Genomic DNA, 60,948 nt, shown 5'->3' with positions numbered 1-60,948 from the left:
GATATGGTCACTCAAAGTTTGTTCGGTCAAAAAACTTTGACACACGAAAACTTATAGCCACTAGATTCAAATACAACAATTTTTTGACTTTCATATGGTCTTGCAACGGTGTCATTCCCAATCGAGAAGGAGCCCATTTTGACTTTTAATACTCACAATAACTTACCGAGAAACCGACTGATAAACAAAATGTTTAAGAATTAAGACTCATGAGTACTAGTCCTGAAAAGATTGGTTCGGTAAAATGACCCGATCTAAGTAACCCGATCCGACACCCGAACTAGTAACCCAAATTTGACTTATAATCCGAATGTTTTTTTTGTTGCATACTACTGTCCATAATCCATAAATTACCTAACAATAATAAGTTCAAAAGTAAACCCAACCTGTAATGATGCAATCTCCCTACATCTAATCCGAGTACCGTTAAATTCAAAATGACCCAACCCATACCACATCTAGTTAACCCCGTTTGCTAGGTCTATATTGAGTATACTATCTTTAATCTCACCTTAATCTTTATGATAAAATTTTCAAATAATTGATTTTTGTAAATAAAATTAAACTTTATGATTATTATGATAGTTAAATTAAAGTATATATAAACTTTTTTTTTTCTTTGTGCTTTAATGTATTTTGATTTTATTTGGTTTTTATTTATTTACAAAAAGGAAAAGATGACCTAACGAAACCCGTTTCTACACCACCTTTCCTCATTTCATTTCATTTCTCACTCCTCGAAAAAAATTTCTCTCTCTTTCGACAATTTTTTTCAATCTCCTCTCTTATAGATCGCCGATAATCTCTGAAATCCCTCGATTTTCGCTAATTATCTCTTAATTATCTTTTAATTCCTCTTCAATCTTACCTGGATCTTCAAATATTCACTCGATTTCGATCGATTAATTAGGGTTTTGTTATTTTTCGATACTTTTTATATATATACTCACAAACCCTAATTCCCTTGGTTATTTTCTGTTGATAATAAAAATTTAGGGTTTTGCTTTGTTTTATTGATTAATTAGGGTTAGAGTGATTTTTGATGTTGATAGAAGGAAGAAAAATTGGGGAAAATGCAAGGATATTATGCATGGGTGTGAGAATAGTAGGAGGATTCGACGTATGTTGTCCGTCCCTTCATCGGTAAATAAACGTCGTGTAATTGCAGAAGTTGATGATTCTTATACTGATGCTAGTTTAAAGGTATTTTTCGGCTTTTTTTTCGAATTTATTGTTTTTCTTTTTATTATTATTGAATTGATTGATTGATTGGTTACTTGATTGGTTCTTCGTTATTTTGTTAATTCGATTGATTCAGCTGTGGTTGGGGTTCTTGTTTGAGGGAAATCATCGAATTCGTGTTAAAAATGCGTTTGTTCTGGTCGTTAGAGTTTTTGATGGCTTGGGTGATGCGGTTCTGACTTCAGTTGTCGATGTTTGATGAATTTTTCGAGTACAGCTTGTGGGAGATGTCGTTTCTGGCATTTCTGTGTGGAACTAAACGAGAATAGGGCGAGATTGTTGGCGGTATTTGGTGGATTCGGACAATTAGTATTTGTTTGATGGCCCCGTTTTGAATGGTTTCTTGAATGTGACGATGTTTGTAATCCAGTTTTATCATGTTGCTCTCTATGTTGAGAGGTTGAATTTATGTCGGAAAAGTTTAGCGTCCTTGTTATTGATCTGTGTGTTGGTGGACTGCTATTGTTTTGTTTTGGGGAGCTCAAAAGAAGGTTTTGATTGGTTGGAGATTTTTAGTCGGGGCAAAGACCTAATGAAGACATGGCAAAACTCTAATGGCTTAAACTCCAACCTGTATTCAACCTGAATCAGAGGACTGAAACTATGACGACCTGAAATGACTTATTTTGGGAACAAAAGCCTTTATAGTTATTCCCTGAAATGATCTGAAATGACTTGAAGTTACTTATATGACACAAAAAATCCTTTTAATTATGACCGAAGCTGACCCATAACGACTGTCCTTAATAGTGACCTAGCTTGGAAGGACCTGTACCCGAAATGAGCATATAAAAGTGTACCTGAAAATGCACGACACAAACTCAACCCAATCCCAAAATCTACAACTCGTTTGCCAGGTCCAAGTGAATGAAGCAAGAAATGAAAAGTGGGACAAGTAAATAAACTGTTTACATCTTTGTGGGTTCTTTAGTCATTGGTAAATCTCTTTCATGGCCATGGGTGGTACTCATTTATCATCTTCATGGTTTATGGTCGCTTTAGTTCTTCATACCGACATGGGATGACATTAATAGAACTATAGGAGCCTCTGACATGACCAAGAGACACATGTGTACTTCTTCTACTTGGCAACCTAGCTGGCACATTAAATAGTGTAAGGCTGAGATTCGAGTACATCTGTTTTTCTTTTATTTCGGCATGGGGAGGGACTATAAGGTTCGGTATTGTTGTTTTATGGGGCTCTTTAGCTTGTTTTGTTAATAGAGTTCTTTAATTATTGCAGGATGTTCGTAAGATTCGCATTGGTGACTGTGCTCTGTTTAAACCACCCCAAGAGTCCCCTCCTTTCATAGGTATAGTCCATTCATTGGGATCCGACAAGGAGACTAAACTGAAGCTAGGTGTGACGTGGCTTTATCGACCTGCAGACATCCAACTTTTGAAAGGCGCTGCCATTGAAGCTGCGCCTAACGAAGTTTTCTACTCTTTTCATCGGGATGAGATTCCTGCTGCTTCACTTCTTCATCCTTGTAAAGTTGCATTCTTGCCTAAGGGTGTTGAACTGACAACAGGAGTATCTTCGTTTGTCTGTCGACGAGTTTATGATACTACAAACAAGCGGTTGTGGTGGCTCACAGATAAAGACTTTATTAATGTGAGTGACCTTTCAGTTTTTCTTTGTTATTAATAAAACCCAATTTTAATTTTTTTTAAGTTATCTTTGTAAGTCTGTCTATTATATTTCTTCAGGGTCGGCAGAAAGAAGTAGATCAATTGTTACAGAAAACACAACTTGAAATGCATGCAACAGTTCAACAGCCTCAAGGAGGGCGTTCACCAAAACCACTGAATAGTCCAACGTCAACGTCAACGTCACAGCTAAAAAACAGCCCAGACAGTGTGCAGAACGGCTCTACATCGTTTCCCTCTCATTCGAAGGGAAAGAAAAGGGAACGAAGTGATCAGGATTCTGAGCTTGTGAAACGTGAGCGTTCTTCAAAAGCAGATGGTGGAGACTCCAATGTCTTGAGCTCAGCACTATTGCTGAATTCGGAAATTGCAAAAATAACGGAGAATGGTCGGCTTGTAGATTCCAAAGCTGTAGAAAGACTAGTTCAACTCATGCACTCAGATAAATCTGAGAGGAGAATAGATATCCCATGTCGGTCGCTGCTGGCTGGCGTTATAGCTGCGACTGACAAGGACGATTGTCTTAATCGATTTGTGCAGCTCAGAGGTCTACCTGTATTGGATCAATGGCTTCAAGATGTCCACAAGGGTAAGGTTGGCGACTCCAGCAGCCCTAGAGATCATGATAAATCAGTGGTCGACTTTCTTTTGACTTTGCTCCGTGCGTTGGACAGACTCCCTGTTAATCTTAATGCATTGCAGATGTGCAACATTGGAAAATCTGTAAATCATTTAAGATCTCACAGAAATTCAGATATTCAGAAGAGAGCAAGGACTTTAGTTGATACATGGAAAAAGCGTGTTGAGGCTGAGATGAATATTAATGATTCAAGATCTGCTAGTAGTCAGGGTGTTTCTTGGCCTGCGAGAGTGCGGAATGAAGCCTCGCATGGTTTAACAAGGCATTCCAGTGCATCTGATGCCGCCATGAAAAATTCCTCTTCACAACTTTCTTCGTCTAAATCTTCCCCAGCTAAGTCGATCCAGGAAGAGGTGGCTAAGTGTTCATCAGCTTCTCCTACAATTGTGAAGTTGCCATCTTCCCCTGCATTTTCTAGTGCTTACATGAAAGATGCTCATCTTAAGACCACTGTTATTAGTGGTAGCTCAGAGCTTCCTCTTTCAGCATGTAAGGATGAAAAGAGCAGTAGTTCTAGTCAGTCGCAGACAAACAGCCAGTGTTCTAGTGATCATATGAAAAATATGGGCCCAGCTGTTAAGGAGGATGCAAGGAGCTCCAATTCAGGTTCTACAAGTTTGAACAAGAGTTCTGGAAGTGCTTCCAGGCACAGGAAAACTGCTAATGGTCTTAAGGGTGTAGCTTCTTCTGCTGCTCACCGTGAAGGTGGATCAATGAAAAGCTCTTCCTTGACTAGAAAATCTGTTTCGGAAAAATTTTCACAACCCTCATCATGTGAAAAGCCTACTGATGTTCCTGTTGCTGACAGTAACAATCATAAGCTAATTGTTAAAATCAGTAATCGGGCATGCACTCCTTCACCAAATGTCAACGGTGGGTGTCTTGCGGATCCGTCATCTATGAACTGCAGAGCTTCTTCAGCTCCCGTCCCTGGGAAGCTTGTTCAGTCAGAACGTAGTTCAGATGAAAAATGTGGTGGTTATCTGAGTAATACCTTTTCAGAAATGACTACTGAGTCACGACAAAGTACCAATCTGAAAGATGGGGGAACTGCGTGTGATCAAGCTGATGCTTCACCATCTGCTGCCCCAGATTCTGGATGCTGCCTGACTGGTGCTGAGTCTGGAAAGTTGATTGATGCTGAAAAGGTTGCGTTAGGACCCAAAATCGAGCCGAGTCCTAGAAAGTTCCATGATTCATCATTAAGCTCCATAAATGCTTTGATTGAAAGTTGTGTAGATTACACTGAAGCTAATTTGCCTATGTCTGCTGGAGACGTAGTTGGTATGAACCTGCTTGCTAGTGTTGCCGCTGGGGAAATTTCTAAGTCGCCTGTTCAGTCGCCTCAGAGGAGCACATCTGTGGCAGCTGAATCATGCCGAGATCACAGTGCTAAATTATTGCCAAATGGCGACGTTGAGGTTTCTCTTGGAGAAACTAATGTGGAGGGTCAGAAACAAAATACGACATTATGTGCTTCTTCTGTACTTGTTCAGGAGCAAGGTGATCAAACAAGGCCACATGGCAAGGATCTGCTGCCCAGGAAAGACTCTTGCTTTGTATCTGATGGAAAGCTTGATGAATCTGCAGCTCCACCCTCTGTGGCTCCTACATGTGCTGAAGGCGATGAAGGTTCAGATGAAGGACATGGAACAACGTTAGCAGTTAAAAATGATAGTCAGGTGGGTACACCTCACGGTGTTGCTAGCTGTTTGGCTTCCGAATACAAAATTGAGGACGGATCTTTGAAAGAAGAAAATCATGAAAGACCTGTAGAAGTGGGTTCAGTCAAGTCCGCAGATGGTGATAAGAAGAGTGATCCACAGGTTAGGCAAAACAGTAAGGTCGTGATAAGGAAGCGGTCTTCTACTATGACGGCTAAGGAGTCTGTGGGTAGAAAAGAAAAAAGTGGTGTTTCATCATGCATTAACGACTTACTGCCTGGGCAATTTAATGATTTGAAAGAAGATGATGTTGATGTAGGTGGTGGTAGGCTCGTTAGTGAGGGAGCAGATGAAAAGTGGAAGCTGAAGAAGGATGCTCTCCCAGTCCATCAGATGAAAGAAGAGACTGTACTCGATACAGGTGGTTATGTTCAGGCTACCAAGGGTAATGAGGTGGATCTTATCGATAAAAATGCAACTACTGCACCTGCTGCACAAATGAATTTATATCCTCCTGCCCAAGATAATGATCTGGATTCAGATTCTAAAGACTCTAACCTACCTCCTCGGAAAGGTGAAATTGCAGAGGGCGAACATCATTGTGATGTGAAAACCTCTTCACCTTTTGCAGGAAGCTCTTTTATGGATGGGAGACTTGAATTTGATTTAAATGAAGGATTTGATGTAGAAGATAGCAAAGATGAAGACCTACCAAGCAATGTGACACCTGGTCGTTTGAATTGCCAATTACCTTCGTTTTCTGTTGCTAGCACATCTGTTAGTCTCCCTGCTTCAGTTACAGTGGCTGCTGCTGCAAAAGGACCTTTTGTGCCTCCTGAGGATCTGCTGAGAAATAAAGGGGAGCTTGGATGGAGAGGATCAGCTGCCACGAGTGCTTTTCGTCCAGCTGAACCTCGAAAGGTCTCTGACACTCCTCCTGGTTTGAATAATGAACGAAGTCTGAATGTTAATAATGAGAAACAAACTTCTGCACGCTTCGAGATTGACCTGAACGTGGCTGATGAGATGGTTATGGAGGACATGGACTGTCAGATTGACGATTTTCGAACTAACAAAAGGGATGAGTTTGAGACAAATAATGAATCAACTGGTGTTGTTTCTAGCCGTATTGCTGGAGGCTTGGACCTAGATCTGAATATAGCTGATGATGCTCCGGATTTGGGCCAGTCTTTGCCAGTCAGTCATAGACTAGACATGCCACTTCAACCAATAAGGTTGGCATCATCAAGTGCTCTATCCAATAGCGATAGTGGTCGTAGAGACTTCGATTTGAATAATGGGCCCGCAGCTGATGAAGCTACTGTTGATTCTTCATCTTTTAACAGACATTTACGTTCAAACGTCTACTCTCAACCTTCTGTTGGTTTCAGAATTAACACTACAGAAATGGGGACTGTGAACCCATGGTATACTGCTGGCAGCACGTTCTCAGCCGTACCAATGCCTACGGGTTTACCTGATAGGGTGCAGCCTTTCCCAATTGCGGGTACTGGAGGTGGCCCACCGAGAATGTGGGCTGGGCCAGCAGAAGCCATGTCATTTAACCCAGATATGTACAGGGGTCCTGTTTTATCCTCTCCTTCTGTTTCTTTTCCTTCTGCACAATTTCAATACCCAGTTTTTCCCTTTGGTACCAGCTTTCCTTTGCCATCATCTTCACTCCCGGGTGGATCAACTGCATTTATGGATCTTTCTTCTGGTGGACGGCTTTGTATTCCTGCAGTTGGTTCTCAGTTAGTGGGAAGTTCCCTGAATGTTCCTTCACAGTATCCTCGGCCTTATGTTGTTGGTCTTTCAGATGTTAGCAATAGTGTTGCTGGGGACAATGCTCAAAAATGGGCAAGGCAGGGCTTAGATCTCAATGCGGGGCCAGATGCGGAATCCATTCTGCCGAGACCTATGTCCAGTATGGGGTCTCTTGCTCTAACAGATGAGCAAGCACGGTTATATTCAATGGCAGGTGGTGCTATGAGGAGGAAGGAACCTGATGGTGGGTGGGACCCAGATAGGCTTAGCTATAAGCAACCATCATGGCAGTGAGGATATCTGTTTGGGGTGGTGTACACGCCTTGGTATCTTCATGGAAGCTATGGTAAGTTACTAAGCTTGCACATTAAATTTGCAGTTTTCTTTATTTTATTCTTTGTTTGATAGTTTGCTAACCAATTGTCACTGCTTTGTTTTCTTTCAGTTAATCGAGGATGGGCCAAAGCTCTTGTTCCCCATGGTCTATGGCTTGCGCTGATGAAGGTAGTGGGCGGTAAACGATTTGACATTTGAAAATTTGCAAAATCCGCCTGCAGGGACCCATTTCCTTTTATGTAGATATTTAGACCCTTGGGAAGCAGGCTGGTGCTTGCGTAGGCTCTCGGTTGGGTGATGGGGCCTGTACTGGTGGTTTGTCCGACCTCTTGTAGACCATTAAAATTTAATCCCAGTCCTTTCCCAGTCAATCATCCAGCTAGTGGAAGCTGGATCTGTAAACATGAAGTCGAAGCCACTTTTGTACGTGCTTTGCTCTTTAATTTGTCGTTCCAACTTTTCTCCTCTTTTCTCCGTATATAAGAGTTGCTACCAAATTTTGATGCTTTTGAAGTTTCTTCATTAGCATGTTTAATCTCCTCTCCGTAAATGGTCTCGCTTAAATGGAAATAAACCTGTCATGTATCTACTAACGTCCAATGGTTTACATTTAGGGCGTATGAAATATGCGAAGGTAAATGCTTGGCTGTATAGTTTTATTGTGTGTAGATACTAGATAGTAGCTATATGCAGGTTCTAGTGGTTGTCCGAAAAAGTGAACACTGGAAATGTAAAATTATTGTATTTACAGTTTTATTGCGCGAGATCTTGCTGATAGAATAACAGTTGAGGCCAGCTGAAAGTTTCAGCAATTGAGGGAACAATAAGTTGTGAAGTACTTGTGTATTCCTCGTTTAATTATACTACCGCCTCTTACGTCTGCATCGCGGGGAACAGTTGATGACACTATGTGCATTGTTACAGTGATGTCATTTAAAGAAGGAAATGCTTTTGTTTCTTGCTCTGTAAATATTTCTCGTTGTTCTCGTTCCATATCTCATATCTGTGTGGCGTGAAGACTGTTCCCTTGCAATGGGAAAAAATTACAATTCATGGCATGAATACCGTTGCCTGAGGGAGCTGCTCAGCCTCCGGCCACCACAGCGTCTGCCTTCTCAATGTCGGCCTCAGCTGTTACGATTCTGTCTTTCTTGCTGTTTTCCGTTATTGCTCTGTAGTCTGCCATATTTGGTTTAATGAAGGGTCACAACTCAAAATCTAAGACGGGGTTTCAAAACCCGTCAATGTTAAAATTGACTGCGTTATTTGGTTTGGAACAAAATAGGTCTTCCTCCGTGCCAATCATTTGTTTACCATTTAATTCTGAGGTATTTTTTTTTGAAAGGTAAACAAATGAAGTGGTCGGAAGGAGTAGCTTACTAGTTCAATTCGAATGGTTCATCAGTTGCAAACTTGGCAGTACCTAAAATGGGGTTTCAAATCTCGTTTACGTTAAAATTGACTGCGTTATTTGGTTTGGACAAAATAGGTCTTCCTCTGTTCCAATCATTTGTTTACCATTTAACTCTCTGTGAGGTATTTTTTTTGAAAGGTAAACAAATGAAGTGAATGGAAGGAGTAGTAATTCATAACATTCTAACACCAATATTGATGTGATTCATAGATAATTTCCAAAGCCAGAGTTCAAGATAGTAGGAGTCAAATCACCATTGCTGCTACATTCACACAGAAAAGCCTACAACAAGTTTTGATAATTACAAACATTACCATTCAAAAACTCGGAATATCTAAAAAAAAGTACATCTCTTGTTCCGACTTCCTGCAAACTTTCAATATTCCGAGGAGGAGTTATTATTAGTGGCTTAGAAAGCTCAAAGCCTGTGTAAAGTGATCTGAGCACCATGTTGTGGCTGCAGAAATATGACAGTCATGGGTGCATGAGCATAAGACGGCGAAAGCTCAAACGAAAACCGTTGTAATATCATGGACAACACCATTTTAGCTTCTACCATGGAAAACTTTTCGCCTATGCATATTCTTGGTCCCCAACCGAAAGGAAAAAACGTGTTCTTTCCACCTGTTGCCTTGGATACCCCTTCTGCAAATCGCTCTGGCTTAAATTCGTCTGCATCGTCTCCCCAGTGTTCCGTGTCTCTGTGAATGAAGGCTATAGGAAAAGTCATCAAAGTACCAGCTGGAAGTGATACATCTCCTAGTTTTGTGTCTTTGTAGACTCGTCTTGTCAGATGAGTTGCTGGCGGATACAATCGTAGAACCTCGTATAATATCATAGTCACCTGTGATTACGAATACAGTTAGTCACGTGTGAGTGTGTGTAGTAGTGATGAGTCGTATTTTGGTTACATTTTACCCCGCATTTATACCTAATTCCGACTCGATTTTGTGTGCTTATATGATTAAATAGCTCATTTAATTTACTAATTAATAATAATTAGCCGTCTTAGTCATATTTAATGATTAATCGTATTTTTTATCATATTAGTATTAATAATATTTTATTGTTTATATTTTGTAGGCGAGGTGGTATAACAAAGAGGAGATTCGAGTTAGAGTAATTCGAGACGGAAATAAGACGAGTCAAAGGCGAGTTCGAGATGAATCACATAGCCGAGAATTGAAGCAGATTAGAAGATGTGAAGGTGAGCTGTGTTGACCTTGACCAATCAAGGTAACCAAAGTGCTGCGTGTTCCTCCATATGTAAAACAAAGACATTCATCATATAAACTATAAAGAACAAAAGTCAACCATTGACTTCCTCATCAACTTCCCCTGCAATCCGTCTTCATCACCACCATTTTTCATTCACTTCATTTCACTAATCACCTGCACCTCCATCACCAACTCACCATTTACCCCTTTGCATCAACTTTCATCATCATCAAACCCATCTCACCACCCCCTCCGTTAAACCACCAGCAGGCAGCAGCTCAGAATTCCGTCCTCAGGCACCACCGTCAGTCAGACCAAACAATTCCTCTGCCCTGTCATTAATCTCGCAAAAGACGCCCTGAGCCGGCCCACCGGCTGCCGCCTCACCGGCTCCTAACCCGCAACAAATCTCAAATGGGCTCTCAGCCGGTCAACCGGCTGCCGCCTCACCGGCTCTCAATCCGCAACAATTTAGCAAAGGGCTCTCAGACGGTCAGCCGTCTGCCGGCACTCTTACCGGCTCTAAATCCTATCAATTTCATGTCAAAGTTACAGTGGGTTTTGCGCCGGTCTAACGACCGGCGGCCGGTGAGCCGGCTGGGACCCCTTGGCTGCGTATTTGCGGCGTCGCTTTCCCCTTTCCCCTTGGAGTTGTTTTGTTATATATTGTATGAATGTGTCGTGTGTGTGTTTTTAGTTTAGGTGAGCAGGAGAGTTTTATTAGTATTATTATATTATTATTAATATTATTATTAGTATGAGTATTATTAATATCATTATTATTAGAAGACTAGTATAAAAGACAAACACACACCACCATTTTACTTACCACTACCTAAGCCTAGATTAGAATTAGACTAGAAGAGAATTAGTCTCTCTATTTTTCATCTCTCAATTTTTCTCTTATCAAAGTTGTAATCTTTTCTTAATTAGACTTTAATTACTCATCAAATTAGTGTAGATCTAGCTCTAGTCTTAGTTATTTGGGTTGTATTTGGGAGACTAGAAGAAATTCATTCTTCCATTATTGTCCAAGCTTGTTCATTTCCTCTTAGTTGGTATAACTCTCATCTTTTATTTACATTTATTTTCATTTGTTTACATTTATGCTTTTTTCTTAATGTTTTCATTCAAAGTTTCTATCTTTATCATGTTTACAATGTTTACTTGTGTGTTGTTGCAAATTGTTGGTGATTTCTCATCCATGAACATGTGTGAGTAGTCTCATATAGAGTTTAGGGGGATCTTGGGTCATTAATGGGTGTAAAATTGGGTTAATAACATTTGGTGTTGGGTGATTGCTTGGTATTTGCTTTCATGCATATGAAGTGTTCGATGAAATGTTTGAACGAAAGTTGAATCTTTCATTGGCATGTTTAACTTGTCTTGGTGCTTAAGCTATTGGATGGTCTTTATGCTATGATTAGTAGATCGATCGGTCTTGTTCTCATGCATATTAAGTGTTCGTGGAATAGTTTGAACGAAAGTTTGACTCTTTCTTTGACATGTTTGGCTTGTCTTGGTGCTTATGCTATTGGAAGGTCTATATGCCATGTTAGTATTGAGTTCATATTAATTAAGTGACAACTTGTTAATAAACTTGAGGTGACTAGGAAATTAGTCTTAATTCCTTGACCATTATCATCACCCATGTCTTGTTTTGATCTTGTTTTATGCCCTCCTACCCAAGTGAACCCGAAGACTCTAGTTCTTCCATCAATTGAATACAATTTCATTAGTTTAATTTTATTTCTTATTTGCATCTTAGTTTTATATTAATCAACATCTTATTTTTGTTTGACTAAACTAAAGACTTAAACAAACCAAGTATCTAACCCCCGCCATCTTTGTGTTCGACACCCGAATAAATACTACTTTTATTTGGTTCTTTATAAATTGTTTTTGGTACCGGAAGTGACGACAAAATCCGGTCATCAAAATGGCGCCGTTGCCGGGGATGGCGTTAGGTTATGCTTAGTTAGTTGGAGTTTCTAGCTTTAGTCTTTACTTGTTGTTTGCTTGTTTGAGTAGTTACTTGTTTCTTGAAGAGTGAGTGTGTTATTGCTTACCCCTAGTGCCTTAAAGCACTAGGAGACTAACGGTTTGTTGATGTACATGCCTAGAGGAAACGGTAATCTTTTGCTTAGTGACCCGTAATCGGAAAGGCTCTTTAGAGCTTTAAGAAGAAGGACCTTAGCAAGGATTGAGAATTCCGACTTGGCAACTTTAAACCAAGCTAGCACATCCACCCAATCGAACCAAGAAACCCTTACCAAAGAACAACCAAACAACACAATTTATCCCTTCTTACAAAATCCTTTCCACAATTTTTAACTACCAACAAATACTCACCACAAAGCCAAACATGAATCAAGAAAGCTTCAACCAAGGTTACCAAGGTTACCAAGACTTCTACCATGGAAATCAAGGGAACCAAGCCAATCAAGGATACCAAGATCACAATTGCAATGAAAACTATCAAAGTTTTGACCAAGGGTACAACCAAGGGTACCAAGAGCAAGGCTACAACCAAGGTTATCAAGACCAAAATTTCAATCAAAACTATCAAGGATTCAACCAAGGCTTTAACCAAGGCCAAGGTTCAAATTTTCAAAACCGGTACAACCATGACTCTCATTTCTCACTTGCCAACCAATCTTCCAATCAAGAGCCACCACCTCAAGCAAGCAATTTCTTGGGAGATGCTCAATATGACAAATTGTTTAAGATGATAGAAGACTTGGCAAGTTCAACCCTACAAAGCATGAATAGCTTCTCCGCCCATCAAAAATTTCTTGAGACCCACATCTTTGAAAGCATAAAGGAACTATATGCCTCCCAAAGTACCCTTATCCGTCTAATGGGTTCCAAAGCTCTTGTTGACCCTCAAACACCACCGGATGAATTTTTAGGGCAAGGGCAAAATGCTAAAGATCCTATAGTGGTAAATGAGGTCAACACAATCATTGTGGGAGGAGAAGTGGCAATGGAAGAAGCATGCATGTCCCATAATCTTGGTGATGAGTCAATGCCAATATCATTTGAAGTGGGTGAAGAGAATGATGATTCGATTGTATCAACTACCTCCGTAATTGTTGATCAAAGAAGGTGTGAAATTGAGTATGAGTTTGTTCTTGAAGAAATTATGGGGATAGAACTTGAGAGAAAAGAAGTTGAAGCCGATGATGAAGAAGAAGAAATGGTTATGTGGGAGGAAAACTCACCGGAAAATCAAGAAGTTAGTGAGTTGGTTATTGAGGAACCCAAGGGTACACCAAAACCCCCTTATGTGCCACCTTTGCCTTTTCCTCAAGGGGTGGAAGTGACCAATGAAGACTCATGTGTCGATAAGTTCTTTAACTTGATGAAAACGATGGAAGTCACTCTTCCATCCACGGAAGAGACACCTCATTACACCAAATTTCTTGAGGAAGTTATCTCAAAGCAAAAGAATATTTATGATGATGAGGAAGGCCACCCACCACCAATTTCTTCTAAAATTCATGATGATGAAGTGTGTGTCAATGACAAGTGTGGGGAAGAGGTTAGAACTTTGGAAATGGAGGTTGATGAATTCGAACTTGCCATACTTGGGGAGTTGAGGAGCCATGAGAAAAACTATGATATTTGTAGTTTTGACACTAGCTTGGAAGATATTGAAACTCTCCTCTTTGAAAATGGTTCGGTTCATTTGGACGGTCAAGAAAATGAGGATAAAAATGACAACATCATGAACCTCAATGTTGAGAAGTTGACTCCTCCACCTCTCACCTCCTACCAATTTACTTGCCTTGAAGAGTTTAGCTCGGTCACTTCAAGCAAAGAAACCCCAAAGAAGATTGATGAGAAAGGGGTAGGTGAAGTGTTGATGATAGAAGATGAAAAAGGGAAAGAAGAGTTGAAGCTTAATGTTGGAGAGGATCACCCCAATGTCATCCCTCCCAAATTTGATTCTAGCACTAATGCCCCTCCAAAAATGAAGCCAAGGGTTGAGAAGAAGAAACCAAAAAGATGGAGAAAGAAGGCGAAAAGAAAAGGGAAATGTGAACCAAGCCTAGAAAATGAAGAAGTTCTTGTCCATGACAAGAAGAAGTTTGAAGAAGAAATTTCCCGAATGGTCTAAGTGCACCATGCCATAAACGGTGCACATGAAGTGTTGTCAAAGCTTGGGAGCTCTTGCTCCATGAGAAAGTTTGAAGTTGTTAAAGGGATAGCGGGATTCCAAGAGGGGGATCCCGGTTGATTGAAGTCTCCTTAATGAAGAGGTTTGGTGGAGTTACTTAAGAACCACCGCATTGTATATATTCTCCTTCTCTTTAATTAAGTCTTTACCGCATTTTGCATTTAGTGACATGATCCGAGTAGGAGTTAATCTAAATTAGCTCTCTTTGCATACATGTAGTGTAGTTTGCATTGTCATTTAAATTTAGCATATAGAATAGTTCATGCATTACATTCATTAACCAAAAACCACTAAAAATTTGAAAAATCAAAAAATCTTCAAAAAATATGTATTTTATTTCGAAATTTCCTCCACACATTTATTTCCTTTTGAAATATGTAAATAAATAAGTGTGGGGAGAAAATTCAATCATTTAAAAATACCAAAAACATGTTATTTATTTTCAAATATTCAAAAAATCAAAAACATGTCTTTAATTTTGAAAAATTTGAAAAACACAAAAATATGTTATTTATTTTTCCTATTCTCTCCCTATACTTTGTTCCATTGAGGACAATGTAAATTTCAAATGTGGGGAGGGAAATATCCACTTTGTGCATATTTGTTTATATTATATTTGTTCATATTTGTATATACTCGTTAGTTTGAAAAATTTCAAAAATATTGCATTGTTTATATTATATATATTGCATTTGTCCTAACCATTTTGATAGGCAACACATGAATCATCGGAGAAGACGCTTGGTAAAATTCTTCCAATCCTTTCTCTTTTATCCTTCCTTTCCTTTTTGTATATATAAGTATGGAGGAGGACGGGATATGTGATGTGGGTGTTCCTTATGGGAACCGTTTTGGATATGCTTGTGTTGTTGGTGTGTTGCTAGGATTAGAACTTGTATGCATTTAGATTAGACATGTATATATGTGTTCACTCTTACATTCATATAGCTTGTTCATACGTGTAGTTTGCATCCATACACGTTGCATTTCGTTTGTAAAATTTACATAGGGAGTCTAAAAGTGGAGGGCATATGTTGACAATGATGATAATTTGTTTTGCCCGTGTCATTTCCCTTTTGATAGCTCGTGCCACTTGATGACACATGTTAGGGTTTTTGCTTGCAAAACCCTAAGTCTAGCTTAACAACCAAGTTGCGACCACCTTGTGAGACCGTATTAGGCCCGAGACTTGACCTAGGTCCGACATAGCTACTAAAATGTGAGGATAGAGCCTCCATATGCCCGGTCCATCAAACCGGTCCCGTTTAGGTCATGTGAGTAGTCCTCCTTACGTGGTATGTCATGTCAAAACGCACAAGTATGGTGCTCATTCCTTACCGTAGAAGTGTCGATGTGCATATTGAGACAATTTTGTTCAAATAAAGTAACCTCACAATAGCCAAATAAGCTTTTGTTATACCCTTGAGTTAATTGTTTCCTTTTGTTAACCCATTTTGAGCCTAAACCTTATCATTTCTATTGCCAACAAAATAGCTACATCCCATAAACAACTCACCTTGGTTGAGTAATTCGTCATTGTGGTTCTTTTATGGAGTATGTTTGGGTCAAAATTTTGACTCATCTTGAGGTGTATGATCTTAATGCCACATGAGTGAAATGCAATTTTGGCTACTTTTGTTTAATAAGAGGTGAACAAGTCGTGAAAAATGCAAGAAAGAAAATCAAATAGAAAAGAAAAAAAAAATGAAGAAGAAAAACAAATAGAAAAGGAGAAAAATGAAATGAAAAACAAAAAGAAAAGAATGTATATTTTGTGCCAAATAAAGGGTTGGTAATTTGCAAACTGAGCTTGTTTTGAAGAGAATTGAATGATTTTTGGAGATGGCAATCTTGCCATATTTTGTGGAGGAATTCATTTGCATTGGTTGAGTTTAGTGAATTGGTTAGATGTGGCGACTACTCGATCCGATAGCCTCACATGTCATAAAACGGTGCTTGCACCAATCTCTTTTCACCTAACCCAAGCCCATTACAACCCGGTTGTCTCTCTTGTATGTGCATCATTTGACATTTCTCTTGCGGAAATTGGATATAGTACCATATTAGATTGCGGGCATGTTTCGCAAGTCGAGTTAGGAGAGTAATTTTGGTTACTTTTTGTCACAAAAATCACCCCGTTCTTACATTTGAGTGACTAGTGAAACCCGTGAGAGTCGAACTTAGGTCTCCTTTGGTCAAGGGTTTTATATGGAGTCGAATCTTGCGTGTGTCGTGTCAATCTTGGGAGTATAGCTACGTACTTCCCCTTTCCCGCCTGGAATTTGTTTCTTCGGCATCCCGTGTTGTCAATGTTGGTTACACGAGCTAGAATTAGGGAGTAGACACCTTGGTAAGACCCGGAGACGACATCCTCCACTAACGACTCTCTTTATTCGATTTTTGAAAGAAAATGGCCGCTTAGATGAGGAAAGCGGTTTGACTTTTTGTGATGCATCTTATATGTTGATTCGTGCTTAAATGTTGGATGTGTCAAAATTTTCCGCAAGCCCCTACTTGCCTTGCATCGGAATGCATACCTCATTGTATTTCAATGTGAGTTGAAGGGACGGAGAAGGCCCGTTAATTGCCTCTCATCGGATATTATTAGTTTATCTAGTCTTTTATACTATGGGTCTCGGTTTAGTTTAAATGAGCTTACTCGAGGACGAGTAAGGTTTAAGTGTGGGGAGATTTGATGAGTAGTATTTTAGTCTCTTTTTGCCCCGCATTTATAGCTTATTCCGACTCGATTTTGTGTGCTTAATTGTTTAATAGCTCATTTAATCACTAATTTATAGTAATTAGTGGTCGCAGTTATATTTAATAATTAATCGGAATTTAATAATATTAATATTACTTTTGTTTTATTATTTATAATTTATAGGTGAGGCGGAATAATAAAGAGGAGATTTAAGCTAGAGGAACAATGAGACGGAAGTCAAGATGGATCGAGTTTGACCTAAACCAAATGAGTAAGAGGCTTAAACAAAAGAAATGAAACGGAAGGAAAAGTCAAAGTTGACCATTGATTTTTGCCAAAATAAACAAACCTCCTGCCTCCTTCGTTTTACTACAATACCAACAATTTCAATTAATTCATTAATTGTGCCAAGTATCAGTATAAGCCAAGCTCCTCTGATCACCATTGTCAACCACGAAAAATCATAGTTTACCACCATAAACACCAATTAACTCCTCCATATCCATGTTCCTTCACCGAAAACCCGACATCGGAGCTACACACCCGCATCATCAATTACGACGCACCATCAACTCCATTAATCAACCACCGTGTCACCGAGCAGCTCTCCTGGGCTCCATCACCGTTGCAATGCATCACGAGCAGCAGTAACCCATCTCACAGCCGCCATCATCAAGCATGAACTCGGGATCGAAACTGAGTTAATTGGATTATAAACAATCGTTCTCTGAGCCGGCCCACCGGCTGCCGCCTCACCGGCTCTCATTCCGCAGCAATTCTCAAGATGGCTCTCAGCCGGTCAACCGGCTGCCGCCTCACCGGCTCCCAACCCGCAACAATTATCAAGATGGCTATCAGCCGGTCAACCGGCTGCCGACACCCTCACCGGCTCAAAATCCTATCAATTTCACCTAAAGTTTACAGTGGGTTTTGCGCCGGTCAAACGACCGGCGGCCGGTGAGCCGGCTGAGACCCATGTGCTGCGTTTTTCTGATTGTCGTTTTCCCCTTTTCCTTTTTTATTTTTGTTGTTGTTTTGTTAAGTTTTGTTGATGTCGTATGTTTTGTAGTGTTAGGTTAGATTATTATTATTAGATTATTATTAGATTATTATTATTATTATTATTATTGTTATTTGTATTATTTATTAGTACTAGTATAAAAAGAACACACTACCAATTAGACCAGATTAGAAATTAGATAGAAAATTAGACTAGCTTAGTTCATCTTTCTCTCTACATATCTTAGAACCCTAGATCTGAAAAACATGCATTTTGATTGTAATCTTTCCTTAATCAAGTTCTAATCTTTCAATAATTATTATTAATATTTAGTAAGAATTAGTTAGTTCAAGTAATTCTCAATAGTTTACAATTAGTATTTTGGGTTGTATTTGAAGATTAGAAGAAATTCATTCTTCCATTATTATCCAAGCTTGTTCCTTTCCTCTTAGTTGGTATAATTCTCTTCCTTTATTTACAATTAGTTCATTAGTTTACATTTATTGTTCTTTACTTGTTGTTTGCATTCAAAGTTTCTATCTTTATTATGTTTAGCATGTTTGTGTGTGTATTGTTCCATCTTATTGTTAGATTTTCATCCTTAAACATGTGTGAGTAGTCCTCATCTAGGGCCTAGGGGGATCTCGGGTTTATAATGGGTACGAATTTGGGTTAGCATTATAAGGAATTGGGTGTTCTATTGGTTGTCACTTTCTTGCACATGAAGTGTTTGTAGAATTGCTCCTATGAAAGTTTGAGTATTTTCTCACATGTTTAGTTGTCTTGGTGTCTATACTAGTGGATGAACAATCTTGGTGTGTAGACTATTGGATGATCTTTGTGTATGTGTGTGACGGGTTTTAGTTAATCACATGAAAGTGGGTTAACGAATTCTTGGTGCCCTAAGACATTAGGCATAATTTCTTGACTAATTGAATCACCTATTCCCCATATTTGCCTTGTTTCATGCTCAATAACCCGAGTGAACCCGAAAGCTCTAGTCTTTCTCATATTGATTAATTACATTTTCATTTAGTTTAATTTGATATCTTATTCGCATCTTAGTTTACAATTTAATCAACCTCTTTCATTTGTTTGACTAAACTAAAGACTAAAACGGACTAAGTATCTAACCCCCGCCATCTTTGTGTTCGACACCCGAATAAATACTACTTTTATTTGGTTCTTTATAAATAGTTTTTGGTACCGGAAGTGACGGCAAAATCCATTCATGCTTTGTAGGGTTGAACTTGCCAAGTCTTCTATCATCTTAAACAATTTGTCATATTGAGCATCTCCCAAGAAATTGCTTGCTTGAGGTGGTGGCTCTTGATTGGAAGATTGGTTGGCAAGTGAGAAATGAGAGTCATGGTTGTACCGGTTTTGAAAATTTGAACCTTGGCCTTGGTTAAAGCCTTGGTTGAATCCTTGATAGTTTTGATTGAAATTTTGGTCTTGATAACCTTGGTTGTAGCCTTGCTCTTGGTACCCTTGGTTGTACCCTTGGTCAAAACTTTGATAGTTTTCATTGCAATTGTGATCTTGGTATCCTTGATTGGCTTGGTTCCCTTGATTTCCATGGTAGAAGTCTTGGTAACCTTGGTAACCTTGGTTGAAGCTTTCTTGATTCATGTTTGGCTTTGTGGTGAGTATTTGTTGGTAGTTAAAAATTGTGGAAAGGATTTTGTGAAAAGGGATAAATTGTGTTGTTTGGTTGTTCTTTGGTAAGGGTTTCTTGGTTCGATTGGGTGGATGTGCTAGCTTGGTTTAAAGTTGCCAAGTCGGAATTCTCAATCCTTGCTAAGGTCCTTCTTCTTAAAGCTCTAAAGAGCCTTTCCGATTACGGGTCACTAAGCAAAAGATTACCGTTTCCTCTAGGCATGTACATCAACAAACCGTTAGTACATCAACTTGGGTAGGAGGGCATAAAACAAGATCAAAACAAGACATGGGTGATGATAATGGTCAAGGAATTAAGACTAATTTCCTAGTCACCTCAAGTTTATTAACAAGTTGTCACTTAATTAATATGAACTCAATACTAACATGGCATATAGACCTTCCAATAGCATAAGCACCAAGACAAGCCAAACATGTCAAAGAAAGAGTCAAACTTTCGTTCAAACTATTCCACGAACACTTAATATGCATGAGAACAAGACCGATCGATCTACTAATCATAGCATAAAGACCATCCAATAGCTTAAGCACCAAGACAAGTTAAACATGCCAATGAAAGATTCAACTTTCGTTCAAACATTTCATCGAACACTTCATATGCATGAAAGCAAATACCAAGCAATCACCCAACACCAAATGTTATTAACCCAATTTTACACCCATTTTTGAGTACCGGAAGCAAAAACCAGATTAGGGAAGTCGGGATCCGGTGAGGTATCCGTCACTTGTGCCACCCCGAATTGAGCTGACTCCTCAATGGCCCTAGCTGTGTCCGCCCTTGTTCTTTTGGAAGCCATCTTCAAGTTATGTGGAAAGGTAAGTTTTTGTGAGGGTTGAATTGGGTAATTAGAGAGGATTTGATGTTGAGGGAATGTAGAGAGAGAGAGTGAATTTTAGAGAGTGGTGAGAAAAATGGTGGTTGAATGAATTTATAGAACGCGGAAAAGAGGTCGGGAGCCGGGCCGAGAACCGCCGCCGCCGACCGCTCTCGGTCACACAGTAAAATTTTCAAAAAAATCTGAATTTTGTGTCAAATTGGGCATGTCTCGGCGCCGGTAGGCCGACCGGCTGCCGGTCTGCCGGCCCGCGGTCATTCTCCCTTCTTCTTTTCGCCTTTTTCAGCTTGTTTTTCCTCTAATTCTCAACATTAAATTTCAAAGTGCCATCTTCGCCCATTTTCTAGTTTTCAACTTTCAAACCGACGGCTCGTGTCGGGATCTTGGGCGAGGTTAGGGGCTCCACCTCCAAACTCAACTTCGTCAAGAATGTCTAATGCAAACTATCTCAAATTCTATCTACATGCTACTAAATTTATTTGTAGCCAAACAATGAAGGACCTAGGGATAGATACCGATGCTAAAAAATTGTTTAGAGGGGTGGGAATGGGATTCTTGTACACCCTTAAGCGATTGACTTACCCTTGTCTTACATGGGAATTTCTGAGTTCGCTTCAAGTTGACAAAAGGAGAAGCACCGGGGAAATTGTTGAGATTAGGTTCCGTCTAATGAACCGAAACCACACTATGTCCTTAAAGAGGTTTGGGAAGGCCTTTGGTTTGAATTACATGGATACTTATAGGGAACCCGCCGACTTTCATCATTCTAGGGTTTGGGAGGCTATTTCGGGTAAGCCCGACCCCACGGTAGGAAAAAGGAGTGCCAACTCTATTCATTTTCCGGCTATAAGGGTTTGGCATCGATTTATGGGGTGGACCATCTTTGCTAGGAGTGAGCCGTGGTCCGTAAGGACCGATGAGCTAAATATCCTTGGCTCTTACCTATTCCAGAAGCCAAAGACGTTTCAAATTAACATTGCTCACCACTTTGTGCTACACCTTCGGAAATTGGCTAATTTCCCGGACCAAAGTGTGGGAATTTTTGTGGGCGGGATGATTACCCAATTGGCCAAGGATATTGGTGGGTTTGACGAGTCTTTGTCCAACCCAGTTCAAGAACCTAATGTCTTATCAAAATACTACTTGACCCACTCGTTGGAATGGTTTAAAGTTGACCCCGCCGATAATCGTGAATATTGGCAAATCGATGACAAGGATTCAATTGTCCTTCCTAATACCAAAGAAACAACAATCAAGCAAGACCAAACTAGTTACCTCCTCACGGTACATGAGCGTGACCACACCGGGGGTGCCCGGCAAACACTTTCTCGGCGAGAGCGCCATGGCCCGACTCTCAGACGGTCAGCCGTCTGCCGGCACTCTTACCGGCTCTAAATCCTATCAATTTCATGTCAAAGTTACAGTGGGTTTTGCGCCGGTCTAACGACCGGCGGCCGGTGAGCCGGCTGGGACCCCTTGGCTGCGTATTTGCGGCGTCGCTTTCCCCTTTCCCCTTGGAGTTGTTTTGTTATATATTGTATGAATGTGTCGTGTGTGTGTTTTTAGTTTAGGTGAGCAGGAGAGTTTTATTAGTATTATTATATTATTATTAATATTATTATTAGTATGAGTATTATTAATATCATTATTATTAGAAGACTAGTATAAAAGACAAACACACACCACCATTTTACTTACCACTACCTAAGCCTAGATTAGAATTAGACTAGAAGAGAATTAGTCTCTCTATTTTTCATCTCTCAATTTTTCTCTTATCAAAGTTGTAATCTTTTCTTAATTAGACTTTAATTACTCATCAAATTAGTGTAGATCTAGCTCTAGTCTTAGTTATTTGGGTTGTATTTGGGAGACTAGAAGAAATTCATTCTTCCATTATTGTCCAAGCTTGTTCATTTCCTCTTAGTTTGTACTTGGTCACATTGTCTCTAGTAAGGGTATTGAGGTTGATGGTGCTAAAGTTGCCGTTATAGAGAATTTGTCACCTCCTTCAAATGTAAAGGGAGTGAGAAGTTTTCTAGGCCACGCCGGATTTTATAGGCGTTTTATCAAAGATTTTTCAAAAATAGCAAAACCACTAACCTCATTACTCCTTAAGGATGCCCCCTTTGTTTTTGATGAATTTTGTCTTGAGGCTTTTCATAGGTTGAAGAATGCATTGGTGACGGCTCCCATAATCCGGGCACCGGATTGGAGCCTTCCTTTCGAGATAATGTGTGATGCTTCGGACTTCGCGGTTGGAGCGGTTCTTGGGCAAGTGGTGGATAGAAAGCACCATGTGATCTACTACACAAGCAAGACCCTTGACCCGACACAATGTGGCTACGCTACAACCGAGAAGGAGATGTTAGCCATTGTTCACGCCGTTGAAAAATTTCGGCAATACCTTGTGGGGTCTAAGGTGGTGGTCTACTCCGATCACACCGCCGTGAGACAATTAATGGTGAAGAAAGATGCTAAGCCCCGACTCTTGAGATGGATCCTACTACTTCAAGAATTTAATCTAGAGATTAAGGATAAGGCCGGATCGGAAAATGTTGTGGCCGATCACCTATCAAGATTGACCGTTGAAGATCATGGAATAAAAGACAATAGTGGATCCATAAATGAGTGGTTGCGGGATGATGGACTCATGGAACTTACCGTCAAAACCCCTTGGTTTGCGGATCTTGCCAACTACATTGTGAGTGGTTTCTTACCGGATGAAATGGAACCAAGAGATCGGCGAAAATTGAAAAATGATGCTAGGAGATACTTTTGGAATGACCCGCATTTGTTCCGCAAGTGTGGGGATGGAATGTTCCGGAGATGCGTGACAAGAGAGGAGGGCTTGGAGATTGTTGACCGGGTTCACAATTCCGCCTACGGGGGACACTTGGCCACCTCTAGAACAATTGCCAAGATCCTCCAAGGCGGTTTTTATTGGCCCTCCATGTTCAAAGACATCCACTACTTGGTTAAATCTTGTGATGCATGCCAAAGGGTTGGGAATATTGGGAAAAGAAGTGAAATGCCCTTGACCAACATTTTGGAGATTGAGCTTTTTGATTGTTGGGGAATAGACTTCATGGGACCCTTTCCCAACTCTTGCGGAAATGAATACATCTTGGTTGCGGTGGATTATGTATCCAAGTGGATTGAAGCGGTTGCCACCCCCACCAATGATAGCAAGGTTGTGATAAAGCTCTTCAAAGGCACAATTTTTCCAAGGTTCGGAACCCCAAGAGTGGTCATAAGTGATGGCGGCTCTCATTTTCGAAAAAGTACTTTCAAAGCTCTCCTTGAATCACATGGAGTGCGGCATAAAACCGCACTTGCCTACCACCCTCAAACTAGTGGGCAAGTGGAGGTTTCTAACCGCCAAATCAAAGCCATATTGGAGAAAGTCACCAACAAGAGCCGGAAAGATTGGTCCCAAAAGCTTCCGGATGTCTTATGGGCATTCTCAATCCTTGCATGTGTCGTGTCATTCTTGGGAATATAGCGAAGTACTTCCTCTTTCCCGCCTAGAATTTGTTTCTTAGGCACCCCGTGTTGTCTATTTTGGTTACTTGAGCTAGAATTAGGGAGTTGACACCTTGGTAAGACCCGGAGACGACATCCTCCACTAATAACTCTCTTTATTTGTCTTTTAAAAGTAAAACGGCCGCTTAGATGAGGAAAGCGGTTTGATTTTTTTTTTATGATGCATCTTACATGTTGATTCGTGCTTAAATGTTGAATGTGTCAAAAGTTTTCCGCAAGCCCCCACTTGCCTTGCATCGGAATGCATACCTCATTGTGTTTTGGTGTGAGTTGAAGGGACGGAGAAGGCCCGTTAATTGTCTTTCATCGGATATTATTAGTTTAGCTAGTCCTTTATATTATGGGTATCGGTTTAGTTTAAATGAGCTTACTCGAGGACGAGTAAGGTTTAAGTGTGGGGAGATTTGATGAGTCGTATTTTGGTTACATTTTACCCCGCATTTATACCTAATTCCGACTCGATTTTGTGTGCTTATATGATTAAATAGCTCATTTAATTTACTAATTAATAATAATTAGCCGTCTTAGTCATATTTAATGATTAATCGTATTTTTTATCATATTAGTATTAATAATATTTTATTGTTTATATTTTGTAGGCGAGGTGGTATAACAAAGAGGAGATTCGAGTTAGAGTAATTCGAGACGGAAATAAGACGAGTCAAAGGCGAGTTCGAGATGAATCACATAGCCGAGAATTGAAGCAGATTAGAAGATGTGAAGGTGAGCTGTGTTGACCTTGACCAATCAAGGTAACCAAAGTGCTGCGTGTTCCTCCATATGTAAAACAAAGACATTCATCATATAAACTATAAAGAACAAAAGTCAACCATTGACTTCCTCATCAACTTCCCCTGCAATCCGTCTTCATCACCACCATTTTTCATTCACTTCATTTCACTAATCACCTGCACCTCCATCACCAACTCACCATTTACCCCTTTGCATCAACTTTCATCATCATCAAACCCATCTCACCACCCCCTCCGTTAAACCACCAGCAGGCAGCAGCTCAGAATTCCGTCCTCAGGCACCACCGTCAGTCAGACCAAACAATTCCTCTGCCCTGTCATTAATCTCGCAAAAGACGCCCTGAGCCGGCCCACCGGCTGCCGCCTCACCGGCTCCTAACCCGCAACAAATCTCAAATGGGCTCTCAGCCGGTCAACCGGCTGCCGCCTCACCGGCTCTCAATCCGCAACAATTTAGCAAAGGGCTCTCAGACGGTCAGCCGTCTGCCGGCACTCTTACCGGCTCTAAATCCTATCAATTTCATGTCAAAGTTACAGTGGGTTTTGCGCCGGTCTAACGACCGGCGGCCGGTGAGCCGGCTGGGACCCCTTGGCTGCGTATTTGCGGCGTCGCTTTCCCCTTTCCCCTTGGAGTTGTTTTGTTATATATTGTATGAATGTGTCGTGTGTGTGTTTTTAGTTTAGGTGAGCAGGAGAGTTTTATTAGTATTATTATATTATTATTAATATTATTATTAGTATGAGTATTATTAATATCATTATTATTAGAAGACTAGTATAAAAGACAAACACACACCACCATTTTACTTACCACTACCTAAGCCTAGATTAGAATTAGACTAGAAGAGAATTAGTCTCTCTATTTTTCATCTCTCAATTTTTCTCTTATCAAAGTTGTAATCTTTTCTTAATTAGACTTTAATTACTCATCAAATTAGTGTAGATCTAGCTCTAGTCTTAGTTATTTGGGTTGTATTTGGGAGACTAGAAGAAATTCATTCTTCCATTATTGTCCAAGCTTGTTCATTTCCTCTTAGTTGGTATAACTCTCATCTTTTATTTACATTTATTTTCATTTGTTTACATTTATGCTCTTTACTTAATGTTTTCATTCAAAGTTTCTATCTTTATCATGTTTACAATGTTTACTTGTGTGTTGTTGCAAATTGTTGGTGATTTCTCATCCATGAACATGTGTGAGTAGTCTCATATAGAGTTTAGGGGGATCTTGGGTCATTAATGGGTGTAAAATTGGGTTAATAACATTTGGTGTTGGGTGATTGCTTGGTATTTGCTTTCATGCATATGAAGTGTTCGATGAAATGTTTGAACGAAAGTTGAATCTTTCATTGGCATGTTTAACTTGTCTTGGTGCTTAAGCTATTGGATGGTCTTTATGCTATGATTAGTAGATCGATCGGTCTTGTTCTCATGCATATTAAGTGTTCGTGGAATAGTTTGAACGAAAGTTTGACTCTTTCTTTGACATGTTTGGCTTGTCTTGGTGCTTATGCTATTGGAAGGTCTATATGCCATGTTAGTATTGAGTTCATATTAATTAAGTGACAACTTGTTAATAAACTTGAGGTGACTAGGAAATTAGTCTTAATTCCTTGACCATTATCATCACCCATGTCTTGTTTTGATCTTGTTTTATGCCCTCCTACCCAAGTGAACCCGAAGACTCTAGTTCTTCCATCAATTGAATACAATTTCATTAGTTTAATTTTATTTCTTATTTGCATCTTAGTTTTATATTAATCAACATCTTATTTTTGTTTGACTAAACTAAAGACTTAAACAAACCAAGTATCTAACCCCCGCCATCTTTGTGTTCGACACCCGAATAAATACTACTTTTATTTGGTTCTTTATAAATTGTTTTTGGTACCGGAAGTGACGACAAAACCCGGTCATCAAGTAGGAATAATTATAATAGTTGGGACTGAACCATCACCTTAAGGTTTTGGTTGAGATGATTCATCTATCATGTTTTCAGAGCCAGCGTATAATTATAATAGTTGGGCCTAAACCAACTCAAGGTTTTGGTTGAGATGATTCATCTATCAGTGCGACATGGATAAAAGTGAATGAGAAACCGTGAATAACTTACAGTTTTCAAATGGTTAAGTCCTTCAAAATCTGGTAAATCATTTCCAAATGTTTTCAAGACTTCTTCTCGTGCTCGCGCCTGCCAATCTTGATACTTGCTCAGTAAAATCATTGCCCAAACAATGAGTACTGAAGTAGTCTCTTGCCCAGCAAAGTAGAACAGCTTGCATTCATCAATCACTTCCTGAAGATTCATTCCAATCTGTTGGCCTTTATTACTGTTTGCAGCTTCTTGAATGGCTTTCGAGTTAGAATCCAGGAGTAATCCCAACAGATCAGCCTTTGTTTCCTCTCCCGCCTCCGTTTCCTGTTTCCTTTTGTTGACAATTCCCTTAAGTAAAGTCTGTAATTGATCTTCAATTTGCTTGAACCTCCTGTTTCTTGCTGTTGGAATGTATCTAAGCATGGAGCAGAAGTAGAACCTTAATCATTTCATGTAGACCTGGCAAACAGATCAGGTCGTGTCGTGTTCGTGTTCGTGTCAACTTTAAACGGGTCACTATGACCCCAACCCTAACCCGACCCAATTACATAAACGGGTCATTTGTCTCAACCCTAACCCAACCCATTTAATTTTTTCTATAACCCAACCCGACCTGTTTAACCCATGACCCCAACCCTAACCTGACCTGTCAAAACTCAAAAGGGCTATTCGGGATGGGCACAAGGTGGGTGATTTTGGGTCCACTGTCATTGGTTCATCTTGCCAATTTGGTACCGATGGTTTAGACTCGTTTTCAGGTTATGTAAAAACTCTATACAGGCCGTATTTGTATTATGTCAATTATATTCTGCCCAGCTTCGAAGTGTTTTTTAAGTTCAATCGGTTCAATTTTGTCAGGTTTAGATGTAGCATGACATTCGGCCTTGAAGTGTTTTTTAAGTTCAGTCGGTTCAATTTTGTCAAGTTTAGATGTAGCATGACATTCGGAAATAGAGAGAATTGCGGAGCTTGAACTTACTTGAGTCCCGGAAAATAGACTGATCCAAGCATTTGTACAGCTATGTCAGTCTGTTCTTTAAGAAGTTCAAAAATCCTCTGTCCCTCTTTGTAGCTGCTACCAAATGCTGCTCTAGAGATAACATCAGCTGATAGCTGCGTAAAGTACGCCCATGCATCAACCTCGCCTGAACCCGTTTCAGCAACGAGTTTTTCCCATTTCTCCATCATCTCTACACAACTTTCATGAAATGCTGGCAACATAAGCTGTAGCCAACATCATAGCAATTCAGTACATCTAGAACTGTCAGGATCAACACATAGGATTAGGGGTGAGCAAATTTAGGTCCGGACCGGACCATTTGGTCTGGACCAAACCCGGACCGAATTATTTTGGTCCGGTTCTCGGTCCTCATTTTTTCAAGTTTCGGTCTAAGACCGGTTAATTTAGATCCGGAACGAATGGACCAAATTTCATGTTTTTAAAGACTAATCATTAAAATATTATGAATCAAATTAACATTTTATCTTCAGAAGACATTATAAATTAGTATTGTCAATGATTTCATAAAAAGAGTCGTTTAGTTATTTAAATGTATTTTATTTAACGATGTAATTATCGTATACAAAATAGTGAAAAAATTAGTTCAGTCCATTTCGGTCCAAGACCAGACCGGACCAAATATTTCGGGTTTCGTCCGGCCCAATACCGAAAGTTTTAGGTCCGGTTTTCGGTCCACTAATTTTTTTAATTTTCGGTCCGGTCTGGTTCGGTCCGGTCTTGGACCCGTGCTCAGCTCTACATAGGATAGTTTCGAGTAAGAAGGAATGACCTTTAACTTCTCTAAATGGAAAGCAGGGGTGATCATCTTCCTGTGTTTGGCCCATTTTTCGCCTTCATAGTTGACCAATCCAGGAAAAAGCTTGTCAGCAATGGGGTTAGTCTGTGGCTTTCGAAAGTCATTCATCTTTGTCAATGCTTCTTTCACTAACTCTGGCTTTGAGATGTTCACCAATGGCGTCGGTCCAGCCCACAGAAAGTAGTCCCTTCCTACATTCATTTCACCAACTCAGGTTCCCAAATTCATGTAGCGAAAACCAAAACCTTTATTATGCCGGTGAACAGTAGCGGAGCCAGGATTTTAAGTCAGCGGGGGCGAAATTTTTAGCAGGGGCGAAAGTGTAATATTATAAGGGGCCGTCGAAAAAATTCAAAAATTTCAAACTTCAGCGGGGGCGACCGCCCCTGCTAGCCCCCCCTTGCTCCACCACTGCCGATGAGTCTTATATGAGACGGAAATATTACACGTAAAACCAAACCAAGTTCTTACGTATTTCTCATTTAATTATAGGGTTAATGGTTTAATTTGCCTCATCCATGAAGAGTAAAGACCGTCTCATATAAGTTTGTGTGTTGCTTGGATGCAGTGGTGGAGCTAGGGGAGTCTAGCAGAGGCGGTCGCCCCCTGGCGGATGAATTTTTAAAGTTTTTAGTTACATTTTTCGAAAATTTTTCGAGGGTACCTTATGAAATTAGTCATTCGCCCCCCTAAAATTTTTCGCCCCCCTAAGTTCAAATCCTGGTTCCGCCACATAAATGTTCTTTCGCAATAATTTTTTTAGTATAAAGGAAGATACAAGGGCGTCTGTTGCTGACAGGATTTGAACACAGGTTATAAACACAACATCTCACGACTTTATCAACTAAGTTAATTGATATTTACTGTTCTTTCACAACAGTTAAGACATAAGCTAAGCATTCTAAACATAATAAAATGATTCTAACGTGTGTCACATTTTAATCAAAGTTAAACAGATGATTGACAGTGCGAGGAATACAAATGTTAGCAGAAGATATGAAAGCAAACCGAGTTTGGAACTGAGTTGATGCCGAAGAGCATCAACGCGAGGCAAATAATCATTAGAAAAGGCGGTCATGGGACGTTCCAAGGCACGAGAACGCATCGACGAGTAATCTTTGAGATCACCAAACAATAGCTTGTAAGAAGTGCCAGGCAAACCCTGTTGTCTGAACCGTTTCTCCAGCTTCTTTGGCCTTAACCATACCCAGTTTACTGCTTTAACTAGTATTGTCACTACTACTACAAACCCTATTGAAATTAAGATTGAACTGCTTGTTAATTTTTCCATTTTGTTTGTTTTATCTCAGCTCAAAATATCTATTTATAAGCATAGTAGATAGTTCTCAGATAAAGTTGAGATATTTATATGAAGTTTTATATCGGAAGTATTCGGCTTAAGTTTTAGAAATACAGGTCAAATATGTTAGAGGAGACAAAATTAAAATAACCAAAACTAACAAAATATTTGTCTCATTCATACAACTAAAATGTTATTTAATTTGATCAATATTTTAATCTGAATACAGATATATTCGTGTTAAAATAGGCTAATATCGGATATAAAAGTCAAACTTTGCATGATGCATGATAACATGTACATTACTTTTGATTTGTCCTAATCAATTTCTTGAAAGGCAAGCCAGTGATTGAAAGTTTCTGAATGTGGATAATAATTTTCTTCTCAAGTTGGACTAAATTTAATGCAATTGGAATTTAGAGCAAGATGTATTTTGGAGTTGTGGACTGTTGCAAAGAAATTTGTTCCTTTGAATGGATTTTTTTTAAGGGTCAATTTCGGCTGCTACAGTGGCTGCGAAAATTAAAACTTTGTCAGGTCATCCGGTCCCTAAAACTCTAAAATCGTAGTAGGTCTTTTTTGTGAGGATTGTGAATTACAACGGAAAAAGAAAAGATTGTGATAAGATGTGATCATGTTATAGTAAAAAGTGACCATCTACTTAGTGCTTACTATCACTTTAATATTAATAAAATTGTCAAATTTACCTCGTCGTAACTCACAACTAACATGAAGGAGAAATTTCGTTAAAAGTAAGCAATTGGACCGTCTTGGTATGCCACAATTTGTTTTCATTTTCTTTTTCACGGGCGAGGAGAGCTAGGTCTCATAGAAATTTAGATTCCGATCTTTTGGATTTAAGTTCATTTCATTTCATTTCAAATCTTATAAATTTAATTCCGCGAAAGTGGCGGATTAAACCCCTTTACTTCGATCAATTGTAAAATTAATTTCCATAAATTACAAATGTAGTACTTATTAATTAGGCTCCATAACTTTAACAAAAAGTCAATCCAGTTTTTTCAATATAAATATCATTAAATAATTTTATATTTAAACTCATTGTACATTAAACAATTATTAGTAATTTTAAAAGTATGTAAATAATTTATTAAGATAATTTATAGAATATTTTTGATACTTTTACTAATTTTGAATAATTAATATACAAACGAGATTACTTTTACAAATTTTCAATTTTATGTATTTAATTCAAATTTTTTTTTAGAATGTATACACTTCAATTTGAGCAATTTGACGTCGTACCGGACCACATTAATTTTTCTACCGACTTTTCTACCATGTATCTGGGATCGTTTTAGGAGTTACCCTATTCGATTTAAACCCGAAATAACTAGTATTAATCAATTATTCACGTTATTTGAGTTTCGGTGGGGAATGATTTACCGCGTATCGTCACCCTCAAATATCTTCCGTTGTTCCTCAAAATTTGCGTGACTTCTTTATATGACCCAAGCATCCGTTCGTGTGAGTTTCGGACATTTTTGTTCCGGGGCCCTAAAATCTCGAAACCGTGTATTTATTCACTTCAATTTTAGCCCATCGAGACGTAATACCGGATCACGTTTATTTTTCTCCCGATTTTCTACCACGTATAAGGGGTCACTTCAGGAGCTACCGTATTCGATTTCATCCCGAAATAACAAGTATTAATCAAAATTTCCTGTTATCCGATATTCGGCCGAAACTGGTTTATCGCATACTGACAACCTCAAATGCCCTCTGTTGCTACTCAAACTTTGTGTGGCTGCTTTATCAGACCCGAGGGATAGTTCGTGAGATTTACGAACTTTTTTGTTCCGGAACCCTGAAATCTCGAAAACCGTGTATTATTCACTTTAATTTAAGCCGTTGAGGAGGTCGTACCGGACCACGTTTATTTTTCTCCCAATTTTTCTACCACGTGTCTCGGGTTGCTCCAGGAATTATCATACTTGATTTCAGCCCGAAATAACAAGTATTAATCAATTTTTCATGTTATCCAATATTCGGCCGAGACTGGTTTATCGCATACCGACACTCCCAAATGTCCTCTATTGTTACTCAAACTTTGTGTGGATGCTTTATCTGACCCCAGGAACCATCAGTGTGATATCCGAACATTTTTTTTCCGAGACCCTAAAACCGTGTATTATTCACTTCAATTTAAGCCGTTTGCGAAGTCGTATTGGACCAGATTTATTTTTCTGCCGATTTTTCTACCACATGTCCGGGGTCACTTTAGGAGTTACCGTAAACGGTTTCTACCCGAAATACGAAGTATTAATCAATTTTGCACGCTATCTGAATTTCTGTCGATATTGGTTTATCGGATACCGACACCCTCAAATATTTTGCGTTGCTCCTTAGATTTTGCGTGGCTAATTTATATGACCCGAGGAACGGTCCATGTGACTTACGAACATTTTTGTTCCGGGATCCTCAAATCCGGAAAATATGTATTATTCACTTCAATTTAAGCCTTTCGTGAGGTCGTACTGGATCACGTTTCTTTTTGCCCCGTTTTTTCTACCTCGCTTGTGGAGTCGCTTTAGAAGCTACTAGATTTTGTGCCCGTACGTTGTACGGGTTATAATATTGATTCGTCTCTAATTGTATTTTCGCAATTGAGAAATTATGTTTACTTTCTTAACATTAGTTTTCTCGTGAGAATGTGAGTATTTACGGAGTATGTTAAATCTTATATTTGTAGAATAATTAGAAATTATTATTATTTTAAATTACAAAAATAATTGAAAAATCAAGTTTATATATTTTATTAAATTAATATAATTTTTATAATTCTTCACTATAAGTATGTTAAGTAATATTAATTATAATATTATTATTGAATATGATTGCTTTTGACAAATAGACATGTATTCTGATTCTACCTTGACCCGTGACCCGTATAAGCCCACCCATATTTAATCTGACCCGTATTCGAGTTTAACATGTATGAACCGCCTCATCAGCCGACCTATCAACCCGTTTGAGTGGTCTAGCAAACCTTGCATCAAAGTCATGTGCTAATTATCTAAATTTTGTAATCTCACCCGTATTCGAGTTTAACATGTATGAATCGCCTCAGCAGCCGACCCATCCAACTCGTTTGAGTGGTCTACAATTGTTTTAAAATCCTTATCATATAGTTTATATATATATATATATTAATATAACTCTATCGTCATTAGGTAGTTAAAAAAGTAAAGTAAAACAATTTATATTAATTTCTGATACTCTGTTAGAGTCTTTGAGGTGTATAATGTGGTCTCATAATAAATATTTAACTAAAAAATAATCGTAAGAAGTAAGCGACTCTAGATAAATAAGTTGATTCATGATGATTAATGGTTATTGCTTCAAATACATTTAAGTGACCTGGTATAAAAATAACAGTGATATTCGATTGTAATTCCCATGTATCTTTACTCAAATTTTGCTCTTACCATTGGTTCTAACAAATTGCTAGGAAAAAAACAAATACTACTCCGTATAATGCTATTAGGAACTAATCAAGAAGTACCCCATAGAAAGAAGCTATTGTAAGACTAATGTTGGTATATGTGCTAAAATGCTAAACACAAATTTTCTTATAAGATGGGATATATGTCTTAAGTTTAAGACGGGATAAAAGTATAAAAACCAAAAACAAAATGCATAGGTAAAACAATAAATATGTCGTATATGCCCAAGTGTGCTACTAATTGCCCCGTTTTAGTGTTAACGAAGACTTAATGAAATGATCTCAAACTTTTGTAATCGCTTATTTTGGCAATGAAGAGTATTCCTGATTCCTTATCCCCATTGTTCGCCATCATGACCTTCATTGTTGGTCGAAATTTATGTCCATAATCGTAAATCCAATCCTGGTTGATAAATCATGTCTTAGATGATGATCATCCAACTGAAAAAATAAAACAAAAGGTTAATAATTTAATTTGAAAGTATTTTCTTTTTAACTTTAATTTAACTTATACGACCTTTATAATTTTGGAAATTGTTTTGCTTTAACTAATTCGGACGATATTTTAAATTCATCACGTAAATAAAAAAACAATTACTTACATAGTATCGAAGGCATATGGCAAACTTTGTTTTTAGGCTCGAAATCACTTACGTTTCGACGTTTCGTCAAAGGCTAATCCTTCACAATATTGCGCGTTGTGTCTAGTAAAATTATATGATAAAATCATCAATTGACCGTAAATATCCTCAAAAAATTAGGTTAGAAAATATATAACTAATATAACTACAAACAAAAAAACTTATAAGCATACATAAAATTATCACTTATAATCATAAAATAAATTGATGAAATTTTTGATGTTTAAGTCATAGGAACTCACCCGAAAGTACAAAATGGTAGCATGTTGATCCATTCCCGCGCTTAATCCCTCCAAAATACCCTACAAAATAAAGGAATAATGACTACTAAGTACTAAGCACATAATTAGTATTTAAAAAAACAAAGCTAAAAGGTGTTGTAACATGAAACTAAAGATACCAAACTCCAATTATGGGAGAATTGAAGAAGCGTGAAAGATAGTGTTTATTTATACACTAAGGTTGTGTTTTGATTTATCACACTTCTAATTCTAATGAAATTGGGAAGTTACAGCTAAGGGTTAATCAAATTGCTTTCAAAGTCTATCATATGCATAATAGATTAATTAGTAGTTGTACGGTATTAATCAAGCTGTCATATTTTATAATTTATCTTAAAGCATTTTAGATAATTTGTAGAAGTCATATTAATATTTAAAGTATATAGGTGTTTTATAAAAGTTGGAGACTCTAGAATTGCCTGAAAAAAGCCTCTTTTATATATATACTAGAGTTAATGCCCGTGCGATGCACGGGCCGCTTGGTAAAGTCTTTTGTAATTTTCTTTAACAATATTAAAAACAATATATTCTTTAATTCAACTTTGACAAAGACTTATTTACAATAATAAAAAAAAGTATGTGGCTTTATTTGAAGTCGATAACATAACTGAAACCGATTTGTTAAAAATAATTTGGTAATTACTTTTTGTCAAACAATAGACGTATAAATTGAACTTAATCTTTATATCCAAAGAATATAAACAAATTTATATGTTTCATTACGGGAAAAATTCTTAGGTCCTCTAAGAGAACCATTAATGTGTCCTCCTAGCCAATAAGAAATCATCATACCCATTTGAAAGTGTTAGATTTGCGTCGTATTTGGTCACGTTTTATTATTCTATTTTTCTTGAAGTTAATATGTACAATAGGAAGTTAAACTGAGTATTACCATATATAAATGTATACAAAGTCTCGTGTAATGCGGTATTTGTATTAACATATCCGTTTTATACAACCTTTATGTAAACAATCTCTATGGAGACGACCCTACAAACATAACCGATAGGAGTAATAACACCATATTGCATTCAAATGAGCAGTGCTTATTTATACGGCTATAATTATGTTATCTAAGTACATGGAAGATGGTTGTCAGGTTGTATAAAAACTTTATCAAACTCATATGTTATTGTCCTATGTAAGTACTATAAATTTACGCCGTAAACATGTCGAAATTTTTTGTAACATAGATTATATTTCTGTGTAACAGGTTTGGATCATCCGACTACCCTTGTCCCAATAATTGAATCCATAGTTTAAAACTCGCCCCTGCCTCTTATATATTTGCTTGCTCCAAGGACCAAGATCCACTACTAATAGAAATTAACCTCGTATAAACTCTTAATGCGTTTGAGTCAATTAAGACTACTATAACATTAACATTAAAAAAATAATACAAACACGTTTCATCCATATATTAGAAAACATGGTGTTGGAATTTTGCAAAAGGTAATAGGTGCTTTTATCAACCTGAATTCACCGGAGTTTTGTAAGTCCGCAAGATTAACAATTTCTATCATAAGTGAATTAAGGTTTATGTCTACTCTATCAGTTAATTGTATAGATTTATATACAATTCGACGACATATATACATTCGACAAATGAGAACAAAGTAAAAACAAATAATAGAGACGGAGGGAGTAACTATAAGAGCAATAACGGAAAAGTGTAAATTGTTTGATCTTACAAAAAGGAATAAATTTAAAACATTAATAGTTTACCTTATTCATTATGATAACAAAGTATTTAAATTTATATGCTTTTTTAGGTTTCAACCATGTCAAATTCATACATGATCTTCAGCAATAATGTCAATTTACCTGCATCAAAGTATACAAATTAACCAATGTTAGTAATATAATAACTAAAATCATAAATAATTGAAAATAAAAAAGAGCAAAAATATAGACGAAGGAAAATATTTCAACTATGAGATAGTATTATGCAAGATGTAAATTGAAACCTAAATATATATACTACGTTAGACGTACAATACTCTAGTTATATTGGAATACTATTTTATCTTATGTAGCTTGGGCATTTGTTTTGTATTAGAATTCATGTCACACCAAAAATCATCAAGAACAAATAACAACTAACCCAATAACAAATGGTCGTACGTACTCGGAATTGTAGTTAGATTAGTATTGTTGCATGTATTAAACTATTAAATGTTAGGGAATCTCGCGTTTAATATATCTCTAAAGTGATTGGACTCTCTATAATCGCTCGAAAAAAGCTTCCTTTATTAATATAGATAGATATTGATTGATTATATTCGCTTTCAACCCGAAATAACAAGTATTAATCAATTTTCACGCTATTCGAATTTCGGCTTTATCGCATATCAGCACCGTGCTGGTATGGGATAAACCAGTTTTAACCAACCTAAGCAAATCTCGAATGTGCTGATCCAATTACATAAATGGATCATCAAATAAGATTCATTAATTTCGTATCCAGTTCGTATCTAATTCTTGCCCGCTCACAAAAATATAGACGGTCCAATCAAGGAGCCCATATACCAAAGTACTGTATACAATACATAAGCCTGTTAGGCAAGGTGAAACTATGGTGTTGTCGTGGCTCTCCCAGAATACATTCATCTTCATTCTTCAGTGAGTATACTCTAAATTTTATTGCAAAAATTGGAGTATTATATTTTAAAAATTATTATTTTCCCATATATTTTTGGAGGTAAATTTTTAATTTAAGAAAATGGGTAGCACAGAACCCAGCATCGATGAATTATTCCCAGAAAAGAAAAGGATCAGAAACCCTTTAGTACCCCTTGGTAAATTTCCCAACTTTGATCTTGGTTTTTTAATTTTGATTTATTTTCTTCATTTTTGTATATTTTTGTGTTATTTAATTGTATAAGTTTGTTGTATGAGTTTAAAGTTTGTAGCTTTTATGATGATTGTTGTTTATTTGATGGATAGATGATTAATTTATTGGTATTGGGGAAATGATGTTGATGAATGAATGAATGAATGATGTTTATTTGATGAGAATTAGGATGAGGAATTAGGGTTTAGGGTTTGGATCTTGGTGGGAAGATGAATTTTCTTGATCAATTTGTTAGATTAGGGTGGAATGTAGGAATGATAGAATCAAAGTTGCTAGCTTTGTGACGATTCGAGTCGTCTTGCTAGTTGCTACTCCCTCCGGCACAATCATTTGTTTACCTTTTTACTCCCTCCGTCCCGTCAATTGTTGTCCTTTGGTTTTGGCACAAAGATTAAGGAAAGAGGAGAGAGTCAATAACTAAATGACAAGTGGAACAAATTGAATGAGAATGATCAAATTACTCATTAAGTTCATTCTTAAAATAGAAAGGACAACAATTGACTGAGACACCCAAAATGGAAAAGGACAACAAATGACCGGGACAGAGGGGGTATTATTTAGAGAGGTGGTTTAATCAGAGGTAAACAAATGAGTGAGACGGAGGGATCACTTTTTATCCAAGGGGAAATTACACTGTTTAGATAGGGAGTATGTTGTTTCTGTAATACTCTCCGCGAAAATTGTTTTTTAGGGAAGTTACAAGGGAAATTGGGAAACTGGTGTAGATATTGGAAGAGTTGAACTCGAACTAAATAATTTGAGACACGAAAATGACATTATCAGATTTCTAAACAGAATACCAATATTGTCCCACAGCCGATCTCATTGGCTCCCGGTTGTATGGTTTTTGTAAGAAAGCAACCTTACTCGTGTGTTTAAACCACTAAGAGTGTTTTTGGATGACGATTGTGGAGGGAAGAGGAGGGGAAGGGGATGGAAGGAAGAGACGAGGGAAGGGAAAGGGGGAAACACTGCCAGTTATAGCTGCAGGAAACTGGTGTAGGAACCAGATGATATGATACTCGAAGATAATGTCATCAGTTTTGTTGTCAACAACTACTATAACATTACACCAGTCCACTAACATGATGGCCCTTGCGTGTGGGATCTAGAAGAACGTGACCGTCCTGTGTTTAATGACTGAATTTTGCATTTGCAATCATCCGTAGCATCTATATTCAACCCATGAAGCTTTCTTCAGGATGGCTTAGTTTGTGAGATGTTCCTTGTGATTTTGAGCTGTATATTTGTGCAATTTGAGTTCCAACTGCGGTCTCTACTCTCTACCCCGTTAAGAGGGGTTAAGAGTCCAGGATTATGTGATGTATGGTGGTTCATGACCATGCTGTCTAGACTCTAGACTATGCCAATGAAGGTACTGGTCTGCCAGAAACTAACTGCTGATGTGCTATGTTACTCCGACTCCTCCGATTCCTCCACATACCCGTGTCCGATACTCGGATAAGGGTATGACACTTCGGCGCCTTATTTTAAACCAAAATATGCATATTTTTCATAAAAATGACAGTCCGACACTTGGACACGCACCCATGTCGGATACTTCTAAGTTCTAAACGAGTCTGAGTAACATAGCTGATATGTAACTTTGACTCTTCATTTTTTGGAGAATTGTGTCCAATATGACTCTCGAAGATATGTGCTTGGAGCCTTGGAATGTGTTACCACCCCGACACTTCTTGTAGAACTAAAACGAAAGTAGAAGAAGCTATCGTGGACACTGGACAGCGTGTTTAAATCAGTTTAATATAATATTTAATGTTGCTTTTGTGTTATTTTTAAAACATATTTTCAATAAAATAATCTAAATATTTCAATCTCACTTAAAAATACTCTAAATATTTAAAATTTATAACAATAATTTTGTTTTAAAGACGTATTCCAGCATCTATAACCTGATTTGAGGACATGGTCTAGTAGCATGACTCTGAATTCTGAAGTGGCGTATGGGTTGTATTAGCAGAATTGCATCAGTCCTTTGTATCATATCTTCTCCCTCTTGAACTAATGAAGATATGTTTCCGTGTAAGATTATGAAAATTAAAACAATGCATGAGGTTTACTTACTACTACTACGTATAACTATAATGTGGATCTTTGGTTGCTGATCATAACTGTCCGGAGTTAAGTACTTATAAACAGCATTCTATAGTTTATCAATGACATGGAAGATGATTCCGAGTTCTTTATAGGACCACGGTCTTTGCTTTGATAGGAGCTATGAGGAGAGACCGAGAGAGAATCAATTCTAGCTTGTTGAATGCTATTGTTATATTTGCACATTTGCGCTTGTAAGTATGATAACTGATGTTGGACTTTCAGGCGCTCTAATGACAGCTGGAGTACTGACAGCCGGCTTGATAAGCTTTAGGCAAGGCAACTCAAAGCTAGGACAGAAGCTGATGAGAGCTCGAGTGGTGGTGCAAGGCGCTACCGTAGCACTCATGGTCGGCACAGCTACCTACTACGGAGACACCTTCCCCAAGTTTCCCAAGTTCCCTGGCTTTTGAGATTCACAAGGCACTGTCTCCCATATTACCTTATTTCGTTTAGCTTAGGTTCTCTAGGGTAATTCAGTATACCCCCTCAATCTTACTTATATTTACCCTTACCGCTATTTTTTGCGAGTATAATAGTTTTAAATTTTTTAAAACATCATGTAAAAATTAATTCGAGTGTTTTTGTCTTCATGTGAAACGTTAAATTTGACCGACGGCCTTTGTTTGACGGAAAATAAGCTTGTAATTGCTGGGAAGTTAACAGCAACTGTTATATAGACATTCTTTTTTTTTTTTTTCCGAAAATATGGGTTGGAGAAATTAAAATCAGATCTAAACCCAGGTAATTCGACTTCAGATTGGCTTGATCATTTCAAAACAACCAATACATACTGTCTCGATACTTTTATACACGTAATTACTTAACCGCATTACTAGCATGTAATTTCCTGATTTCCGTAACTAGCTAGAGAGCATATGAATTAAAACAACATCCTAATACAAGAAAAAACACTTGAATTATCCAAGTAGTATGTATTTCGATTGATTCAGACATTGTTTATGATCATTAGAAATAGCAAAGGAGATTACCAGAGGATCAAGCAAGCGCTACGAGACATACAATTGATAAAGAGACCCTCGGAACTTTTATCGCTCAAGTTACTACATAACAATTCGAAAAAAGTTAATTCTTCCATTGTTTTTTATACTCATTTTCGGTATACAACATACTAGCTAAATTAATCAAATATAACTCAGAAATCGAATATATATAGGGATTAGGGTGTTTCCCATTTATGTGATAATAATATAAAATCGTCAAAGTATACATTTTGTTAAAAATTTAGAGTATACTTCAGAGTTAAAATGAAGATGCCGAATATTTTTACTTCTTATTGCATAATTTTTACTATGATCATGTCATTTTACTCTGTCTATGCTCCTGATCCTCCTCCGCTTCAAGACTTTTGTGTTGCTGTCAATGACACCGATTTTCATGGTATATTTCTACTTTTATCGCCGTTCTAATTCCCTTTCAGTAAGCATCATAGCAGTCGTGGAACAGGGAGGCTAGCATGAGCGCTTGCCCCCTCTGGACACCGGAAATTTTGAAATTTAAGTTAAAAACTCGATTTTTTCCCTATATTTTAATATGAAGCGCCACCTGATAATACCAAATTTTAACGAGTATACTACGAAGTATATTTTAATATTATATTTTTATGCAGTAACGATCAATGGGAACTTCTGCAAGAACCCGAATAAAGTGACATCAGCCGATTTCCTATTCCAAGGGTACAACGAACCAGGCGACACAAACAACCGATTTGGAACCGCGCCTGTAATGACAAATGTGTTCAGGTTTCCTGCCTTGAACACACTCGGGATATCATTGGGTAGGGTCGACTTTGCCCCAGGCGGAGTAAACCCGCTTCATTTCCATCCCCGGGCTTCAGAAATGGTGACAGTGTTACAGGGTACCCTGTTTGCCGGGTTTATATCAGGCAATTTACCCGGCGATATTAACAGGTTATATTCATCTGTACTACATGAAGGTGACATTTTTGTGATTCCTCAATCACTTATCCATTTCCAGATTAACATTGGTAAAAAACCAGCTGTTGCAAACTCTGCGTTTGGTAGCCAGAACCCTGGCCGAGTTGATGTTAATCGGGCTGTTTTTGGGTCGATTCCACTGATTCCTGATGATGTTCTTACTGGGACGTTTCAGGTTAATGAAACTATTATTGAGGCTCTCAGGGCTCAGTTCATGTCATATGATGACTAACTGAGTAACTGACCTATGTACTTACAAGTCATAATCATTGTCGCGAATCGACACAAAAAGGTTAAGGTTAACCAGTCTTGATACTGAGGTTAAGGTCAACTATTATATACTCGGATATTACAATATTACAATTATTGTAAGTTTGTAAAACGAAATAATACTTCGTATGTAATATTAAACGTAACTTTTGTGTGTGAACATCTACGTTTAGCACTAGCCAGGAATAATTAACCATATTAATTACTAATTGTGTTTGAACGTCTAACAACCTTTCTCAATGATTGGATAATGTGAATATCGAGTTAGATGAGTGCAAAAAAAAAAAAACAGCTTATAAATTTGGCGTAAAAAAATCTCATTTTCTATGTACAGGGGCTAAGCGAAAATAAACATAAGCAGACAAGACGGTTTATCCCAAGATAAATTTAAAATTATAACTTGAAGGGTGTTGAAATTTTTTTTATGGAGTTTTTACTAAAAAAAAAAGCAACTATGGTTAGTGTGTTCCATGCCATTTACTAAAAACGCGATCTAGTCTCAGAGCAAGTCGAGTCTAAGCTCTCCGGCCAAGCTGAACTAGCTCAAGCTCAAGCTCAAATCGACTTGTCTATCTCGGCTTAATCATTTGCATTCAAAACCTGTGGGCCTTATAACCATTTACTCACACAGTAGTAATGATTGCCTGAAACTCCCGGTAAAACAATAGAGAAATTAGCTAGAGATTAGAGAAATGCAACCAACAACCTAATACAAGAAAAAACACTCAAAAATACTTAAATAGTACCTAATTCAAACTGAAATGGACATTGTTTATAATCAATGTAATAAGAAACAAAGAAATGGACTGACGAACGAACCTCCATACATTGAAGTAAATACGACTTAATTTTTCGGATAAAATTAAATCCATGAGATAAAACTGTAATTATAAACATTATATATAGGCTGTTTCCTATATGCATTTTCTTAAGACAACTAACTAAACTAATAAGTGTATGTTTATCATATAAAAACTTAATTAGTCAAATTAAATTAAGTTTTAAGAGTTATTAAAAAATGATTAATATTATTACTACTTATTTTATAGCCTTAATTATGATTATGTCAATTAACATGGTCTATGCTGCTGATCCTAATCCTCTTCAAGACTTCTGTATTGCTCTTGTCAATGAAACCCATTTACCCGGTATCGATCTTTCTACCTTTATTTCTCCCCTTTCCTAATCATTTTTTAAATATCATACTGTATAATGTTAACTAAAAAGAATAATGCATAAGGTTCTTCTAACTATCAAATAGTCGATGTAATTTTCAACACAATTTTCTGTTACTGGTTATTGCAAAACATCCAAATTTCCCTACTTTACCAAGTCATATACACACGGGACACGCCCGTCTACCCTAGTGACTAATGTTAATTTATCATGCATGGAGATATCGATTACACACTACTAGTATCTCCATGCATGATAAATTAAATTAATTTTGTTTAATGTAATACATTAAACAAAATTAATGAAGCGCATCACAGGATAATACTAAGTTTCAGTATCACCAATACGATGTTCTTGTGCAGTAGCGGTCAATGGATTCTTCTGCAAGCGACAAAAAGACGTAAAATCAACCGATTTCCTATTCCAAGGGTACAACACACCACTGAACACAAACAATCGATATGGAGCCGCATCACGAATGATAAACGTCTTTCTCTTCCCTGCGGTGAACACATTGGGAATCGCACTGGGCCGGATTGATTTCGCCCCAGGAGGGGTGAACCCGATCCATTACCATCCCCGGTCTTCAGAAATGTTCACAGTATTACATGGTACCGTGTTTGCAGGGTTTGTAACAAGCAATTTACCAGGCGAAAACGAAGTTAACAAGCTTTATTCAGCTGTACTTAACGAAGGCGATATTTTCGTGTTTCCTCAAGGACTTCCACATTTCCAGCTTAATCTTGGTAACAAACCTGCTGTTGCAAACGCTGCGTTTGGTAGCCAGAACCCTGGCCGAGTTGATATTAATCGGGCTGTATTTGGGTCGACTCCGAGGATTCCTGATCCGGTTCTTCTTAGGAGTTTTCAGATTGATGGGAATGTTCTTGAGGCTCTTAGGGCTCAGTTTTCTGAATCTCGTGAATAATTTGGATATGCACTCGTAATAATAGTGGCGGATCTTGGAATAAAAAATTACGGAGATTACAAGTCTAAGAATCTAAGATCCTTTGTTATTAATAAAGTGGTACTAAGTAAAGTTGGATTACATTGTAATATCTTTTGATTGGTAATGAAAGAACTGATAGTTCTTAATTTTAATTATGAACACGGTTTAATGTTTATTAATATTATATCCTTACGTAATTACGTTTCGGCGATAGTATACCAATGTCGTTACATATGTTAGCTAACTTAGTTAAAAATTTCATGCTGTACACATTTTAAACCACTATCAAGTATCAACAAGAAATTACTATTGCTATGTATAATGTATAAGCTGATTCGTCACAAATACTATCCTACAACCAGTTGTATAATAGCATTGTACAACCGCCTCAAAGTTGTTGAGCTCTTACACAAAGTTGTTGAGCTATTTTACAAGTTATTGAGCAATTTTATGAAGTTATTGAGTTTAATAATTATTCTGTTAAGCTAAATAATTTTATACCATAGCTCGATAATTTTGTTAATAAAACTCGATAACTTTATAACAAAGCTCAACTACATTGAATAAGTTGTATATACAACCAGTTGTATAATACATTAATTGCTAATTTGTTAGTGGATGGAGGTAGTCAAGTAGTACAAACTAACATTGTTAACTAGAGAGAGATTTCATTATAAAGATTATTGACCCATTATTAGAAAACCACAAACTTATAGTTGCATCCCATCTTTTAGAGGACATTTTTGGGATTGTTATTATTCTCCGTCTAATAGCAAACAACGGGCTTAGTCCCCTCATTCGTAACAAAAATAAAAGCTACTCACTCTCTGTCCCGATCATTTGTTATCTTTTTTTTTCATTTTGGGGTGTCTCATCATTTGTTATCCTTTCTATTTTAAGAATAAACTTGATGAGCAATTTGATCATTCATCCTCAATTTGTTCCACTTGTCATTTAATAATTGGCTTCTTCCTCTTTCATTGGTCTTTATGCCAAATCAAAGAACAACAATTGACCGGAACAGAGGGAGTACAAGTACTTATGAACATGGCTTTAGTAGGAGTATGTTTTTATACTGTTTGGATTAGGGGTGGACAAATTAAAACATTCGGGCCGAGCCGGGCTTGGCTAGACGGACCTGGATTGGCCTGGGGTTGGGGAGGGTTAACACGGGCCGGGTGGGTGTAGCTGGACCTGGAACAAGCCACCTAAGGTATGGGTGAGTTGAGGTCGGCTCAAGGTTAGATTTGCTTGACCCGGCCCGGCCCTAGTTTTTTACGAGTCAGGTCGGGCGAGCAACCAAGCACTGATCATCCGGGTCGAGTAAAAGACAAACAAGAGAAGGCCTACTCTGGATGGGCCGAGTCAGCCCGCATGTTTGACCACCGTAGTCTATATTGAGTGATTTGAAACGAAAAGATAGTGATATATAATAAGTATATACCCCATGGTATAAGACTGAAGATATCAATTAGTTTAATTGATCTAATTATGAAAGATCATACTCATAATCTGATTCGAATCCCATCTTCCAATAAAATTGCTCTAATCACTCCCTCTACACCAAGAAAACAAAACTATCAAACTCCAAATAATCCTACTAATACGAGTATCTATTATCAATTCTATGCACTAACATGCATGGTTTATAATTTTCATAAGGTGACAAATTAAACGTGATGATTCCGTTTAAGATCAGGCACTTATGCCACTAACTACTACGGAGTACTAAATTGTAATAAATGATGGTGTATAAAATTGGTATGTATTACATATTAGATCGATGAGAAGAATCGCCTGCATGACAACTTAACAAACTAATCTAAGAAATTAGTAGTTGAAAATATTGATACCAAATTTGATTGAATTAAACATCTTTCAATTTATAGCTAAAAAAACAAGGAGATTATATTGATTGATTAACCACCAAAAAATTAAAGCAACTACATTTAACAAATACACCGCGTGATTGGTGGCGGAGTCAGGATTTGAAATCAGCGGGGGCAAACAAGTTATAGTATAAGGGGAATTCGAAATTTTTTCAAAATTTTCAACTAAAACTTTTGGAATTTCCATCCGCCAGCGAGGGCGAGCGTCCCTGCTAGCCCCCCTAACTCCACCACTGCGCGTGACTGCGTTAGCTAACAATATACTTCGAATATATATAAAAAAAAGGTATTTGCCTTCAGACATCAAAATTTAAGAGATACGCTCTCTCACTAAGTTATTAATCGAGATACCACTTTTCAATATCCCTTTATCTATTTTCTATAACCCTTTTATTGTTGATTGTGACCCAAAAGAACGGGTTTTAATTCAAAACCTCTGTCTAAATTAAAACAACCACCTTACCAATTAATTTAAGTGCTCATATAATCCTTGTTACGTAATTATAAATATATAAATAGCCCATTTTCCATTCATAACATCAAAGGTGTAATAAGTTAGACATAGCATTTTTTTTTTAATTCAAGAACACCAAATTAATTAGTTAGCTATTTAATTACTAATCATAATCATAAAAATCATGTTGGATAATATTAGTACTTGTTGCATGGCACTTTTTATAAGCATGACATTTTATATGGTCTATGCCGCTGATCCTCCTCCCCTTCAAGACTTCTGCGTGGGTCTCAATGATCCCAATTTTCCTGGTATATATACTCGTATTATTTGCTTCAAACCCGTCTCAATTATTTATTAGCCTTTTTTTATTCTTTATGTTATTATTAATTTATTATTATTAAAGTTGTTTTTGTCTTGTTAGTGGCGAATCTTGAAACTGAATAAAATATGTTTGATTTAAATTAACTTCTGACGTAAATTTTAAAATTTTCTTTTTTTAATCGAATTGTTAAATTATTAATTTGACCTCGAAATATTTTTCTTGCAGTAACGATAAACGGGTTGTTTTGCAAGAACCCGAAAGACGTGACATCAACCGATTTCCTATTTCAAGGCTTCAACACAATTGGTAACACAAACAATCGATTTGGAAGCGCGCCATCAATGGTGAACGCAACCCGATTTCCAGCACTTAACACACTCGGTATTTCAATGGGTCGGGTCGATTATGCTCCGGGTGGGCTAAACCCGCCTCATTTCCATCCTCGTGCGGCCGAAATGTTTACTGTATTAGAGGGCACCTTGTTTGTTGGATTTATAAGTAGTAATTTACCAAATGAGACTAATAGGTTATTTTCGACGGTACTTAATAAAGGGGACATTTTCGTAATTCCGCAAAGTCTAATACATTTTCAGCTTAATATTGGTGGTACGCATGCTGTACACAATTCTGCTTTTGGGAGCCAAAATCCGGGTCGGATTGGGGTTGCGGATTCTATTTTTGGGTCAAATCCGGATATTCCGGATGACGTTCTTACGACGACGTTTCAGGTTAATGAAAGAGTGATTCAGGCTATAAGGTCTCAGTTTGGGTAAGGAGATGAGAAGCATGGGTTTGATCATAGTTTTGATTATGAAAATAAATCCTTTAGTTTCGCTTATAAAGTGGCTATATGTTGATGAAAATAAATCCTTTAAATTCCCTTATAATTATATTATTATAATGTCCTGTACTTGACTGTAGATCACATGTTCAAATCCTTCTCTCCATATATTGTACTCGCATAATGACTCATTTGACAAAAAAAAAACTACTTCATATATTACTCGTTATTGCAAGCCTTGCCTCCTCATCTATCAGCCATTCCTCAACACCAAATTAACCTGTCACATTGTCTTTCCCATATCTCCACCCGGCCCCTCCTCCGCAACCAACTCAACCGCCCCCATGCATGTCGACTCCCCTTCCACCACCAGTCCAGCCCCCTTCCCACCCGCCTTCCCCCATCAAATCCTTATAGTAGAAACTTAATTAGTCATAAACTCATAATTGCATAAGATTTTGAATAATTTTTTTTTTGTTGATCAAGAGTATCTCCTACCGACAGTTGGGACAATCTCTTTCGAGATACTGAAGCCATAAGGCAACTTAATGAGTAGACCTTAAAAGTTTGATTTTTTCATTCGCATATCGCAAAAGAGCCAGAAATCAAATCATAACCACTTGTTTAAAAGATAAAAGTTTTTATCACTCACACTAACCAACTTTATTATGAAATTTTATTTAATTAATTTTATATAAAATATATACGATAAATTTAGAGAGATTTAATCACTTGTTTGGTATAAAATATATACGATAAATTTAGATGTAACTGATAAATTTAGTTACGAGACTTCATGAAACTCCAAAACAATGCTACTACCCCACAAATACTATCCTACAACCAGTTGCATAGTAACATTATACAACCGCCTCAAATTTGTCGAGCTCTTACTCAAAGTTGTTGAGCTATTTTACAAGTTATTGAGCTTAATAATTATTCTATTAAGCTCAATAACTTTGTACCATAGCTCTATAATTTTGTTAAAAGAACTCGACAACTTTATAATAAAGCTCAACTACATTAAATAAGTTGTATATACAACCAGTTGTATAATACATTAACTGCTACTACTCGGATCTATGACTCCTATCTACCATTTTATTTGGTACAAAAAATGACTCCTATCTACCCTATAAACTAGTTTTAATCTCATGCAAAAAATGCACGGATGTTTTTAATAATGAATTTTACTAAGAAACGTAAAAAGAGTAAACATCACGTTTATAAATATATTAAGGTAGTTATAGAAGAATACATTACTCTTGACAGATTGAAGAGTAAAATTACTTAAAAAATTGTAAATACTCCGTATATATTATACATAATCTGAAATCATATTATATTATTTCTATTCAAAAATTGATTTTCCTTTTACAAGTTAATTTTATTTGTTGCCTTCAATTTATACAAAATTAAAAGAAGATTTTTTTTGGGTATTGTAAAGTTATTTCTTAAATTTTTTTAAAGTGCGGGGCAGATAAAATAGATTTAAAATGACAATTTTATTAATATAATAATGCAACATTGGTATAATGTTTTGTATAACTTAGTGAATAGACATATAAATTTGTAAACTAAACATGCAACAAACAAGAACTGAAATTAATTAATTTGTTTTTGGGACCCATCATTAACAAAATAAATGCATATTTTCCTAAAATTTTTCGACCAATCAGAAAGTTGAAAAAAACTCAACTTTTATAATATGTAGATTAGCATGGTTCATAATTTTCACAAGGTGACAAAACGTGATCGATGCCATTTAGGATCACACTTATGCCAATAACACTACTAAATTGTAATTGATGATGGTGTCTAAAGACTAAAATTGTCACATAATCGATCAATGAGAACAATCAAATGCATGACAACTTGACAAACTAATTTGACAAAAATTAGTAGTTGAAAATAGTGATAACCAATTTGATTAAACTATAAATCTTTCATTTAGCTAAAAAAACAAGAAGATTGATGGATTAACCATCGAACAATTAAATGAATATTTGCACTATATAACAAATAGACCGTGTGACTACATAAGCTAACAATATACTTTATACGTTATTTATCTTCGTACGTGTTGTCAATTTCCTTAGATAAATCCAATAAAAACTCGCGAAACCTTTTGAACTATTAACATGGCTTTTATGTACTGAGACATTTAGTAGAATGTAATCATATAAATAAATAAGCCCGTCCATTTTCGATTATATATTCATAGTTTCATACGATTAAAGGTTTGATAAATTAGCCTTATGTAATTTTTTTTTTAATTTATGAACATGAATACTTGTTGCATGGCACTTGCTATAAGCATGACATTTTATATGGTCTATGCTCGTGATCCTCCTCCCTTTCAAGACTTTTGTGTGGGTATCAATGATCTCAATTTACCTGGTATGATATACTTCCATTTATTCATAAATTATAATTTATCGGTAAAAAGAATTACCCATAAGGGGGCCTTCAAGGCTCGAACAATAAAGTTCTGAAATTCTCGTTTTTTATTTTTAAATTTATTTTATTACATTTTAACCTCGAAAATCTCCCCTACTACTAAGAGAATAAAAATTCTCTTAATTTTCCCGCCTAAAGAACTTTTATTCAGTTGGACCTATTTTTCAGGATACTAACACCATAATATTAGATGAATTGTAAATTGTGGACCCTATAAATAGCCCACTTTTTTCTATCCCACCTGTCTAAGTAAAAGCTATTAATAGCTCAAATTTTTGAATTAGCCCACTGTTTTTACCGATTTTTGTTTTAAGGTCAATACGCGTTTTAATTAGATTATACAACTAACTTAATTGTATTATTAATGTCATAAATTAGTTGCATGTAATGATATAACATTATTTTTAATAGTAATAAAATAATTTATTTAAAGTGTCTTTTGATGACAGTAAACTTTTTTTTCTAGCTCTTATTAATATTATATTTAGTACATTATAACATTTAATTAAAACTACAATTCATTTATACAAATAATTTATTTGAGAACGTTTCTTTATCAAATAAATTCAGAAGTTACCGTGCTTTAGCACGGGAACTACACTAGTTTGTTTATAATGTTCATTACATTTATCTTGCAGTAACGATAAACGGGTTGTTTTGCAAGAACCCGAGAAAAGTGACATCAAACGATTTCCTATTTCAAGGCTTCAACACAATCGGTGACACAAACAATCCATTAGGAAGTGCAGTAGCATTTGCGAACGTGACCCAATTTCCTGCCCTAAACACACTCGGTATATCCATGGGTCGAGTCGACTTTGCTCCGAGTGGGCTAAATCCGACTCATTACCATCCTCGCGCTTCCGAAATGTTAACTGTGTTACATGGCACCTTGTTTGTTGGATTTAATACCAGCAATAATTCACCAGACGGAGATTATAGGTTCTACTCCGCGATCCTTAATAAAGGGGACATTTTTGTATTTCCACAAGGACTTGTACACTTTCAACTTAATATTGGTGGTACGCATGCTGTTTCGAATTCTGCTTTTGGGAGCCAAAATCCGGGTCGGATTGTGATGTAATGAAAAAAATGTAGTTGTTCAATTTAGAATTGATACGCTAAAGATTGGAATCGCTTGGAAATAAGCTAAAAATTTAAATAACCAGTTATATAATTCATTAACTGTATGGTCTGTATCTATTAAGACATAAAGGGGTCGTTTGGTTACACACTAAACAATGCAAGAACTTAAATTCATGTGAATTGCAAAATGGGTATGTTGTTTGGTTACCCCAATTCACATGAATTGGAAGTTCCCATGAATTCCAATTCCTCCATAATGGAGGAAGTTGCTTACCTAGGCCCTCCTAGGTAAGTTAGAATCGCTTCACGTGAATTGCACTTCCTCCATGGCAACCAAACATTTTTTTGCAATTCACATGAACTCCAAATTCACGTGTTTTATGACTTCCTAGGCAATACAAATTCCTATATGCAACCAAACGACCCCAAAGTATATTGACGATGCAGGCCACTCGGATTAGAAACGTGGGTAAGGTTTCTAAGGAACAATACCCTAGTGTTTGTCGAACTACAAATAAATTAAGTCAAGCACAATGTCTAAAGACTAACACAAAAATTAATTAGTATCCCATTTATTAAAATAAAATAAGACGAAGCAATTATATTGGCAAAGATAAATTCTAAAATAAGACAATTTTATATATGACGATCCTTTAGTATAAGATTAATTTATTATTAATCTGTATTACTAAATAAATGAGTGTTTTTATTTCACCGTGTGCGTCCTTATACAAGAATTATTGATTGCAAATAACCATGAATAGGTTCAAATAGTCATATATACCTGATAAAACTGACTCAAACCGAATAACCCAATTCAAACTCGACCAACACCCAAATTGACGACTCGAAACCCAAATTGACCATGCCTTATTCAACTCGACTCGAATATTTATTATCGCAAATTAGTCGTTATCCTCGAACAACTTAAAAACAATCCACCTGAAAATGACTCGAAATCATAATAACCCAATCCGAATTTTTGCAAACTCATGCAATTCGAACTTAAATTAACCCAATCCAATTGACCCGCTTGTCAGGACCAGGTCCCAATGACCAATTTTCAACCATCCTCGAATCTCGATCCTAATTAACTTTCTGCAAACCAACGCCAAGTCCAACATCACACAAAACCCCAATTTCCACTCTCACTCTTTCACTCACTTCTCCAACAACCCAACATCCATGGCTTCCTTCCTCTTCATCTCCATAGCTTAAAACCTTGATCTTGCATAACAATGGCAGTAATCAAAGCAAAAGCAGAAAGACCAACACTCCTAATAAAGAACATCCCATTTACAGCAACAGCACAAGACATCTTAGACTTCCTTGAATCACACATAGGTAAAGATTCAGTCTTTGCAATTGAAATCTTCACTGAAAGGAAAAACTGGAAATCTAAAGGACATGGAAGAGTACAATTTGAAACCCTTGATTTAAAAAACAAAGCACTTGAAATTCATGCTCAAAAAAAGTTGGTTTTTAAAGGGTTTTTAATTGGGCTTGAGTTGGGTTATGAAGATGTTGTGGTTAGGCCCATTGAGCCCAAGTATAGGTCCAGTAAAGGTGATTTGTATGTGGGTTTGATGATTGAAGAAGAGAAAATGGGTGTGATTGATACTTTTGAGAATGTTGAGGTTTGGGTTATGCATGATAGAGGTTGTGTTGAGTTTCATGTTGAGTTTGGTGGGAATGTTTATAAGTTGGAAGTTGTGTTTGATGATGTTTTTGAAGGGTTTGGTTGTTATTTTGATCATGATTCTCCTGCTGTTCTTTTCAAGGTATCATCTTTTTTGGATAATTTTCTGTTTTTTTTATAACTCGAAATTTGCTGGAGCCATTGAGACACTGTGTTAATATTGTTGTTGTATAGTGTTGTTTTCATATCTCGCAATTTGCAGGAGCCATTGAGGTACTAGGGTGATATTGTTGTTGTTGTTGTTGTTGTTGTTGTTGTTGTTGTTGTTGTTGTATAGTGTTGTTTTCATATCTCGCAATTTGCAGGAGCCATTGAGGTACTAGGGTGATATTGTTGTTGTTGTATAGTGTTGTTTTTATGCAGGGCAATTTGTGGGCCTCATTGAGGCACTGGGGTAATGGTTTCGTTGTTGTATAGTGTTGTTTTCATACCTTGTTAGTGAATTATGTGATAAGAGGGTATACGGTGTTTGAAAGTTGGATTTTTGTGGTTGCATGTTTGTTTGTATTGATTGGATGACAATTTTGTGTGTAAATTAAGGTATGACTAGGATCCTCTCCGTTTCTTTGGAGGAATGGAGGGTCAGTTACCGAATCTACAGTGCAGAATAAATTAGGATCCTCTCCATTTCTTTGCCCAACCATTGATTAGGTAACGGAGAGTGGAAATAGAGAGAAAGTAAGAAATGGAAAGGATCGTGACTCCTAGGTTGATGTTGTTGATTGATGAACTGTGGTGTAGATGATGGAAATAGGTGCCGCTTCCGTTGTTGCATGTTCTGAGAGTGATCTCGTTTACCACCCGCAAAGCTGTTGGTTTCATTAGCTTCCTAAGCCTAGTTTTACTATTTGGAGTTTCTTTTTGGTGGTTTTATGACAGACTGACAGTATGGTTGTCTGTGTTGGTTTAATTAAAGTTTTGGGTTTGAACTTTGAACTGATGTTGGTTCTGTATATTTGTGGTTTCATGTAATATTTTTGCCTTTTTAAGTTGTGATCTTTCTCAATCTGTCTTGTCATTGTCGCTTTTGTGTTTGGGAGCTTCTCGTTTGTTGAATTATGTTGTTTAGATATGGGTCAGTGTTCCCTTTTGATGGTTGCCTGTTATTTGAGTTGAATTGTTGAACAAGAGTACCTTTTTTTGATTTACTGTATCCTTCACTTATAGTTTCCGTAACCTAATACACTTGCTATGATTCTTCTTTCTGATTCCCATTGTTTATGTTGCAGGTGAAGTATGCTCCGAAAATCTACCAAAAGATATCCGGGCCTAACCTGCATACAAGGTTCACTGCAGACCGTTATCATATCTGCAAGGAGAATGTCGAGTTCCTTTGGGTTCGCACAACAGATTTTACTGACAAGAAGTCTTTTGGTCTATCGTCTGCCATTTGTTGGGAACTAGAAGAGGGGTTACTGAGTAAGGAGTTCTTCTCCAACATCCCGTACTATGTTAAAGACTTGAAAGGCCTCGTATTGGAGGAGTGTGAGTATTCTTTTATTTCCGGTCTCGTTCCACTTGTAAACCCCGAGGATGTTTCGAAATTAGATTATGAAATTCTTTTCCAGATCAATTCCCTTGTTCACACTCTGAAAATCAGCCTCGCTTCTGTTAATGCCGAGTTCATTGATTTTCTCGGCACCTTGAACTTAGGCACAGCTCTTAAGATTCTTCAGAAGCTCCACAGACTAAGCACTACTTGTTATGACCCTCTTTCTTTTATTAAGACTCAGGCAGATGCTCTGGGAAGTGAGGAAAGTAACTTTCGGTCAGCCGAAAGCCGATTAGTTAATGATGGTATAATGAGTTGTCACAGGGCCTTAGTCACACCCACGAAAATATGCTGCTTGGGCCCTGAACTGGAGTCCTCAAACTATGTTGTCAAGAATTTTGCTGCCTATGCTTCGGATTTCATGAGAGTCACTTTCGTAGACGAAGACTGGGGTAAACTACATTCAATGGTGGTCTCGGCCAATACTGAGCAAGGAATTTTCTCAAAGCCACTTAGAACAAATGTATATCACCGGATATTGTCTATTCTTCAGGAAGGGATTGTGATTGGGAACAAAAGATTTGAGTTTCTTGCATTCTCAGCTAGCCAACTCCGATCAAACTCAGTCTGGATGTTTGCTTCAAATGAGAAGGTGAAGGCCGATGATATCCGAGAATGGATGGGAAGCTTCAGCAAGATTCGGAGCGTGTCAAAGTGTGCAGCTAGGATGGGTCAACTCTTCAGTTCTTCTAAACAGACATTGGTTGTTCCTGTACAAGATGTTGAAGTAATTCCTGATATTGAAACAAATTCTGATGGAGTTGACTACTGCTTCTCAGATGGTATCGGTAAGATCTCGCTCTCTTTTGCTAGACAAGTTGCTCAAAAATGTGGAGCAAAGAGCACTCCTTCAGCATTTCAGATTCGTTATGGTGGTTATAAAGGCGTTATAGCCGTAGATAGGAATTCCTTCCGGAAGCTATCTCTTCGAAGTAGCATGCTTAAGTTTGAATCCAAAAATAGGATGCTTAATGTGACCAAGTGTTGTGAAGCCTTGCCATGTTACTTAAATAGAGAGATTGTTACTCTCTTGACCACCTTAGGAGTTGAGGATGCTAGTTTTGAAGCAATGCTTCAAGAACACTTGCATCTTCTTGGAAATATGCTGACCAGCAAAGACGCGGCTTTGGCTGTGCTCGAGGGCATGGGTATGGGTGAGAATAATGTTCTTGCTAAAATGCTGCGTCATGGTTATGATCCAAGTACAGAGCCTTATTTACGTATGATGCTTCGAGCATACTTGGAGAACCAATTGTCGGACTTGAGAGGTAGATGTCGTCTTTATGTTCCAAGGGCACGCATCTTGGTGGGATGTTTGGACGAAACGGGTATTTTGGATTATGGTCAAGTGTTTGTCCGGATAACGCTGAGGAAAACGGAACTTGAAAATCTGGACCAACTCGTGTTCCATAGGACCGATGAGACAACTGCTATAGTTAAAGGTAAGGTGGTGGTCACCAAGAATCCTTGCTTGCACCCGGGAGATGTCAGAGTCCTTGAGGCCGTGTATGAGGTTCGATTAGAGGAAAAGGGTCTTGTCGACTGTCTGGTATTTCCACAGAAAGGAGAAAGGTGAGAAAAATATCTGTTGCTTTTTAAAACTTATTCAAGTACTTTAGAAAGGTTCTCTCTTTGTTTTGAATTTTTGTACTGAGTATGAGTTAATTGTATGCTGCAAGAAATAACATGGATTAAAAGTTTGTAATCGGTGGAGTTTTGGTGTCAGAAAGCTTTGTAATTACAGCACTGACATATGCTTTCATGCAGTAGCGGAACAAGGGGAGGCTAGCACGTCCCCATAGAGTAGAAAAATAAGAATTTCAGTTAAAAAAATTGCTTTTTGTTTTCTAAGTTTACTCTAATGTATTACGAGTCACCTCTTCGAACTTTCAATCTATGTTTTAGCCCATTTAACTCTGACTCCTGGCTGCATACTGTTTACTGTGTATCGAATTGTCTTAGTTCAAGAAAACAAGAGTAAACTTTCCTGTGAAACCACGGAACTCCCTCGACATTTTGATTTGGGTTTGTGAATTACCCTGAGTTTGTTAAATGCTCGGTAATAAGGTTTGCGCCATATAATGGGTGATTGCGTGATTGGTATTCTGTAACATGAACTTTTTTGTAAGGGGTAATATTTCCATTTGTTTACCATAGTTATTGATTAATAATTACTTCGGCAATTACTTCGGCAACAACTAATCTTTGGCAGAGGAGGAGTAGTCGCTCAGACGTCAATAATTTTGAATGACATTGTCTTCCAGATAACACTAAAATGCTAAATGGTTATTCTGTTGAATATGCAGGCCTCATCCAAATGAATGCTCAGGTGGAGACTTAGATGGCGACTTATATTTCGTAAGCTGGGATGAAAAAATAATTCCACCTCGAACTGTGCCCCCCATGGACTACACTGCATCAAGGCCTCGTATCATGGACCATGATGTTACTATGAAGGTTAATCCTAACTAATGTCCTTTGTCCGAACTCCTCTTTTCCTCCGTCTTTCATGCAAATTTAAAAAGAAAAGAGAGAAAAATGGAACCCCTGAAAGAGGTTACCTTACAAAGACTTGGCAAATGACCCGCTTTGATTGGTACACTAGGGTTTCGGATCATTTCGAGTGCGCTGTTATGAGTCAGTTCCTTTTTGGGTCAATGACTCATGTTTATTTTGGGTGGTTCGTTTTGAGTTGGATCGAGAGTCAGTTTTTCATAGTCTAACTTTTCTTGGGTTGTTTTATCCGTCAATGCAGGAAATCCAACGATTCTTTGTTGATTACATGATCAGTGATTCACTTGGAGCAATCTCGAACGCACACCTGATTCTTGCAGATCGAGAGCCAGAGAAAGCCCTAAGCCCAAAATGTCTGCGCTTAGCTGGTCTTCATTCCATGGCAGTCGACTTTGCAAAGACTGGGGCCCCAGCTGAAATGCCTCGGATCTTAAAACCAAAAGAGTACCCCGACTTCATGGAAAGGTGGGACAAGCCCACCTATATATCCCAAGGTCCTCTAGGCAAACTCTATCGCACCACTGTAGCTGCGACGATTCCAAGAGAAGGTTTCACTTGGTCCGAGGAACTTGCCAAGTCAGCATATGACCCCGACCTGGAAGTTCCTGGGTTTGAGGTCCACCTCGAGACTGCCAAAAAATGCAAAGACATGTACTTGGATAAAATGACGTCATTGTTAAGATTTTACGAAGCTGCCAGCGAGGATGAGATATTGACAGGTAACTTAAGGAGCAAATTAGGTTATTTAGCGAAGGATAATAGGAGATACCTAGAGATGAAAGATCGGATCTTGCTTTCTGTAAAGAGCTTGCAGAAAGAGGCTAAAGGATGGTTTGAAAATAGCTGCAAACCCGAAGACCAACAGAAGATGGCCTCGGCTTGGTACCATGTCACTTATCACCACACTCATTGTCATGACAGCGAAAATTGCCTTGGGTTTCCATGGACCGTTGGTGACCTTCTGCTTACCATCAAGTCTGCTAAGGCAAACCAATCGTAAACCGATCAGCCTCGGACCGAATAATGTCTATTTCGTGTCTCTACGGTAGGCGGAGACTGTCCTTTAGGAGACTTGCTGATTTACTAATTTGTGAAATAAAAATGTAGTATTGGTGCATTTACTGCATTGGTACTGTCCTCATGGCCTGAAGTTTGTAAAAAATGTAGTAGTGCTGGTAATGTAAACATTTTCGAGTACCCATGGTATCTCGGGTTGAGAACCGACCTTAACGAATTATTAGGGTTTTATACTCGTGTGATTAAACATTAACCTAATTGCTTGGAAATTGGAGACAGGAAGGCTCGGAAAATAGAATCATTGCGAGCAGACCAGATCGTCCAGGGCGTATTTTATGTTTTGATATGAATAATTGTGAAATGCAGGCAACTTTTGGCAAAGTAGGCAATATCCAGCCACTCAGCCAGCATGGACTCCGTTGCGGGACTCTTTCATGTTGAAGAAAATCCAAATTGAAGGACTGGGATAAGATGCTTGTAAGGTATCCTTATTCTCCTATTTTGCACTTTCGCACCCTTGTATATTATGACACTATGTTCCGATGCTGAGTTACCTGGTGCTATGATAGTCTAATGGTTGGTACAATCTGTCATTGTCTCGGGTGACGTTCAAAGCATATAATAGTAACAACCGGAAAATTTATCCTTGCTCAACTAGTTACAATCTGTCATTTTACAATCCACTATTACGGTTTTGAGGGTGATAGATATCGAACAAGGTCATGTATATTATCCCTCAAAGTCGAGACGCTATCGGCTCAATTCCAATCCACTGCGACTCTGCCAGACTGCCAGTATTATTTATGTAGACCCTTTGTTAATCAATATCTGTAGGTATGGATAAGGTATGTGCATTTCATGCTCAACTTGTCATTCTAACGTGTAAACCGTAATCAGAAAATATAAATATACTTCGTATATATTATCCCATACTCCGTATAAAATTGTAAGATGAACAAAATAATTAGTCGTAGCAGACAAAAAGGATGACCAAACTGGATTAATAATAATAATAATAATAATAATAATAATAATAATAATAATATGCTAACCTGTGGGCCTTCTAATGATAAATATTTATAAAATCGTAATTTCAGCAAATGCAGGTACACATACACTAGATAGATGCGCAAAATCTTATTTCAGACATTTTACTTTTTCCGCGTCTCAAATAAGGCAAACAAAATGTTGTCGTTTTTAATAAAATGTAAGCGGTGAATCTACAAAATGTTATCACTAGAGGTGTCACTTTTTACCCTGAAAATAGTGGGAAAAATAATGGTAACATGTTATCAGAAAAATACAAACATTTTACTGTCAAATGATAACATGTTGTCCGTCTTATTTCAGACCAAAAGCAATGGTCTGAAGCAAGACTGAGATACATATAGCTTTGCCGATACTTACATGCTAATTTATAGTCTACTCTTACCAAACCACTCATTAAATTTGTTTGACTATTTCATCCTAATGAAACATGATGTGTGTAGTAACAAACTCGTCTTCCTTACATCGGAGGTATCCGTTTTAACTTTTAATACCGTTTTAATATTAATATGTGCATATAAGACAATTATTTTACTTTTTCCTATGTATTCGGCCTTTGTCTTATTTATCCCACATGTAAATATATAACCTGTCTTAACTTAAAATGGATATACACATATTAAATGAGAATTTTCAGGTAGGAAATGTCATTGTCTATGTCCAGTTTGCAATACTCTTTTTTATACTTTTTACCAGAAAATGTCACTCATTGTCACTCATTTAGTTCATACTTAAATACCTCTCATCAGTCATCACTGTATTGTACATTGTTTAATGTTTACCTACCACTCAAAATCATTTGTTAATTTATAACATGGGAGTACAAAGCTATATCTATCTAGTGTACTCAAAAAAAAAAATTATAAGTGTCTTAATGTAGAGCACATGTAATAACGAATGAAAAGGTCCTCCTTATGCATTTGGGCCTCTCCAATGGGTATTTTGTGAGAAGAAACGGTATCCGTCACAAGCTTGTGACGGATATCGCCCGTCTTCAATGGGATTTTGTGTACAAAGAAAAAGAGCGTAGAATACTCACAACAATTTTATTTACTTTAATAACAAAAATATGATTAATCTCACAGACTTTGCGTTGACTGGATCTCTTGTCTTTTGTATAAGGACGGCGTAATTTAATCAAAGTAAACCTCAAAAGAAACAAAGTCAAAATTCAATGAAATAAGAAGGCAAGCATAAAGTAAAATATTGCCATTATACGCGACGCGTATTTTGGACAGCAAGCACAATGGTGACACTATTAACATGTCATTACCAATTTTATATTTATAATTATAATTTGTCAGACCTCAATTTTAAAAGGTAATCAACTACTGTACACAATTCGAATATTACTTATAATTCCATTTCGGAAATAAAGGTTGTAACCGGGAGTAGGTTCTAACTAGTAGTCGAATTAATGGAACTGCCACATGGACCGTTAAGCTGGTACGCCCCAACGTCTATTTTAGCACGACACGAGATTGACATGGCCCAGTACAGCACAACATGTCATAGGTTGTAAAAAAAAATAAGACTAGAGTGGAGAAATTGCTTGGGCACGGCATGACACATTGACACGCCATAAACCGTACCTGAATCGTCATTAACATTTAACAAGCACAACACGGTACGACACGTTCATCTTTCCATGTGTGGAACATGCCATTTTCTTCTCTAGGCACAGTGAGCTGGCAATTCTTATGAGATTGAAAATAGACAGCATACTATCCTACCAATTCAATTTAGTACTCTTCTCGCTATGATAAATACTTTAATTAGTTTTTGGCAAAACGATTCGTAATGTGTCTCTAGTGCCTTAGACACACACATTAATAACCTAAATATAAGAAAAATGCGGGTAGGAACACGTCGGTCAGGATATTATCATTGATCGACTCATTGTTGACGCACAATGTAACACAACTTTACATCACCCGTTCAAGTGATGAAATACCTACTTTTACTATACCTTGAAAAAGAAATGACCTCATATTAAATCGAAACTTTCTAAATACTCGCTTCTTTACCTAAAAAATCACTCCATACAAAATTGACAACCAAAAACAAAAACGTAAACAATAATGCCTAATAAAATTACCAAAAATTATCTATCAAAACAGTAACATTTTAATATTTACAAATTACAACAATGTACCGTCTATAAATATAAATTAAAACCCCACCACCACCAAACATATAAAAACACTAAATTTTGGCCCAACTAAAAAACAAAAATCACAAACAATATTATACTTTTACTATTTTTAATTAACTTTTTTATAATTATAATTTAAAATAAAAAAAAAAAAAGATAAAAAAAGCCAGCCAATTACGATAATGACCTCTGACCTCCTTCCCACAATTGTTTTGTCTTCTCCGCCACTCCACCAAACAACTAAAAAAGACAATTATACCCTTTTCTGATCACCAAAACGCCGTCGTATCGTATCAACTAGCAGGCGCACTTTTCCCAAAGTCCATTGACGACCTAGCCGAAGCAGCATACCTTGACGAAAAATCAACATAACACTCCTCTTCAAAATGACCATTTTGCCCTTGTCCCGGACCCTCATCAA

At 37.3% G+C, this 60,948-nt stretch overlaps 6 protein-coding genes and 1 long non-coding RNA gene across 9 annotated transcripts; 6 read left to right on the top strand and 1 right to left on the bottom strand.

Moving 5' to 3' along the window:
* Nucleotides 1-331: 331 nt before the first annotated feature.
* Nucleotides 332-7,805, top strand: LOC141652642 (uncharacterized). Its single transcript, XM_074460188.1, has 4 exons — nt 332-1,203; nt 2,486-2,857; nt 2,953-7,309; nt 7,409-7,805. The coding sequence occupies exons 1-3, from the start codon at nt 1,087-1,089 to the stop codon at nt 7,255-7,257; spliced, it is 4,794 nt and encodes a 1,597-aa protein (XP_074316289.1). The 5' UTR covers nt 332-1,086; the 3' UTR covers nt 7,258-7,309; nt 7,409-7,805.
* A 1,079-nt stretch (nt 7,806-8,884) lies between these two features.
* Nucleotides 8,885-29,874, bottom strand: LOC141651996 (cytochrome P450 CYP72A219-like). The gene is made up of 5 exons (XM_074459672.1): nt 29,547-29,874; nt 28,512-28,729; nt 27,701-27,945; nt 26,740-27,136; nt 8,885-9,557 (listed from the first exon to the last, which is right to left on the bottom strand). Exons 1-5 carry the CDS (start codon nt 29,827-29,829, stop codon nt 9,132-9,134), a joined length of 1,569 nt encoding a protein of 522 aa, XP_074315773.1. The 5' UTR covers nt 29,830-29,874; the 3' UTR covers nt 8,885-9,131.
* A 6,875-nt stretch (nt 29,875-36,749) lies between these two features.
* Nucleotides 36,750-39,885, top strand: LOC141651995 (uncharacterized). Its single transcript, XR_012546928.1, has 2 exons — nt 36,750-37,024; nt 39,421-39,885. It is a non-coding gene; the product is annotated as an uncharacterized LOC141651995 (long non-coding RNA).
* Nucleotides 39,886-40,514: 629 nt separating this feature from the next.
* Nucleotides 40,515-41,385, top strand: LOC141653938 (putative germin-like protein 2-1). Its single transcript, XM_074461802.1, has 2 exons — nt 40,515-40,596; nt 40,826-41,385. Exons 1-2 carry the CDS (start codon nt 40,515-40,517, stop codon nt 41,383-41,385), a joined length of 642 nt encoding a protein of 213 aa, XP_074317903.1.
* A 996-nt stretch (nt 41,386-42,381) lies between these two features.
* Nucleotides 42,382-43,742, top strand: LOC141651994 (putative germin-like protein 2-1). Its single transcript, XM_074459671.1, has 2 exons — nt 42,382-42,571; nt 42,962-43,742. The coding sequence occupies exons 1-2, from the start codon at nt 42,442-42,444 to the stop codon at nt 43,525-43,527; spliced, it is 696 nt and encodes a 231-aa protein (XP_074315772.1). The 5' UTR covers nt 42,382-42,441; the 3' UTR covers nt 43,528-43,742.
* Nucleotides 43,743-46,120: 2,378 nt separating this feature from the next.
* Nucleotides 46,121-46,989, top strand: LOC141653936 (germin-like protein). Its single transcript, XM_074461801.1, has 2 exons — nt 46,121-46,202; nt 46,442-46,989. The coding sequence occupies exons 1-2, from the start codon at nt 46,121-46,123 to the stop codon at nt 46,987-46,989; spliced, it is 630 nt and encodes a 209-aa protein (XP_074317902.1).
* A 4,454-nt stretch (nt 46,990-51,443) lies between these two features.
* Nucleotides 51,444-58,426, top strand: LOC141652641 (RNA-dependent RNA polymerase 2). 3 transcript variants are annotated; one of them, XR_012547224.1, is made up of 6 exons: nt 51,636-52,324; nt 53,472-55,366; nt 56,101-56,251; nt 56,550-57,353; nt 57,692-57,761; nt 57,984-58,426. XR_012547224.1 is itself a non-coding variant. In XM_074460187.1 (4 exons), the coding sequence occupies exons 1-4, from the start codon at nt 51,782-51,784 to the stop codon at nt 57,306-57,308; spliced, it is 3,348 nt and encodes a 1,115-aa protein (XP_074316288.1). In that variant the 5' UTR covers nt 51,444-51,781; the 3' UTR covers nt 57,309-57,534. The 3 variants fall into 3 exon arrangements, 1 of the variants encoding a protein (XP_074316288.1); XR_012547225.1 differs by having other exon boundaries at nt 57,895-58,147; XM_074460187.1 differs by lacking the exons at nt 57,692-57,761; nt 57,984-58,426 and having other exon boundaries at nt 51,444-52,324; nt 56,550-57,534.
* Nucleotides 58,427-60,948: the final 2,522 nt, after the last annotated feature.

The sequence above is a fragment of the Silene latifolia genome, chromosome 4, assembly GCF_048544455.1.
Source record: "Silene latifolia isolate original U9 population chromosome 4, ASM4854445v1, whole genome shotgun sequence".
In the NCBI taxonomy this organism is placed as follows: Eukaryota; Viridiplantae; Streptophyta; class Magnoliopsida; order Caryophyllales; family Caryophyllaceae; genus Silene; species Silene latifolia.
This window is presented reverse-complemented; position numbering and strand designations above follow the sequence as displayed.

Coding starts and splice junctions, on each gene's coding strand:
- LOC141651996 (XM_074459672.1), bottom strand. CDS start 29,829: ATGGAAAAATTAACAAGCAGTTCAATCTTAATTTCAATAGGGTTTGTA. Junction 28,730..29,546: donor TCAACTCAGTTCCAAACTCG/GTTTGCTTTCAT, acceptor AAATGAATGTAG/GAAGGGACTACTTTCTGTGG. Junction 27,137..27,700: donor GTCTATTTTCCGGGACTCAA/GTAAGTTCAAGC, acceptor CTCCATGCTTAG/ATACATTCCAACAGCAAGAA.
- LOC141651994 (XM_074459671.1), top strand. CDS start 42,442: ATGATTAATATTATTACTACTTATTTTATAGCCTTAATTATGATTATG. Junction 42,572..42,961: donor CAATGAAACCCATTTACCCG/GTATCGATCTTT, acceptor GTTCTTGTGCAG/TAGCGGTCAATGGATTCTTC.
- LOC141652642 (XM_074460188.1), top strand. CDS start 1,087: ATGCATGGGTGTGAGAATAGTAGGAGGATTCGACGTATGTTGTCCGTC. Junction 1,204..2,485: donor ATACTGATGCTAGTTTAAAG/GTATTTTTCGGC, acceptor TAATTATTGCAG/GATGTTCGTAAGATTCGCAT. Junction 2,858..2,952: donor CAGATAAAGACTTTATTAAT/GTGAGTGACCTT, acceptor ATATTTCTTCAG/GGTCGGCAGAAAGAAGTAGA.
- LOC141653938 (XM_074461802.1), top strand. CDS start 40,515: ATGTCATTTTACTCTGTCTATGCTCCTGATCCTCCTCCGCTTCAAGAC. Junction 40,597..40,825: donor CAATGACACCGATTTTCATG/GTATATTTCTAC, acceptor ATTTTTATGCAG/TAACGATCAATGGGAACTTC.
- LOC141653936 (XM_074461801.1), top strand. CDS start 46,121: ATGACATTTTATATGGTCTATGCCGCTGATCCTCCTCCCCTTCAAGAC. Junction 46,203..46,441: donor CAATGATCCCAATTTTCCTG/GTATATATACTC, acceptor TTTTTCTTGCAG/TAACGATAAACGGGTTGTTT.
- LOC141652641 (XM_074460187.1), top strand. CDS start 51,782: ATGGCAGTAATCAAAGCAAAAGCAGAAAGACCAACACTCCTAATAAAG. Junction 55,367..56,100: donor TTTCCACAGAAAGGAGAAAG/GTGAGAAAAATA, acceptor TTGAATATGCAG/GCCTCATCCAAATGAATGCT. Junction 56,252..56,549: donor ACCATGATGTTACTATGAAG/GTTAATCCTAAC, acceptor CCGTCAATGCAG/GAAATCCAACGATTCTTTGT.